Genomic DNA, 72089 nt, shown 5'->3' on the forward strand with positions numbered 1-72089 from the left:
AGTGGTTTCAATATTCTGGTGAAACTGTAAGTAGAATTTAAAGAGGTTTTAGATGCCATGGATGGCTTGTCAAGAGACATAATAAGACCAAGAGATCTTGAATTCAAAGAAATTCCTTCACAAATTGCCAATGATACCAAATATATGCCACATTTTAAGGTAATTATTTATGGATATTGTTGTTCCTTATATTCTATTCTATAGTAATAATTAACTATCCCATTAATATCTCATATTATAATAAATTCTTTCATTTTAGGATTGCATTGGTGCAATTGATGGTACTCATATAGATGTTATAATCCGTAAGGAAAATCAATTGTGTTATAGAGGAAGGAAAGGGACACCTACTATTAATGTATTGGCGGCATGCGATTTTGACTTGTTTTTTACATATGTGCTAATTGGTTGGGAGAGATTAGCTTATGATTCTCGTATATTCCTAAATATAATTTGGAACCCAAGTTTAAATATTCTAAAACCTCCTCTGAGTAAATTTCTTCATTTTAGTTAATATTTTATTCTTATTTTTTTGTGCCTATTTATTTTAATTTTAAAATAAAGGCTTTTTAATTTTATGGCTCTTAGGCAAATATTACTTAGCAGACAAAGGGTACCCTGAAAGACAAGGCTTGTAACAGCCCGGTTTAGACCCTAGTCGGATAGTGGTTTCGGGACGACAAATCTGAGTTAGAAAATATTTTACTATTATTTTCTGTGCTTATAATATGTGAATTGATATGTGTGAAATTTGTCATGAATTAATTTTATCGTTTGTGTGCCGATTTGTGAAAAAGGATTTAATTGCAGAAAATGCAAAAATTGTGTGCCATTTGTTAAAGTGCTGAATTGACATGGCTTTTTAAGTATGAGGTCTTTATGATGCAATTGGACCATTGAATTAATGCATGGACAAGTGGTAGCTGTCGTTTACGACTACCAGATTAAATCCGTTATTCAACCAATATTAACTGGTAATATAGGGTAAATAGGGAATCGTCCCACGAAGAAGCTCGTGTCAAATCTATTTGAAGGGAATTGTAATTAAGGTAATATAAAATGCAGACAAGAAAGGAAAAATGGGGGGTTTGCTAATAATGATCTAAATTAACGAATTAATTGTAGCTTAAATTGTGAATGCTAAAAAATTGCCAAGGAAAAAAAATGCTTAGTTATCGACGCCTTAATCCACCCAGCACAAATCCTTTGCAACCTTAAATTGTTCTTAAAAACTAAATCGGCAGCGAGGCTGAAAAACCACTTACGAAGCGACTTCCTATCCCTTGTAAATTATTCAATTAGAGAACGTTCATAAATTGAAAACCTACCTTTAATTATCTCTATGTCGATTTGCTAAAGGTTCCTTTAGAGATTTAGAGACTTCACCTGGCATTAATCAAAGAAAATCCACCAGCGGCTTCTAAAATTAAATCCGAAGTTGTCGTAATTAACTGCGGCCAATTAATTATCACTAATTCTAAGCTTAATTAAGAAATTCGATTTCTCAATTAGCACATCGATGATTATAAGAAAAATTCCCAAATTAAAAAGTTGATCAATCCAATTGACTTAGAAAAATTCCTTGGACGATAAAATCAAACAATTCAAGAATGCCGAATTCAAATTTAGAACAAAGTAAACCTTCAAATCACTTGTACTCGGTTTCATAAGAGTCTAACTAAGCTTAAGTAAATTAGCTGTTCATAGCAAGTAAAATAAAACAAGAATCAATTTGTAAACACATGAATTACAAACTGAATTTTGGAAAGGAAAATTCCTCAAGTTGTCGAGCTTCCCCTTCTCTCAAATAGCTGAAATTTTGGGCTGCTTCTTCAACTCCTTGGTCGTCCTTTGCTGGTTCAATTTCAGGAGTTTTGCTTGCTCGAGTCATGCCTTTTTGCTCTGTTCTTTCTCTGGTTTTTTTCTTCCACCCCCTTTAGCTGATGTCATCTCTATTTATGGGATTTTAACCTCCAACAATTCAAAATTAAGTTTGATCTTATCCCCCTTTTCCTAGCTGATCCCATCGCATAAAATTAGCTCCAACCTACCAAAGTTTTATTTTTAATTAAACTCTTCAAGGCTGAGTTAATTCCTTGATTTAATTGGAGTCGGCCACCGCCAGCAAGAAGGAAATTGAGAGAATTAATAACAATTCTCTTGCTGATTTTTTTTTCGCATACACGGCCTGCTGTACATCCAATTGGACCGAATTTCCTTCTTTGTCTCATTGTCAATTTGATTGCTTTAAAACCAACATTTGACCATCCTCTTCCAGCAGCTTTATTTATGCGAATTTAATTCTAAATTCAGCCCATGTGTTGCCCCAATGTCCCTCACCTGCGCATGGCATAAGATTGACGTTCAATTGCCGAATTGAAATGAAAATAAATTATCACGGCATGGAACGTACTTAATGTAATTTAGGTTGATTTAAAATTCAATTAATCAAAGATCAATCAACAATTTAAATAATTTAGTTGAATAAGTTAAGCTCAAAATTGAACTTAACAAACTCCCCCATACTTAAGCCATTGATCGTCCCTGAGCAGTCAAGTTTAAAAAAAAAATCAAGAAAAATTTCAAAAATATAAAAAATAATCGCGAGACGTTGCATCGTTCATGCTTGGAATGAATTTTGAAATCACAGTCCTACATTTTGGTTTATTCAAGAAAAGAGAATCTACTTTTAAAATAGTTGTCGTACAAAAGAAATTCATGAATGCTTCTTTGATCAATCCTTACCGGAGAATTAGTAACACTCATCACTCACTGTGTTTAGGCTAGTAAAATGATCTCAAATTGAAATCAACCGTAATTAACCCCATAGGCTTGCTTGTCCATCTTACCTTAACATAATACATAAAATTTCATAAATATAATTGAGGCCAAATTAAGGTTGTAATGGGGCCAAGGTAATGTTTTAAGGACGGGAGGGATTAATTTGGATGGTGGAGTTAATATTCTTAGACTAGTTAATCGTTCGGAAGTCATCAATTCTCTTATTTCTCTTCTTTTTTTTTAGAGAAGATAACTAATTCAATCAGCCTTTCATCGTTTCCATATCCTTGATTCAACCGATCCACCTCATTGTAATCACATAACTCTTCATTTATTAAATTTACTCGGAAGGCTGCAACTTACTGCTTCTTTCTCACGAAAATCAGTCTTTAATTTCCAGCTAAACGTCACCCCAAATTGGCCAGCATATGTCGAAATTATGATGAACTTACAAACTGAATTAACTAGCCTAATAAGGTAGGTTGATTCAGGCTTTTGGCTCAATTTCTGGAGGTACATAAAAATTGGAAAATTAAGGCTTCAAATTGGCTAACTAATTGGAATAATGTCAAGGTCGGCTTTTATAAGTAATCGTGGCTTAATTCCTAATGCCTCTTAAATCATATTAATGTAAATCAAATGTATTACTAGACTTAATAAGATCTAAAGCAAGTTCTAGAGTAATTGACAATTGATACAATAATCACATATGAATGAATAATAACCTCTCAAGTTGGCATAGATGTCCCAACTTACTCTCTAGGCTCAAACTCCTCACAAGGACCACATAATTGATCAAGTAAGTAGACTAAAAATCTCTTCAAATTTAAACCACAAAATCAGGTTTTTCTTTTCTTTTCAAAACCAAAATCAGTCAATTGAAAACAAAATTAATCCTAACCAATCGGCATACAACAATCACAATCAATCTTGAATTCATAAAATACACCTTCATTCTTTTATTTTAATATGTAAAGAAATTTAACAAAATTTATGAAAGTTGCTAAATTAAAACAAACATAAAATATGTTAGAAAATCAATGAATTGATTCTCCCCCATACTTAATGTTTGCATTGTCCCTAATGGAAAAGAAAATTAAAATTTAAAATTTATTTAATGGAAAGAAACAATAATAACAGAAAAGATAAAAGAAAACTTCCCTGAATACGTGGATTGCCTCCCACAAGCGCCTTCGTTTTAAGTCGTTGGCTCGACATCACAATTTCTCATGGATCCTCAAGATTGATCTCCTCCAACCAAGCTGCTTGCTCTCCTTCATGAATATGTTTCAACCTGTGACCATTTACTTTGAAAATTTTATTAGTTTCGAGGCTCCTAATTTCGATTGCCCATGATGATGCACTTCGGTTATTATAAATGGACCAAGCCACCTTGATTTTAACTTACCGGGAAACAATTTAAGCTTAGAATTAAAGAGTAGTACCTTTTCCCCCACCTTAAATTCCTTGCGAATCAGCTTGGAGTCACGAAATGCCTTCGACTTACCTTTGTAGATGACCGAATTGTCATATGCCTCCAAGCGCAACTCCTCCAATTCTTGCAGCTTCAACTTACGCTCTTCACCTGCCAAACTATAATCCAAATTGCATTGCTTAACAGCCCAAAATGACCTATGTTCAAGCTCTACGGGAAGATGACATGCCTTCCTAAAAACAACCCTGTAAGGCGACATCCCAATTGGCGTTTTGTAAGCCATTCGAACAGCCCAGAATGCTTCATCTAACCTTTGACTCCAATCTTTCCTATTGGGCTTAACAATTTTCTCTAAAATTCCCTTAATCTCTTTGTTACTACTCTCGGCTTGCCCATTGGTTTGAGGGTGATAAGCTGTCGATACTTTGTGATTGACACCAAAGTGTGCAAAAAAGGCTCTCAAGGTTCTATTACAGAAATGTGTTCCCTTGTCACTGATTATAGCCCTTGGTACCCCATATCTATTTAAGATGTTAGGCTTGAGACATTTCACCACAGTTCTAGCATCAACGGCCCTAGTTAGAAATGCTTCTACCCATTTCGACAAGTAATCAACGCACACAAGAATATATAAATAACCAAAAGAAGAAGGAAATGGCCCCATAAAATTAATACCCCATACATCAAATATATCACAAACATAAAAATTATGTAATGGCATTTGATTTATGCTACTTAAATTGCCGGTTTTTTGACATGATACACAATTTTTACAAAATGCATATGAATCTTTATGACTAGTCGGCAAAAATAACCCACACTCAAGTATTTTATGAGCTATTCTCTTAGGCCCAAAATGTCCTCCACCCTCTCGAGAATGACAAAAAATAAGCACCGAATCTATCTCACTATCATCGACACAACGCCTAATTATTTGATCACTACAAAATCGCCAAAGGTATGGCTCTTCCCATAAGTAAAATCGGGCTTGACTTCTAATTTTTTCTCTTAAATGTCTAGGTGCATTCGTAGGGAGCTCTTTAGTCACTAAGTAGTTCACTATGTTGGCATACCATGGCAAAACACCAGATACACTATAAAGTCTCTCATCGGGAAATAAATCACTCGGCTCATCCCTCAAAATTCCAGTCTCTATCCTACTCAAATGATCGGCCACAAGATTCTTTTTACCTTTCTTATCTTTAATTTCCAAGTCAAATTCCTGCAAAAGCAAAATCCATCTTATTAATCTGGACTTAGCTTCTTTTTTATGCAAAAAATATTTTAGAGCACTATGGTCAGAAAATACAACGACTTTGACTCCTAACAAGTATGCTCTGAATTTCTCTAAGGCAAAGACTATGGCATAGAGTTCTTTCTCAGTCGTGGTGTAATTGCACTGAGTTGGGTTTAATAGCTCGCTAGCAACCTAATAATAAAAGACTCCCTACCATTTCTTTGCCGCACCAACAGCCCTATCACTAGCATCACATAAAATTTCGAAGGGTAACGCATAATTCGGTCCTTGAATGATAGGAGCCGTGATCAATTTTAATTTCAATTCATCAAAATATTTTTTACAATTCTCATTAAATTCGAATGCCACATCCTTACCTAGCAATGCACATAAAGATGACGATATCTGCGAAAAATTCTTGATGAACCGACGGTAAAAACCTACATGTCCCAAGAAGGATTGAATCCCTTTCACAGTACCGGGATAAGGTAAATTTTTAATTACCTCGACTTTGGCTTGGTCGACTTCCAATCCTTTAGCTGAGATGACATGCCCCAACACTACACCATTCTCAACCATTAGATGACATTTCTCAAAATTCAATATCAGATTAGTCTCAATGCAACGTCTAAGAACTAACACAAGATGATGCAAACATTGATCAAATGAATCACCATAAACAGTAAAGTCATCCATGAATACCTCCATTAAATGTGAAATAAAATCTGAAAAAAATACTCGTTATACCTCGTTGGAACGTGGCTGGTGCATTGCACAATCCGAAAGGCATCCTCTTGAAGGCATAAGTCCCAAATGGGCAAGTGAAAGTGGTATTCTCTTGATCCTCAGGTGCGATGGGTACCTGTAAATAACTTGAATAGCCATCTAAGAAACAAAAATGTGAGTGACCAGCTAGCCTTTCTAACATTTGGTCCATGAATGGAAGAGGGTAGTGGTCTTTTTTAGTGGCTTTGTTCAGTTTCCTATAGTCTATACAAACCCGCCAACCGTTCTGCACTCTTGTGGGAATCTCTAATCCATCTGCGTTGGTAACTATTGTGATTCCTCCCTTCTTAGGTACAACATGAATTGGACTTACCCATTTTGAATCGGCTATAGGATAGATAACACCGACTTCTAACCATTTTAAAATTTCAGTCTTAACTACCTCCATCATTGGAGGATTCAATCGGCGTTAAGGGTCTCTTTTGGGGACTGAGTCCGGTTCTAAGGCTATCTTGTGGGTACACAAAGTCATACTAAGTCCCTTAATGTCGGCTAGTGTCCAACCGAAAGCTTCTCTATGTTCCTTAAGGACTCTAAGTAGCTTAGATTCTTGGGATTCAGTCAAGGCATTCGACACTATCAATGGTAAAGTTTGATTTTCCCCTAAATAAATGTACTTTAAATTTTCGGGCAGCTCTTTTAACTCTAATTTAGGTGGCAAAATCAATGAAGGAACTTGCATACCAATCACCGTAAGGTTAGGGAGGATCGGCTTGAATCGTGTCAATTTGGGCGAGTCTAATGTACAAACTGAGTCAATTAAAGAAACAGAAACAATAAATTCATGATCATCGATATCAAAAATACCTTTAGCTAGAATGCTTTTCAACTCATCTTCATCCCCTAATTCATAAACATCTTGAACAAAATTATCAATTACATCAAGAGTAAACACAAAATTAATATCAGTGGGATATCTCATAGCATCAAATATATTAAATTTAATTATCTCACCATCAAATTTCATCGTTAAATTCCCTTTATGCACATCAATTTTCGTTCTAGCTGTCTTAAGGAAGGGTCTACCTAAAACTAAGGGTACATCAATCGAATTAGCATTAGGTCCCATGTCTAAAACATAAAAATCAGCCGAAAAGACTAACTCATTTACTTGCACGAGAACATCTTCTAGAACACCATCAGGGTAGGCATTACTCCTATCCGCAAGTTGAATTATCAGTCCTGTGTCTTTTAATGCACCTAATTGAACTTTATCGTAGATACTCTTAGGCATGACATTTATAGAAGCTCCTAAATCAAGCATAGCTCTATCAAGTTTAAGGTCTCCTATCTTACAAGGTATCGAAAACATTCCAGGATCTTTACATTTAATAGGAAGTTTCTTTTGAAATACCGCAGATACATTTTCGCCTAAGCTAATCTTCTCATTTCCAATTAATTTCCTTTTAGACGTGCATAATTCTTTTAAAAACTTAGCATATCTAGGCACTTGTTTAATTGCATCAATCAATGGAATGTTAACTTGTACCTTACGAAACGTCTCAAGGATTTCGGAATTGACGTCGTCTGATTTTTCCTTCCTCAAACGCTGTGGAAACGGCGCCTTTGGCACATAAGACCGAGACTGGTTATTAGCATCTTAACTTGCTTGAGCTCGAAGTTCGGGAACCCTTGTTTCCTGCTCAAAATTTACTGTATCGCACGAAGTAGTGGGCTGTTGTAAATGTGATATCCCTGCTTCCTTTGGAGCTACTTGTGATTGTTGTAAATCAGCCTTTGGCAAGGCTAAATTTTCCTCTGCTCTATCACTAAATCGAACCTTTTTTACCTCAGTGTCGTTTTCCTCATCGTTGTTTTGGACTTTCTTTAGTATTGATCTCAACTCCTTCCCACTTCGCAAAGTTATAGCACTGACATTATCCCTCAGATTTGCCACGGGCTGTGATGGTAACCGGTTATTTACCTGTGCTTGCAAGTTCCCAAGATTAACGTCGGTCGACGAGGCTCTAGTTTGCAACTACTTCACTGTCGATTCCAAAGACTGAAATCTTCCATCGGTTTCCTTCTTCTGGTCAACCATCATCTTCATCATTTGTTCAAGCATGGTATGAGTCTTAGTTTCAGCACTAAGATTTTGATGGTTGGGTTGTTGCTGTGACGAATTATATTGTCGGGAATTTTGTTACTCAAATCTCGGAGGTGTGGCTCGGTTTTGATATCTGAGATTGGGGTGGTCTCTCCATCCCTCATTATAGGTAGCTGAGTATGGATCATACCTTCTCTGATTTGGAAAGACGGCGTTAGCTTCCCCTTCCTGTAATGTCGGACACATATCTGTGGTATGTCCTTCCAAACAACAAATGCCACATAGTGAAGCTTTCGCATTACCTCCAGTCATCAATTTACTTACCATAGCCGTTAAATTAGCTAACTGAGCCTCCATCATACTCGACTGGCACTCATCCATTCGTTTACCCAAATCGAACCTTCTGAGACCGAATTGCTGTGTATTCTGTGTCATATTAGCAATCAAATTTCGGGCTTGCTCCAGAGTTTTATCAACCAATGCACCTCTACTCGCTGCATCAATCATTCCTCGATCTTGTGGCATCAACCCCTCATAAAAATATTGTACTAAAAGCTGTTCACTAATCTGATGCTGTGGACAACTCGCACATAGCCATTTAAATCTTTCCTAGTACTCATATAACGACTCACCTACCAGTTGCTTAATTCCACAAATATCCTTTCTGATTGACCCTATCCTAGATGCTGGAAAGAACTTCTCAAGAAAAGCTTTGTGCAACCCTGTCCACGTCGTAAATGAACCTGGTGGCATATAATATAACTAGTCCTTCGCCAAACCTTGTAACGAGAAAGGAAAAGCTCGGAGCTTGATTTGTTCCTCTTCAATGCCATCTGGCTGCATAGTCGAACAAGTTATTATAAATTCATTAATATGACGGTAAGGGTCCTCACCTGGTAGTCCATTGAATTTCGGCAACAAGTTCAGGAATCCTGAATTAAGCTTTAATGGCCTATCAAGGGTAGGATAAGTGATAGATGGTGGTTGCGTAGCCAAGTTAGGTGCGGCCAATTGCTTCAAGGTCTGGTGGGCCATTTCGATGTCCTCTAAATCGTTAGGCTCGTGGAGATTGTGAGATTCAGCTTGTTGATCGGTAATGCTAACAGGGAACTTCGATGTTCGTCGTCCGCTCCTTAATAATATATACTAAATGGACTAATCTACCTGCAAAGACAAATACAAGAAAACAAAGTAAGTTCTGAAAATCAAATAGATTTGACTACGTCGCTTCCCCAGCAACAGCGCCAAAATTTGGTAGCTGTCATTTACGACTACCAGATTAAATCCGTTATTCAACCAATATTAACTAGTAATATAGGGTAAATAGGGAATCGTCCCACGAAGAAGCTCGTGTTAAATCTATTTGAAGGGAATTGTAATTAAGGTAATATAAAATGCAGACAAGAAAGGAAAAATTGGGGGGTTTGCTAATAATGATCTAAATTAACGAATTAATTGTAGCTTAAATTGTGAATACTGAAAATTTTCCAAGGGAAAAAATGCTTAGTTATCGACGCCTTAATCCACCCAGCACAAATCCTTTGCAACCTTAAATTGTTCTTAAAAACTAAATCGGCAGCGAGGCTGAAAAATCACTTACGAAGCGACTTCCTATCCCTAGTAAATTATTCAATTAGAGAACGTTCATAAATTGAAAACCTACCTTTAATTATCTCTGTGTCGATTTGCTAAAGGTTCCTTTAGAGATTTAGAGACTTCACCTGGCATTAATCAAAGAAAATCCACCAGCAACTTCTAAAATTAAATCTGAAGTTGTCGTAATTAGCTGCGGCCAATTAATTATCACTAATTCTAAGCTTAATTAAGAAATTCGATTTCTCAATTAGCACATAGATGATTATAAGAAAAATTCCCAAATTAAAAAGGTGATCAATCCAATTGACTTAGAAAAATTCCTTGGACGATAAAATCAAACAATTCAAGAATGCCGAATTCAAATTTAGAACAAAGTAAACCTTCAAATCACTTGTGCTCGATTTCATAAGAGTCTAACTAAGCTTAAGTAAATTAGCTGCTCATAACAAGTAAAATAAAACAAGAATCAATTTGTAAACACATGAATTACAAACTGAATTTTGGAAAGGAAAATTCCTCAAGTTGTCGAGCTTCCCCTTCTCTCAAATAGCTGAAATTTCGGGCTGCTTCTTCAACTCCTTGGTCGTCCTTTGCTGGTTCAATTTCAGGAGTTTTGCTTGCTCGAGTCACGCCTTTTTGCTCTGTTCTTTCTCTGGTTTTTTTCTTCCACCCCCCCTTTAGCTGCTGTCATCTCTATTTATGGGATTTTAACCTCCAACAATTGAAAATTAAGTTTGATCTTATCCCCCTTTTCCTAGCTGATCCCATCGCATAAAATTAGCTCCAACCTACCAGAGTTTTATTTTCAATTAAACTCTTCAAGGCTGAGTTAATTCCTTGATTTAATTGGAGTCGGCCACCGCTAGCAAGAAGGAAATTGAGAGAATTAAATGCAATTCTCTTGCTGATTTTTTTTGTCGCATACACGGCCTGCTGTACATCCAATTGGACCGAATTTCCTTCTTTGTCTCATTGTCAATTTGATTGCTTTAAAACCAGCATCTGACCATCCTCTTCCAGCAGCTTTATTTATGCGAATTTAATTCTAAATTCAGCCCATGTGTTGCCCCAATGTCCCTCACCTGCGTATGGCATAAGATTGACGTTAAATTGCCGAATTGAAATGAAAATAAATTATCACGGTGTGGAACGTACTTAATGTAATTTAGGTTGATTTAAAATTCAATTAATCAAAGATTAATCAACAATTTAAATAATTTAGTTGAATAAGTTAAGCTCAAAATTGAACTTAACAAGAAGTATGGACATTGGTTAGTGGGATTTTAATGTTATATGACTAAGGTTAGAATGGTAATTGTTGTATTATTATGAATTAAATAAAAAAACATGAAAATAACCATTATCATCTTTGTTATTGTCGGAAAACAAAAGAAAATAAATGCTTGAAGCTTCATTAAGTTCGGCACTTGTATAACTAGATTAAGGTATGTTCTTTGCTCGGTTTTTGATCATTTTTATGTTTTTAAGATCGTTGCTTTGTATATTACCTAGCCCATGCTTAAATTTTAAAATTTGATTATGAATTTGAGTTATGCCATTGTTGATTTTGTAAGCTTTTTTTGATGTTAAAATGTGAAATATGAAAGCTTAATGTTAGATAAATATATTTTGTATTGGGATTTTTGATGAATTTGAGTATTTTGGGTTAAATTGTGAAAATGAGAAATTAAGGGGCTAAAATATGAAACAAATAAAATATTTGGGCTTATATAAGCTAGGGGAATATTCGGCCGAGCTATGAAATTGTTAAATTTTGAATATTCTGTGTTTTGTGAAATAGGGACTAAATTGTGAAAAATGTAAATTTTAGGGGATAAAGTGTAAATTTCCCTAATTATGTGTTTATGGTTTGAATTGAATAATATGTGTTATTGATCAAGTAGTCGATTTCATCTGTTCATCTTCGTCCGAGGTAAGTTTGTAAGTAAATAAATGTCGTTAAATTTGAATGTATATGTTTTATAAATGTCGAATTAAATTTTAATGTATATATGTGTAATGTCGAATTGTTTTAAGCATGGGAAAATTGTTTACGAGCTCGATTCGATTTAATTATGACATCCTAAAGCCCCGTACGAACCATAGGAATAGTTAGGATACATATGTCATGACATAGGGTTCCGATATGTGATTTACGTGTAAGACCATGTCTGGGACATTGGCATCATATATGATTTCATGTAAAACCCTGTCTGGGACAGTGGCATCGTTATTTGATTACATGTAAGACCACGTCTGGGACGTTGGCATCGTATGAGCTTTTTGAGTTATCCACGTATCCTTTTTGATTCTGAATGGTTCTATGGGAAAAGATATGGAAAAAATCGAATGTGAGTTCAATTTAAACGATTAAGGTATGTATTAAGTTTATATGAACTTTGAAAGATATGGTAAGTGATGATTATTAAAATGGTTATGTGGACCTTATGAGAAATGGGATTGTAGATATGTATGGAATTAGTTAGGTTCGATTATTTCGTGATGAATTATGAATGTTCTTGTGTTAATTTATTTGCTTATGGCTTACTAAGCTTTTCAAGCTTACTTTTTATGTTTATTTGTTGTTTTATAGATTTTGAAAGCTAGCTTCAGCTCGGGATCGTTGAGGAACGTCATCACACTATCGATATTTGTTTTGGTACCTTGAAAGAAAACTTGTATTTATGTCATATGGCATGTATAGTCTAGCTTGATATGATTTGTTTTGAATTGTGTATATACAGCCATGCCAAAATGGCTTGATTAGGTTGCTATTAGTTGTGATATTTAGTTATGGTATAAGCTTCTTTTTGAGAAATATGCTTCATGATATATATGTGGGATGTATTTGTTTATGATTCGGATTTTGTGATGTTAAGGTGGTGATGGTTGTGATTTTGATCATGATAAGTTTATATGAACTAATTATGTATATATATATATATATATGATTACTTGCTAAATTTGATTTTTAGGTATGAATTATAATGGTCATTTAATTAGTTATAAGTGATATTTTGTTTTGACATAAAATTATGAGATAGTGTATTAAGCTTAAGTTTGAGAAATGGAAATAGTATGAATTATTGAGATGTTATGCTAATGACCTAATAGGTGATGTTTGAATGGTTGGCATATGAGGTCTAAACTTGATAATTTATAAGCGAGATAAGTATGGTTGATTTGTTAATGGTGTTTAATAGATAAATATTACTGTAATGAGACGGGTTTATAAATTTATAAATTATCTTAATAGCCTATTTGATGATAAAATGAATGATAAAATATGCACATATTTATGCTTGAATGGTTAGTTGTTTAGGTTCGATTTCTTAATGCTTCATATGGATATGGAGACTATATGTGTGTGTATATATATAGATGGTATTAAAAGCATAATTTACCATATGGTAAGTTAATAATTTATTTGGTTTAATATGTGCGTGTATAGAATTATGAAGTAAAATGTTTAATCTTATTAGGTATATAAGTACTATTAGAGAGTTGAGCACATGATTCGTGTTATATATTTATAAGGCTTATATTATATGGCTTTTTGTAGGGTGAAGTGTGCATAACAGGATAGCATCAAAATATGTTCGGCTATGCTGTAATATTACTATGTGTAACACCCCAAACCTGGCCTGGACGTTATGGTCGAATCTAACGATGTCACAAGATAGTGTGTTTGAAAACTGATGCTCGTGTTAAAAAAAACCGTAACTTTGCTTAAAACATTTTCTGTTTAGATCTCGTCGTTGTCTTTTACTACTCCTAAATAGTGATTTTCTATTCAGTCGCTAGTTTGTAAAATACTATACGTTGCGGTAGCTTTTTAAAACAGTTTGCATATTTGTGCGTATTTTGTTAAAATTTTTGATTGGTTTTGAAAACTCGTTTATCCCTACTACTAGCAGTTGTAAGTCCAAAGCAAAATAAAAAAAACCCCAATTTAAAAGTAAAAATCCAAAGAGGCCATTATTACAGTAAAATACCCCCAAAATAAAAGCAAAATTATTATTAGGTACTAAGTTGAATAAAATAGGTCGTGTGGCCACCGCTGAGTCCTCCGTCACACCGAACCGCCTATGTCTGGGGATTACCTCTACAGATTAAACAGAAGGGGTGAGTTTACGTAAACTCAGTGTCTACTTCCCTATGCAAACAAACAGACAATAACGGATAATCTCAACTTGGGCCTAAGCCCGTTTCAGTATCAATAAGCATTAGGGCCTTGGCCCATCACAATACAGTAATAGTGACAGTTATGCAGTTATAAAATCCTACCCAACCAGCCCCTACACTCCATCTCCGTCCAACCCTACACTCCATGTGGGGATATAATCAACCTACTCAACCCTACACTCTAAATAGTACCGAATGCGGCACTAGACAGTAGTTGCAGCTGAGCTGCCAGTAAGTTAGGCTAAAAGCCTTTTAGTACACTTCCTCCAATCAATATCCATCCCCAACCCAATGCAATGCATCATACAATCATGTCATGGTATCATGCATAATCAGAATAGTATATATATCATGCTCAACATACAGACATTCATATCTATCTCATATGGCATACAACAATCTTTCAATCATTTTAGTCAATTAGAGGGTCTAGTAACCTTGCCATCCTTACAGTAGGCTCACAATCGGCTTGGGTGACACGTGCAACCTTAGTAGTCAAATAGTGAAAATGGGCCCACAGGCCCATGTTGAATGCCCATGTGGGTCCACACGCTCGTGTGGCCCACACAGCCTAAAATGGCCTTGGCCTTGTGGACTACACGGCCTGGCCCAATAATCACAAACGTTTGTGTAGAGCCCACACGCCTGTGTGGCCCACACGACCTAATACAGCCTGGCCCATTAATAGTTCACAGCCAGCCTCGTCGATCACACACCCATGTTCGATCACATGGCCTATCACTTGTACGGCCGCATGCCGGTGTGGTGTTGACAATCACTTCTTTTCGATTTTTCATCGATTTCTATTTCCCAAGTTGTGTTTACACACTTGATTCTGATTCTTTACAAAAGCACTCTTGAACACCCAAGATTTATCAATTGACCAGTATAACACTGTATTATACACCTCAATCAACAACCAATTAACTAAAATCAAAAATCATACTTCTAACACCTTAACTGAACTCTTACCTTACGAACACCAAAAGTTTCTCTCTATAATTTGGCACCAGCACAACCCTTTGCTCCAGACTTTTTGCTGTCATCACAATTAAAAAGATTCCCCAATTACCAACTTAAAAACCGAATATTAAAACACCCTTATTAGTCGTAAAAAAATGATTTAATCAAGACCCCAATACCGATGGCGGTTCAATAAGCGTGATCCATTTACCAACGACAACTCTGTCCTTAACTCACCAACCTCAGCAGCAACACAAACCGCTCACTGCCTTTCACCTACCATAAGTAACAAGAATCTCATTAGTCACCAACCAAGAATCAATTAACAAAAGGTGAAAACACTACTTACCAAATGTACAAAAGCACAACGGAGAAGACAAGTTGCGACACGTAAGAGAGTTTAGAGAAAGACTGGATTAATGGAGAAGCCAAAGTAGTAGAAGAAGGAAGTTTTTCAGCAAACAATCGGCATCAAATAAAAGGAGAAAAAAAGAAGAACCAGAAGAGCAAATCAATAGCAGTGAAGCAGAAAAAGAACGGTGGAGAAAATGGATTCAAAATGTCAAAGAAAAAGTAGAAAGGCCGAAATTTGGGAAAAGTATGAGAAGTTGAAATTTGAAATAAAGATAACAAGAAAATAAAATAAAATCCCATAATCTCCTCCTAAAAACCGGCCACCACTTTTCTCAACAACCGAATTTGAAAACCACTCAAACACTTCAGTGTTTCGGCTAAACCAAAACACCTACACGGCACAAGCAGCAAAATCAGTCCTTCGTTTGCACAAAGACTCAAACTCCAGACCTCTTGCCCATTTGCACTCCAGTTAGCCACCAGACCAGCACGTCCATTCTAACATATTTCACCAACATTTATTTATAAGCCTACTAATTAGAGACAGGGGTTTATTCATTTAAAAACAAAAATTTTCCCAAGCTAAGGCTTGAACTTAGGACCTCTCAAACACTCCCCAGAACACTTAACCACTAAAGTAGACATATATTTGTGTCACAAACACACAAAAATAAATATAAGAGATTTTTGGGGCGTTACACTATGTGCATGGAATTGTAGTGTAATAAGCTTTCATATAATTTGATAAGTTGAATGCCATGAGTGAGACGTATGTATAGTTCAATAGTGGAATTAATAACATGTGTAACAGGACTTGGGGGAGGCTAGTTGATTCAAATATGTGATTGAAATTTTTTTTGGAACATAATTTGTATATGTGAAACATAACTAAATAATTATGTTTTTTTTTATTTTTTTAATCATATGTTTAATATGACTGAATGTGATTTATATGATTAATTTAATGATTTCTATTTGATTTTGAAATTTATTGTTAATGAGTTATTATAACTTTGTACATGATTAAAAATGGAAGACTGTCATAAGTTGTATTTTGGTCGATAATGCCTCATAACCCTAATCTGGCGACGGATACGGGCTATGGGTGTTACAAGGCTACTTGACACCTTATTATAAGATAAGTTATCACCCATCAAATTTTCGTGGTGCAAATCCAAGAGGGCTACGAGAAATTTTCAATTGAGCCCATTCATCCTTAAGAAATTGTATTGAGAGGGGATTTGACATTTTAAAGGCACGGTGGAAGATTTTAGCAAAAATGACAATTTATTCGTCTCAAGATCAAAATAGAATAATTTGTGCTGCATTTCCATTACATAACTACATCAGATTAAGTAAAGCTCTTGACTCAACATTTAGGGTCATAGATGCAAATCCAAATTTTATTCCTCTCGAAGCATTTTCGGATGCCGAATGCATTTCCACTCAAGAAGTTGAGATTATGAGTACTAATGAAATGACAAAAGTTCGTAATGATATCACTACAAATTTGATGGTAGCTAGACGACAACGTCGTGTTTCTTAAATATTTGTTTTTACTTGTTTGGATATGTATCTATTTCTTGAATATTTATGTACTCTTGATTTATTTTCAATTTACTTGTGTAATATGATTTCGCGTGCAACTTTATATTAATTGAAATATGTCACTTGAAAAATTTATTCAGAGTGTGACATAATTATCACTAATTTACATACTAAGAACATGACATAATTATCACTAAGAATATAGTTTAGAATTATATTGATACACTATTAATATTTTCAATTTCCACAATGATAATATTTGCAAATAAGAAACTTAAGAAATTTGTTTATTTAAATTTTCAAAAATATTCACCGATTAATTTCCATAATGGATGTTTTAATTCCTAGGTAATAATTTTTATTTTAATAATTTCACTCAATAAAGACTAAAGTATTATAAACAAATATATACTCAATGATAAAATGTGTGATGCCCTTATTTGTTATTTACACATATCGACTTTTAACTATCACTAAGTTTTACCAAACATTTTAAGTAAATAGTTAATAGAACCAATTGGTCAAACCAACCACGCAATCAATAATCAATTATCAACTATCAACCAATTACCAAACAAGACTTATATATATTTTATCATACATATTTGTTTTACGTTTATGTTCAGGTTTGTGACTATTCCTCATAATCATATCGTTTTAAGTTTTTCATTGTGCAATTATAGATATTTATGTCAATATTTGTATGCTTTTTTAATTTTTATCTTGTTATAGATTATTAGATGTTTTGTTGTTTTTTTCTAATTAAGTATTGATTAATTAAATGGTATATGTTTCAACACTCCAGCCAAGATTTTAACTATTTTAGGCGAAGCAAGGACGTACTAAAAAGACCGAGTGTACAAAAAGCTCGAATTATAAAATTAATTTTATTTTTAAAATTTAAATTTATTTTAATTCAATTAATATCAAATAAATTCATTAATAATGTCTAATTTCAAACTTGTGAGATACTTAAAATTGTAGCTCGGCTCAGCTTGACAATGACAAAGCAAAATTCTATTTTTTTCTCCTTTTTCTGAGCCACATCTGAATATTTTGCGACAACAAGAAATAATAATAATAATAATTTTTTTATTTGTGTGATGTACGAATTTTCAATTATTCTTGTAATTATTTAAAAAATTTTGTTATTCAACCAACTATTAGGAAATAAAATATAAATATTTTCAAATTAAATCTATTAAAATAATAATAACTTTAAACAAATAATAAAATTAATCAAAAAATGTTGAATAAAAATACAAATATATATTGAACAACTAACTCTTTATGCCATATGCTTAAACTTATTGACTTGATTCCATTCCCTTTTATTTATTAATTATGAAAGGCAAAATCTTATAAAGTGTTCAAATAACTTTTTTTTTGGGTAGAGTAATCATTTTAGTTTACTTTAATTATTATATTCCAATTTATATTAATTGTTATACGTAATCATCACATTTACGTGAAATTTAAAAAGAAAAAGTAATTTTGACATAACTGTTTTCGAATGCAATAAATCAAAACAATTTCACTGAAAATGGTAGTAATAAGTTATAGCTAGACCTCGTAATACACCACGCTACCCTACTAGAAACTTGAAATTTGTAAAGATTTGGATAAATTAGACTCGAAAATAAAAAGGAAAGAAATTATAAAATATATATAAATAATCTGAAAAATATGTGTAATAACTAAAATATAAAAAAATTGTAAAAAGGAACCTATAAAACCTTATGCTCCACCGCCACCTGCAGATTTATCCATACATTATAATATGTACCAGTAAAAAGAGTTTCATTGCCTTTCTCAAAACAAAAGGCTTTTCGAAAAAGGAAAACAATTGTCAAACTTACTGCTTTGGTAAATAGAAAATGAAAGAGAAAGAAAGGTGACCATGATTTTAAAGAGACATGGCAAAAAATGGTGAAACCAAAACTCCATCATTTTAGTTAGATACACCCAAAAAAACGAAGAAGAATGAAGAACCGATGCCTTCTTTTAGAAGGATTTTTTGATTAGATAAAAGCTAAAAAGTGGAAAAGGTCTTTCAATTTTTTTCTCTTTTTGTACGAGAGATTGAGTGGCGAGGAGATTGAAGTAGAGGAATTGCAAGAATTGAATCTGAAATTAGAGCTTAGAACCTAAGCTTAGAACAATAAGGCCCTTTGTGGAATGTGCCTTGTATTTACGAGCCAACCTCTTGATGAGGAAGAGCTGACGTTGTGATGAGACAATCATGACGTCCCAACGAGAAGATTGGCACGTCCCGATGATGCGAAGAACGGTGTCTCGACGAGGTGCATGCCACACGGCCGTGTGGTGAGGCACTGACTTGGGTCGCACAGGTGTGTGACACGACCGCATGACCAGATCATGCTAGGGACTAACTTGACTTGAGTCACACGGGCGAGGGACACGAGTGTGTGTCCAGGCCATGTTAGGGTCTGACTTGAGCCACACGACCGTGTGCCAAGTTGTGTGAGGCACTGAGATGAGTCACACGAGCGTGTGCTAGGTCGTGTGGGCGTACGGGCCAGTTATGTAAGCTATGTGAATCTACACGGGTGTGTGGGCCAAAAATTGAAAATTTTTCCTAGGGCCATAAACGTCATTCAAATCAAATGTAAGCCTTCCGTAGGCCCGTATGTTCCTGATTAAGCTATAATTCTCGATATCTGGTGACCTGTTAGGGTATAATCTGTTATATGTACATATGTATGATATAATATAGGCTAAGTAAGTATGACCTGTTAACATATAATGTGCTACTGTTTGGGATATGTTCAACATATGTGATATATTCAGGTTTGATCCGTGTTTTGTTAATTTTGATGGTGTGTTTCTATGCTACTTTATTGAATGAGAACGTGTGATATCCGAATATGTTGATTTATTTGATATTGATTCTGATATATAACCATGCATGTGATTTTGTGGCAAATCTGATATGATTCATTGAAATTTGACAAATCTGTTCTGCAAAGCATGGATTCCCATACCTTCTGTTTCTGTTATTGTACGACGACATGTTCTACATGCTTATCATTTGATTTTGTATATGCATGCCATGACACATTGCATGGGATTTGGGATGATGTGAAAGGAGGAAGTTTCTGGCAGTTTAATGATGTAACACCCTATACCCGGCCTAGACAACAATGCCAAGCCTGGAGAGTTACAATGAACAATAATCAAAACACATTTTGCAAGTTATAATAACAGACCTATAAAGTCCGATAAAGTTAAATAAAGACTAACCAGGTTCTCGATACTATCTTCCAACTAACTGAAACTACGAAAATACTAACATGGTTCCTAATACTAAGCAGTATAAACACATAACCGAGCTTCCTATCCGTCGACCTGATCAAGTCTGTGATTTACCTAAAATCCATTCAACAATAATTGAGTTAATATACTCGAAAGGACCCAACTATTTACATATTTAATAGATTATCGGTAAAACCAAGATATCCAATATGTTGATTTAGAATCAAGAAGCAGTTCATTCAGTTACAGATCGAAGTCATACAGACGAATAACAGATCAAGCTATAATCAGATGCAGAACAAAATAGAACAGATGCAATTACTTAATACCAACCGCTACACACCATCTCCGACCAACTCAATACACCAAATAGGGTATTCATTACCCATCCAGCCCTACACACCACTCAGTGTCTGTCTGACACGTTTCAGAGATTACAGACTAGCTACTAGATTAGTATACGGATACCAGGGATTTAACCACTGGTCCAAAACATAATACTTTCTCCTAGTTCAATCCCCACCCAATGCATACACATACTTCACATAACAGTTAATACAGAGTTCTATGCGAGTATTCAAATGTAACTTATACTCATATACAGTAGATCAATTCCAGTAATTTTAGTCAAACACAATACGCATATTGATAAATGGTATTCAAATTCTAGATCATAGAATATCAGTTTATACAGTCAAATCCAGTTCAAACGGCCTCACAGAAGGCTCGTAATTGATTCGAGCAATGCTCGGTATATGGAAAATTTTCATAAACTGGCCTACATGCTCGTGTGGCCTCACACGGCCTGAGTAGCTGGCCCGTACGACCCCACATGGCCTGGCACACACCCGTGTGTCTTACACGGCCTAACACACAGCTGTGTCCTCCGCTCGCATGGTCCTTATTTTCTAGTCAGTGGTTTACACGACCTGGACACACACCCGTGTCCTTAGCCCGTATGATCCTTCTACAATCAGTAAGTTACACGGCTTGGACACACACCTGTGTCATTGGCCCGTGTGAACCCTGCACTAACATGGCCACACACGGCCTGGACACATGCCTGTGTCCCTTGCCTGTGTGGCTTTTACTTGGTAGATAGTGAGTTATACGGCTTACCACACGGCCTATCACACAGCTATGCGGCATCGATAGTCATGTTTTCCAGTGTTTGAACTTCGTAAAAACTCGAGTTTTCGGTGCGCACCTGGCATGGATTCGATGTAAAAGCAATAGGAATGATTCCAGAACCTAAAACGGTAAACCAGAGACCAATTAAACAAACTCTCCCCTGTGTAATGCTAGAATAATCTCTCAGAGACCGAATTAAGTCGACAACTTTAACACCTAAAACTCCCTAAACTCAAAATGGCAATTACAACTCAGAAATCTACGGACCTAAAATGATTAGCAAGTCGTAGTCCTCAAGGCCCTCTCCTAGAGAACGCCAATCATACAGATAAACTGAGAATTCGAGAGAGATAATCAAATAACCCACATTTTCGACAGGGACAAAAAACAACAAATGTTAACAAAATCCAACAACAAAACTTACAAATTTACCTTCCAAACGACATAATGATAAAGTAGAACTTCCAATTCGACTTGATAATAATTCACGAGGTAAGTAAAAAGGAAAAATAAAATAGAAGTAAAAAAGAAAAGAAAAATAGTAGGGAAGAAAGAAAGAAAAAGAAAAGAACGTATAAAGGTTTTTAAAATTAACCCGAAAACTAACACTTTCCTGAGTCATATAAAAAATATTCCTTTAACACATGCGCAAAAACTCAAACACAAGACTAGAAGGTATATAGAAGCTTAACCATTGAACCAGTAGGCTCATTCTTGACACCGATTCACACAGAATTAAACTTATGTTGATGGTTCAAGGATAGAGGTTAACTTATAATAAATAGCAAAATTTTCAAAAGATGTAACTTGAACTCTTAACCTAAAACACATAAGCAGAGCATATAACCACAAAAATAGAGACTTAATTATGACGGAATTCAACATTCAGACATTCACATTTTTGGGGCGTTACAAATGATTTGCATTAACTGGTGGTTTATCCACGATTCAGTCTGGTAGCTAGTCTGCAACATAATGGCTTGACCACATATATTTGATCTAGTAGTTTTAACTGCAATTATGGTGGCACTATCCACAAATATTTGTTGGTATGATTTGGTTGGATGAGTTCCTATTTTGGTGTGTAGTGGAGTTAGGTAAGATTTTTTTTGAACAATCTGAATTTTGATTTTTTGAAAAATACTGCATTGGCATAATCATGCATTTTCCGTTCTATGTATGTGATTATTATGAAATTCTCTGACCATCCATTATTTGTTCTGCTTATGTGATCATTATGTAGTTCTTTGCGATACTCTGATTGGTATATTGTGTTTGTTATAATCTCTGGTTGAGTTTAGTTATACACTAAGCTTTATAGCTCACCTCTTTTGTTTTCTCTACGGCTTTTCAGCAAATCATCTAACTTAGGATCGGATGGTGTGTAGGAGCTCAAATTGTTTTCACCCTTAATATAAATATAGTGATTTCCATTATTATTTGTTTTGAACTTTTGGGCCTGTAATCCATAATCTATTTTTGAACTCGTTTTGAGTTTTTATTAATTCGTCAATAACTAATATTTTCAAACGTGTCACATCCCAAAAACAAGGTTAAGAGAATCGAGTAAGTAAATCGGGGGTTAGTAAACCGAAAATCGTAATTAGATTAGATAATTAAATAATTAGAAATTAATTAAATAAAATATTAAAATAATTAGAATTAATAATTTTAGGTTAAGAAATTAAAATTAGGTGTCCGGGAACAAATTTGGTTAAATTAGATTTTAAAAACCAGGTTTGATTTTAAAATAATTTTGAAATTGGTTTTAATTGAAAAGAAAGAACCTATTTGAAAAAGGGAAGAAGCTGGAAGTGGTTAAATGGGCAATGGCCCAATTTTTAAAAATGGGTTGCCTATTTAACAACCCTTACGTCTCATTCCCTCCCATTCTTCATCTTCTTTAAAAATTTGTCAAACACCGAATCAAAGCTTTTCTCCCAAAATTAGTTCATCCTTTTTTATTCATAAGCTTTCTAAACATAAAATCTCTTTTCAATTTTAAAGAACACTCATGTTTTCATCCTTAAAATCCATAAGAGATTTTCATAGGTTTTAGCTTGAATTAGCTCCATAGCTTGTCAATTTTGCAAAACTGAGGTGAGATTCTAATTTTTTATGATTAAACTAAGTGAATTGTTATTCCAATTCGAGATTTAAAAGATTTAATCAAGATCTCAATGTATCACTTGATTTTAAGTTGATTTTTGGCTTGAAAATGGTACATCTCATATTTCTTGGCTAAGCTTTGGTTTAAAATGATTTCTAACTCATTTTATCTAATTAAAATATAATTTATCTTAATTTAACAAATCCTTAATGAATTTAAGCAAATTGAATGTTTTCCCTTTTAAAAAATCATATAAGCTTGATTTTCTCGAAAAAATTAAATTGGTGAAATTGAGTAAAATTGATGGTTTAGGTTTGTAATTAGATGATATTTATGATGTATTAAGATGAAATCTAAACTTAGAAGTCTGATTTGAGTGGTTTAACACCTTTTTCAGTAAAACTAGTTAATTTTTTGGTATAGAGGTTAATAAGCTTTGATCTAGGATTTTGGAATGATTTAATGGTATTTTTTTATGTTAGTAATGCCTTTGTATTGTTTTTGATGTGTATGAAAAGTTTCAATTCATTTGGGAGCCTCAACAACCATGGACAAATGCAAATAGAAGCTTACTTGAGCATGACAGTTGAAGCAATGGTTGCTAAGGAGAGTGGTTTGATAAACTACATTTAAACTCCGGTACACAGGCTAATGTAACATTTATGAATCCCCTGCTTAATTAATATGCCAACCTTGATTTCTCCTAGTGCAAACCATTACAATTTTTTTGAGTGTTAGGTATGCATGCTATGCGATTTTAATGAGTCAAATGCATGAATTTAAAATGCGCATGTAGTTATAAGAATAAAATAGGTAGGCCGTAGCTGTAAACCATGTAGTTGACGTGATAAGTGTGTGTGAATTGTGCATCTAATTATTGCATTTGTGTGTGAGCTAAATATTAAACGTGAGTTGAAGTACTAAAAGGTATGTGTATATATATTATAGATACGTATAGGGGTTTTGTTATTTATATATAATATATATGGGTTTTGGTGTTATATATATAATAAATGTGTGTGGGTTTTATTATATATAATATACATGAGTTTATATGTTTTGTATTATCTAATATATAAAATGTATATGGGACTTTTAATGTATGCTAAAATTTGATGAGACAAAGGCCACTAAATATGTATGTATATATATTTGTATATGGTTTTGTAATGCTTACGAATGAATATAAAAAATAAATAATATAATGTGGACTTTTATAATATACAAATTTTATTGATAATGCACATTTATGCATGCATGAACCCGTAAATGAATTATGAGTTTTATGATATTGCAAGCTTTGATTATTGTGAAATGTTAAGTGCAAACTCAACTGTAGTGCAAGCCAATTATATTTGTCTATTGTGTTATATTGTGAACCATGTTAGCTTGGTGAATTATATTATTATGGCGAACTGTATTAATTTGGTGATTTGTATTCATATGACGAACTGTATTAATTTGTCAAACTGTGTTTTGTGAGATTTTGAGTTGTATTGTATGTAATCTAAGCTATTGCGTGCCCTATGCTAAATAAAATATGCGAACAATGGTTTATGTGAGTTATGTCATGAATTATATGTGAACTGTGATTATGAGTGCAATATATGTTGCATGAAAGTGATATTATTTACGAACCATACTCTATTGCAAATTGTGAATTGCGAACTGTGTTATAATGTGCGAGCCCTACTTAATTGCGAGCCTTCTTATACTAAATATTGTGAATGTGTTAAAGAGATATTTTGGCATTGTGACCTTATGAAACCATTGGATATAGTTGGCATGCCATAGGATTGTGAGTACTCACCATTTTTATTGCGATGGGCATTGTGAACCGAAGGTGTGTTAGAGAGATAAGGGAAATATCGAGCATATTTTCATTCACTGTAGATAGCGTGGTGTGTTTGGAGAGTGTTAACATACGTGCTACACTTACATGGAGATAGCGTACGACTTTATGAGTCATGTGATGTGTTTTGGAGATCTGTTTATCTAATGGGTAGTGATAGAGTCCACTTATAGGTGGTGATATAGTCCCTATAAGTTTCATAATCACAAAAATGTCAATTTATCATTATTTGAGATATATGAGTTATGATGGAGCATGAACTATTATTTTGCATGAATTGTTATTCGGTATGAACTGATATTTCATATGAACTATTATTTTGCATGAACTGTCATTTGGTAAGAACTATTATTTTATATGAACAAATGTTTGGTGTGAATTGATAATTTATGTGATCTGCCCATTTTATGCGAATTACTTATTATATGTGCACTACTTATTTTATGAGAACTGTTGTGTTGTGTGAGTTACTATTTTGTGTAGACTGCAATAATATGTGAACCATTATTGTTTTTCACCTTTTAACCTAACTAATATGTTTATTTGTAGTATGTTTGAGCACTCACTGAGCTTTCATAAGCTCACCCACTCTTTTATGATATTGTAGTGACTTAGCTTGTGAAGAAGTTTGGGAGTGAGTCATCCAAGTGATCCAAATCGAGGCTATACTTAGGTATGTCGTTGTGTTTCCAAACCCAGTAAGGAAGGAAATGTGGGACCAAATTATGGGATTTAGTATTAGACTTACTTATAATTGTCGGGTTGTAATTGGACACTATGGACTATTTAATTATTTGGTTTAAAACTTTTATCATTGCGGTAGATAGATGATTGAATGATGGATTATAATTGTTTGGTAATTTTTTTAAATAACTGTTCGACTATCTTGTAAGTGCAGGTTGAAAAGTCACTGGTCATCGAGTCCTTAGATGTTTTATATGTGATTTGGATACAAACATGTGCTTGGTATGCATGAGATGGAGCATATAATTTGGTCAAGTCATGTAAGCTGTTAAATGTCTACTAACTAATTAATTAATAATGTTATGAGGTTGTGCGAGATGTTTTAATAAATTTTCCAAAATAAGACTTAAAAGTTTAATCCTAAAATACTAATGTTAAACTTTGTGAAATGGAGTTTTCCCAACATATTACTATATATTATGTTTTAAATCTAATTATACGTTTTAAAACTAAACGGTTTTTCAAGTCCCTACAAATATAGCATTTTTAAAAATACCCTACTGCATGCATGTATGTTTAACTAAATTTTTCGAGGTAATTTTCTGTTAAATATTAAATTGTGAATTAGTCTTGTTGTTGATTTTTTATCAGAGTAGCGTAACGGAAGCATGATATTATTATTTTATTAAATATTCTATGATTAATTGTGTGGTGTGATTGGTCGGTTGGTGTGTTTTGTGGTGGTTTAAATAGAGAGTCACTTCAGTGACTAATGTGACATTCAAAATTCGGGTCGGATCGTCTCGGCCTAGTTTGGGGCGCCATAAAATGTGAAACTACAAAATTACTCAAGTCGACAAAATAGATTTTGGTTTTCAAAAATAAAACTCTGAAAATATTTTTCGCTGCAAATTAAGTAGTTTCCTAAGTGTTTTTTGTAAACAAACAAATAGTTTTTAATGGCTATTTTCCATATTCGTATTTGCTAAATACTTATTGAGAATAGTTTCCAAACAAGTCGATGTAATTCCTCCAAATTTGGTCATAACTTCTAGGTCGGGTTTGGGGTGTTACAATTTCTCTCTTGAATTATCTAAAGAACGTTGAGATTCAGATTGATGATGAAGATCAGGTCATGCTATTAATATGCTCTTTGCCCTCTTCATATAAGTCTTTTAGGGAAACCCTGATTTATGGAAGAGATAAACTCTTGTTTGAGGAAGTGAAGAAAAGCTTGTTGAGCAAAGACAAACTCGACAATGAGTTTGGTTCGGATAGTACTTCAAGTTGGAAACCCTCGACATTTGTTACGAGAAGCAAGACTGGTCCAAGGTCGAGGAATCAAGACAAGTTATGTGGCTACTATAAGAGGAAATGTCACATTAAGGTGGATTGTTACAAATTGCAAAATAAGAACAAAAGGGTTGCTGAGAGCAACAAGGATGAAGTAGCTGATGTTAATACGGCTGAAGGTAAAGGTGATGATTTGTATTGGTGTCTATGACTGAAAGGTCTAAATTTACGTCTGAGTGGATTCTGGATTCAAGGTGTTCTTTCCATATGTGTCATAATAGGGACTAGTTCTCCACATACAGTTCAATTGAAGGTGGAGTTGTGCGTATGGGGAATGAATCACTCTGTAAGATAATCAATATTGGTACTGTTCAGATCAAGATACATGAAAAAATTATAAGGACACTATTAGATATTAGGCATGAACCTGACATAGAGAAAAACCTTATCTCCTTGAGTATGTTGGACTCAAAAAAGTGCAGAATCGTTATTGAGTCAAGTAACATTAAGGTATCTCATGGAGCTCTTGTTTTGACGAGAGGTTGAAAGACTGACAACCTATATGTTCTTCAAGGTTCAACCGTGACTGATGTAATAACAATTTCCTCGTCAATTATGGAGTCGAAGTTGAATCAACGTCAAACTAAGAAATTTGACTTTTTAGGTTAGGCAGTGGGTCTGCAATTAAGAGTCTTTTGGTTTTCAAGTTCAAATGTCGATTTGGACTTGGTGAGTATCCTGCAAAGGTTTAGATAGACCCGTGATGAGCTCAGAAAAAGAGATATGAGAAAATACGAGTCAAGCTGGAGATTCGTGGAGTGTGCCTCGTATTTACGTATTGACATCTTGACGAGGAAGAGCTGACATTGTGGTAAGACGACTATGGTGTCCCGACGAGAAGTTTGGCCACGTCTCGACGACATGAAGAACGGCGCCCCGACGTAGTGCATGTGATGTTGCAACGTGTTCCCTGATTCACCCAGGTTTTCTTCTCCTAGTTAAACTCTGCTATTGTTTCCTAGTTAACTCTAACTAGTCTAGGTTATTTTAGTCATATTTAATCTACAAATTTAACCTATAAAAGGGAATGTTGTAAGCTAGAATAATAATATTCATCATCCTTGAGATTGAAAGAATTTTTTGAGTTTTGGGGAATTTCAGGTTTTATCCAGAGTGCTTTATTCTTTTGGGATTTAGGGTTGCTTGTTCAGATTATCTTCATGTTGTACTCTTTCGGTTTTTTCTCATTTAGTGAAGTCCCATTTGCCTGTGGCTTTTTTTCATCTTCTTTGGAGGAATTTTTCTATGTAAATATTTATGTGTTCAATCTTTTCTACTTTTACCTTTTTTGTTTCGTTATTTACATGGTCGATCTCCAACAATCCTCTTTTAATTTGCATTATAAAAATTTTCTAATTTTTTATTATATATATTTAGATTTTATATACTTTTTTTATTTTTTATACATTTAATTATGTCACATATATATTTTAGTCTTTGCATTATTATAATGAATATATATTTAAATTTTATACAATTTACTAACTTTTTATATTTTTAATTTTTTCACATATTTTTCAAGTTATTTATATTTTTATAATTTATTTCATTTTCAATTTTTATAATTGACATATAAAATTTTAGATTTCATATATATTTTCTTATTTTTATATTTTATTTCCATTTTCATAATTTTTATGGTTTATATATATTATCAAAGAAAATGGTATACTTTATAAAAGAATGTCAAGTGGCATTTTTCATTGACCACAACATCCTAATATTTCTTTTAATGTGAAGTAAAAAGTGGCTAAAAACATAACTTTGGCATACTTTAGGTACCAAATTGGAACAAAAAAGTTTAAGTACCAAAGTGAGAAAATAATTATACTTGTGGGTCAAATCGTAAGTTAAGCCTTTATAATATAATATATTATGTAGTTTAACACAAAATTAAATCTATAGTAATATAATACTATAATGTAAATATTAAAAATGTTAATATGTCTATATATATATTGGGAAATGTGTCTATATTGTAGTAAACATGTAATTGTTCTTTTATGTATTTGAATGATGAATAAATAAATTTCACATTTCATGTTGTATAGCTAAATTGTGACAAGTAAATATTAGCTCATTGATTATCTAAGTTCAAATTGATGATAAGTGCCACTGTAAGAACGTTTATATTGCAAGAAAGACAACTTACTTCAGTAGATAATTTAAACGACTCCGTAATCTCGTAAAAGAATCAAATTGAGCATTTGATTCAAATACTGAGAAGGATTATTATATTGTTTACAATTCTAATTAAGGAGATGGTTAGTCTTGGCTATCGGAGCAATTGACTCCACGAGTAGATATATAGATGTATTCATTAATAGAATGATACATTGGATTGGATCTAAGATGAATTAATTATGAATTCGTTTGTGAATTAATTCACTTGTGACATTCATGGTGTAATTTACCTAAATCCTGAGTTAGCCATTGACAATACGTATGTAACTCATATGCTTTGATATAACTGGAGGCTTATGCTCTAAAGATAATTGAGCCAATAGCCGGTATGTTCGGTACATGATTTGTGCATGGCATGACTTTACTAGCAATAGTGAAATTCATAACTCAATTAAACAGTTAATGATATCATCCCATTGGCATTGTATGGATTGATAAATATGGAACGTGGCCACGGGTTGCTCGTTCTCGAAGGAGCAATTTATCACAGTCATTTGTTGATAGTGATCTGATTAATCATTAAGAAGACACAATGGTGACAATGATACAAAATAGGATTGTATTGAGTGAATGAATTTAATGCAAAGAAACCAAGGATATCATATGAGGGTAACACACATATGACGAGGTCATTGGACAAAGCAGTTGGATGAATTACTTTCGTAAAGAGTATACAATAAGGAGTTTTCAATCATGGTACTTCTTGTGGACTGACTTAATGATTAAGTAATTGTGAATTATCAGAATGATCTTTTTGGATATAATTGCAATTACTAGAGTATAATTATATATGTCTGATTGGTACATCCGCTAGCTCAACAAAAGCTCGATCGGACTGCATTTGAATCAGAAGAAAATTTTACGACTTTAGAAATAATTTAATTGTGTCGATTTATTTGATGTGGAATTAAATTGGGCAGTCGTAAGAATTGTTCAACTAGAGAATTTGATTAAATAATTTTCTTGAAAAATTAATTCGAAAAATCTAAGTGATTTTTGGGAAAATTAATTTTAATCAAGTAAAATTAAATTAATCAAATTAATATGATATTTTTGGAAATTAATTTTTAAGTCAGACAATTGACTCAATGGGTAATTGAACTTGAAAATTAGACCTGATATCATAAATCGGGTTTGGGAGCCCAAAATTGAGACCAATACCCAAATACTGGTCGAACCGGGTCCGGTATGTGAAATCGGACCGACGATCCAACTGGTGGTTGGACCGGACCGATAGAGTCGCCATTGACTCGACCGGACTGGTAGAAAATATAACCAACTGCGGGGGTCGGCGGTTGCAACGACGGTATTCTAGTGGCCAACAAATGGTCAACGACGGTGATTCTTTGGTGGTTGAGTAGTGGAAGAATTACACTCATGTTAGAGTTCTACTAGAGAATTTGATTTCAGATTAACTATTCCAAAAATAATATTATTTTAATAGATTTAATATTAAATTAAATTTAATACTTATCTTAATAATATTTTATTACGTTAATATTAAATGACTATCTTAATATTAAATTTAATCTAATATTTATTTGAAGTGGCTCATTTTGTCCCAGAAAAACCCATGTACGAACAAGGATTAATTTTACTTCCCCACCTAGCTACTCTAGGCTAGGGGGTAGGTCCTGGTGGAGAAGTTATAGACACCTTTCCATACTTTGTATTTGGAGTACTTCACTTAATTTCCTCTGTTGTATTGAGCTTTGGTGGTATTTATCATGCACTTCTGGGACCTGAAACTCTTGAAGAATCTTTTTCATTTTTCGGTTATGTATGGAAAGATAGAAATAAAATGACCACAATTTTGGGTATTCACTTAATTTTGCTAGGTATAGGTGCTTTTCTTCTAGTATTCAAGGCTCTTTATCTTGTAGATAAATAATAGATTAAATTTAATATTAAAGTGATTAAATTTAATTATAGTGAAACTCTCCCTATATAAAGAGAGTCTTGAGTCATTATTTTACACACATTTGAATTCAAGAGAAAGTTGTAGAAAAAAAATTTCTGAAGAAATTATTTCAGAAAATTTCTAGAGATATTTTTTATTTACAACTTGGTCCAAAAGTTTAAAGAATTTGTGAAATTATCTCACTGGTAATTTTTGTGAAAAATTTTCTGATTCGAATCGAACTCACATTTGACAAACTAAGCTTGAAGATAGCTGAGAAGACTATTCGGTCGAAGTGTTCATTCTAGGCTAATCAAAATACAAAAAAGGTACAATTTTGATTAAATGTTTATTATTTTAGATATCACAACCAAGTTCTTATTTTAGAAAAAATTTTTAAACCTCTGGTTTTTCTCTAAATTTATTTTCCGCTGCGTTTTCCAAACTTGATTCTCCAACAATATAAAATTTTAATAAATAAAATTATTAAATATTCAATAAAATATTATAAATATTTTTAAAAATAAAAAATATGAGTAAGTTATTTACAAATATAGACAAACTTAGGTAAAATTTTATATCTATATTTTGAAATGAAAATGAGCTAAGACAAATATAAAATATATTAATATTATATTTAAGTTAAATTTTATTTAGCGTATAAACACGTCTAATTATAGCTTGCATAACAAATTTTCAAGATTTTTGTCTTTTGAATAAGTTTAGCCACAAACATTAAAGAATTACCTTTTAAAAAGTTTTGTATTAAATATATTGGAATCAACTAACAAATCAATCTACTTTTTGTTTTTGAATTATTGGAAGAATAAAAAAATATTTCTCCATAAATAGTTAGCAAAAAGAGTTAAATGAAATTATTAAAATTGTTAATAAACTATTATTTATTATGTTAATATGTATATTGAAGAGAAGTATATTAATTTTTATAGAAAATATTTAAATTAATTGAGAGAAATCTAAATTATTAAAATTAATTATAATTAGTCATGATCAAATCAAATTAAAATTGATTGAAAGAGATATAAGTATTTAATTTTAGGGATAAATTTTAAAATTATACATAAATTTTGATTTATTGTGTAATTTTGATGCATAAACTTTTGTGTAATCATACACGTGAAATTTTGATTGTGATTTAAACGTATAATGAAAATTTAATTTTGATTGAACTCTATGCATTTAAAGAAATAAATACATTAATTTATTTATATATTAGATAAAAATAATTATTTGTGTATGTGGTATATAAATGTAAAATGGTTCTATATAAATGATTATGTCATTAATTTGTGAAAGCTGAAAAAATTCATGTATAAAATTACGTAAAATAAAAATTTATGTAACATTATACATTTAATCAAAATTCATATATAATTTTAAGATTTATCTTTTAATTCTATTAAAATCAAATAAAAATACTAAATGATATCGAGTATTGACATAACAGTTGTTTAATTATTTTTTCACATAACACAAATTTAAGATATTTCATGCCAATAACAAGACCGTTCCTATAAGTTTTTTAGTATTTATTTTATGCATTCTTTATTTCCAAATTTAAGATATTAAAATTTTGTTTTGTTTTTAAATTCTTAGCATTATATGGTTTATAATTTTATTTAAATTGATAAATATTCATATATTATTTCAAATTAAATACTAAAATTATGGTCATGGAATAGTCATTGTTTTCATATCATATTGATTTTATATATTTAAGGTAAATAATAATTAAAATAAATGTAATTATTTTTAATTTTAAAAATAAAAGTAAAACCAGTAAAGTTTTTATATGTAAATGACATGATTGATTGTATATGGTAATTTATTTCCTAAAATAGTACCACTCAAGGAATCCTCTCATCCTTTATTTACCTTCTAAATTATATATGTGTTCACTTAAACCTTTTTTTTTGGTTAAATGTAGTATTTAAACTTAATTACTGTTACTCGATTAACCCTACGTAAACATTATTTGACTTTACCCGTTTTTTTTAGAATTGAAATGAAAAAAAAGTTAGAAAATCTGAATATTAATATTAAAAATAAAAAACAAAATTTCTCCCCCCGTCCCTCTTAGCTCCCTCCCACCACCATTGCTCTCCCCTCCCCCCTCCTTTTCGTATCAAATTCTTCCCTTGGGCAAAACTTTATATCATGGAATTATTAGTAAACATGGGAAGGAGTAGCAAAGGATACAATCCAATTTGGGAATGATGTTTTTCATGGTTCCGCCGAGTTCAGGGGGGCTTGCTCTAACTCCCCTGGATATCTCAAGCTAGATTGTGACGCAGCCTTCAACTCTTAGGCTTATAAAGCGAGCATGGCAATGATAATTTATGATTTGATCAGTGGCAAGTGATCTCCTCCTCGACAATTGGTAGCATACCCATTCTCAAATTAGACAACAAAATTTAAAATGACACTTGGGATTGGATTGCTAAAAATACTTTGTATTCCCACTGATTCGCAATAAATGCAAGTGAGTATTAAGGGCCAGTTCTTCATTGCTTAAAAAAAACACTTCTGACTCTAAGAGCATTTTTAAAAGAAAAGCTGTGAATAACAAGTTGTTTTTGGCAGAAATTTTTAGCTTTTCAAAGTACTTTGAAAAGTACTTCTGAAAAGGAGCTGAAAATGAGAAACTAAAAATTTTAGCTTTTCTTCTCCCAAAAGCACTTTTGATGCTTAATTACTTTTTCACTCATCTAATAACATAGTATTTTTTTTCTTGATGCTTAATTACAATTATGTTAAAATTATTAATTAAAAATAAAAAAAATATTTTTTAAAATACTAATTACAAATATTTAATGGTTATATTTAAATATTTCAAATATAGTTTATATATTCTAATTAAATTTTATAAATAATTAATATTTATTACTTAAAATATTTACAATTTATATTTCATATATAAAATATTAACAACAAGTTATAATAATTTTTTATATTATTACTAAAATATAATAATATTAAATAATTTAAATATTATTTAAATACATATTTATTACTTGATAATAACATGTCTAAAATAGATATTTTATTTTTTAAAATCACTTTTTAACAGTAATGTTAAACAATTAAATTTTAAACCAAGCACTCTTGAAGAATTGGCCTAAAACTATCTCGGTGAAATGTCGTTGAATGTTTTGGTTTGATTACAAATATAAGGCCGCAAAACTGCAGACGCTAGTTTTTCACCAAAGAAAAACCCAAAACAAGTGGGTCCATCCTCCACTCCAGCTTTCGTGTCATTTCCTTTCTCTCTCTTTCCTTTACTTTCCCTTCAGGCATCGATATCCAAATCCCCCTCCTTTTGTCCCTTCTCTTCATCAATTTCCCCTTAGTTTCTGCTTTTTTCTTTAAAACAATAAAGATCCCTTAGTTCTTTTCTTTCTTCGCCTTTTCCTCCAACAGGTTTGTTACAATCTCATAAATCCAACACACTACCTTTTCTTTTCTTTTTTTCTCACTTGCTCTTTTAATCGGCGTTGATTACTTAAGTCTTTTGTTAGATTCATTTTCTCTTTTCTTTAACGATCTCTTCTATTTTTGCAACTAGTTGTTTCTTGAATTATGATCTGTGAGAATTAATTTCATTTTGAATCTCTTTTTGTTGTTCAAATTCTATTATTGCAAAGATGGGGAAAAAAAAGAGGCACTTCTTTTGTTTTTTGAAGTAGTTTTAAATTAGTCTAGTTAAATAGCTTCGGATCAGGTAAATGAGTGATCTTATTAAAAGAAAACGGATTCTGATCGTCAACAGCTCAAAAGTATGGAAATCGAATTTGATAATAAAGGCTAGATTTTTCAGTTAGGGTTTGTTAAGAACCAAGTGTTTTTGTTTTAATGCTTTGATTTTGAATCTTTAGATTTTGAATGGATATTGCTTTGCTGCGGTAACCGGAATTTGATATTAAGGCTATGGAAATGAATCGGTTCACTTTAAATTTTAATATATATGTAGGAGTTATGATTCGGCTGTTTAAAGTAAAGGAAAAGCAGAGAGAACTTGCTGAAAATGCAAATGGGGGAGCTCCTACCAAAAAGCAAAGTCCAGGAGAGTTGCGTTTGCACAAAGGTTTGCTTCACATATTTAATGGGATTGAGTTGTTTAAATTTCCTTTAGTTCTATGATGAAGATCCATTATTTTTTATGATTTGGTGCTTTTGGTGTGTTATTGCTGATATTCTTCAGCTTTACTGATCTATTCAACTATATGTTGTTCTAGCACTGAATCTATTGGCTCAAGAGCATCTGGTGTTTGATCCAAGTGTGATTCTCATGTTTTACTTTGTCTTTCTACGTGTAGATATTTCTGAGCTTAACTTACCCAAATCTTGTGCTATAACATTTCCAAATGGAAAGGATAACCTGATGAATTTTGAGGTTTCAATTCGACCCGATGAAGGATATTATTTGTAAGGAATTTCTTTCATGCCTCTTATTTTAACACAAGTTTTCTTTTGATCTCTAGCACAAATTTTTTGGTTAAAGTTTTTGTTTATTGGAGAAGACATGACATGCTTATAAGAGTTTTTTTACGTTCATCTTCTTATATTAATAATGCTATAAGTATAAAACTGATTGGCTGCTGCTGTTACAGCGGTGGCACATTTTTATTCTCCTTTCAAGTTTCACCCGTCTATCCGCATGAGGCACCCAAAGTTAAGTGCAAGACCAAGGTAGTCTGGATTACCTTATTTTTATGTTTGTTTTCTAAATTCATGCTGTGGTCTCGCATGCTTTTGGTTATAACCTGGCTTGTATCATGTTGCACTCGAATATCCAGGTCTACCATCCAAATATTGATTTGGAAGGAAATGTTTGCCTTAACATCTTACGTGAAGATTGGAAACCGGTGCTCAATATAAACACTATAATCTATGGTTTATATCATCTTTTCACGGTAATGCCTAGTATATTTATAGCCATAATTCTATGGATTTGCTGCCATCTGATATCTGAATCTTTGAATTTTGTGTGCAGGAACCGAATTATGAGGATCCCCTCAATCATGAAGCTGCTGCAGTGTTGAGGGATAATCCAAAGATGTTTGAATCCAATGTGAGGAGGGCAATGTCTGGCGGGTATGTTGGGCAAACCTTTTTCCCACGGTGTGTCTAGCTTTAGCAAGGTCGCTGAATGCGCAAATGCACACGTCATAAACACTTGAGCTTCCATGGGTTGTATAATTTACCTGCAAATTGCCCTCTATTGTCTGCTTTGATTTTCTCACTTTTCCTGCAAGACCAACCGGATAAAAATTCCAACAATGTTTCACTCTAGCTTTTCCCAATGCTGTTGTAAGAATCTGTGGCATATAGTCTCAATGTGGAACTAGGATAGAGACAATAGACCGAATTTCATGCACTTGCATATTGTGTGACATCTCTCTCTCTCTCTCTCTTTCTGAAAGTGAATACCTCTCTTTGTTTCTTTCTTTAGCCTGTTTTTGCTTTGAGTGCAAGGATTTAGGTGCTTGTTGAACATTGAGCAACAAATCATTCCCATAATCAAAATAATTCCTGAACCAGATTTCATCTTCAGAGCCATCTTTGAAATGAATCCTTTTTTTATGCATGCACCTTAGGTTACAATTGCATGTTATTTAGACCTCTTAATTCTGCTTATTAGCTTACAGGATGAGATATAATTCCAATGTGCCTTTAAGTTATATATAAAAGCCTATAATCAAGGCAGCTGATAGAGAAATGGTTTATAATAAAATCGCAATGGTTCTACACTTACAGGCTGGCAATGTATGACCAGCATAATAATGAATTTCTTGACAAGTTAGTGGAACTTCATGAGAAAGATGTTGCCATAGAAGGTAGTATATGTCTGCCTCATAGTGGAAAGAAATTGTGAACCAAGATCTCAGAAAATAACCAAGTATTCGATCAAATCATCTCTTCCTCTTTCACAGCCGCCAATCTAACATTTTCACGGTCTCGCCTGAAGAGTTTGTACAACGGCGTGTAACACAAACAACACAAACCAAATGGAATTGCCATCATTGATAGTAGCCCTCTGGACAAAGCAAATGCCTCGCGTGGAGAACCATTGATCGGATCAATAGATTTTGAATCATAACCAAACATTTTCTCTGATAGGATACCTACCAAGGGAGCTGCGAAAGATGAAAACGATCCTTCAAAAGCACGGTCGAATGCATAGATCATTGTCCTATGTTTAGAAGGGACGACTTCGGCAAACATAGGACCATTTGCAGCCGTGGCATTCCAACTGATGGTTAAGCCCATCATAAACAGGGTTATAGCAAAGGTGTAATAGCTGCTCACTGATTGTGGGATCACTTTAAGAAGGAACAATGAGAATGGTATGCCCATGAAGGCACTGAATTGTGCACATATAATACGCCCAGAATGGGGGTAAATTTGTGACAATCTATCTGCTATTACCCCACCAAGAAAGGATCCCATCGCACATCCGATAGCAAAAAGACTTAAAAGTGCTGCTGTAGAATTATGATCAAAACCTGAGAAACAAGGAAAAAAAAAAAAGACCCAAAGGTATCAAACATCAAGCACTAAACCAGTGATTCGGCAAACTATGTAGCATTCGACCATTTTTCTGGCGTGCCAAAAAGAACCAAGAAAATGGGTTAGAATTTGTGTACCAATTAGTTCAAACCACATGGTAAAGAACACCATGGCAGTCCATGGTAGTGAACCAATAATTCCCTGCAAGACAATTATCTGAAAAGTTGGAATTTTAATAACAGCTTTCGTAGCCATCCAGGACTCGGACCAAACAGACGAGACACGACCATTCCCTTTTTCTACCAACTCATCCCTGCAAAAGAAAGCAGCTGAGTCACCAAAACAATATATGAAAATATCAAAATGCCAAACCCTAAAAACTAAATTTAGATGGTGATAAGATACTGAAACAGATAAAAACGAAAACCTTCGAATGAGCAATTAGTACCTTTCTAAATTAATTCTGGCATCATGATTGACACTAACTGTTTTCCTAGGATCAACAACAAATAGGAACACAAGGAGTCCTATGAATGAACTTAACGTTGCCATCAAAATGAAGGCACAACGCCATCCAGGCGTACCCCAGAACTGCTGACCAGCCATTACGGTAGCAACAACACCACCACCGATGCCGCCCAAGGTGCCAACAAGGCTTAGCAGCCCAAATCCAGCCCCTCTCACACCATCCATGTAACTATCAGCGATAAAAGACTGAAGTGCTGGTATTACAATTGCCAGTCCAAAGCCATTAACTGCTCTCCACATTGCAACCTGATGAAACTGTTGGCTTCCACCCACTGCAGCAGTCGATAAGGCCCAGCACATCGTACCTATAGCGAGAACAGTAGGGCGATCATAGTTAATTACGAGTACGCCAGCCAAGGGAGATGCCAGGCCCTGCACGAAGTTCCTTATGAAGGTGAGATACCCAAGATCGGATGGCCCAGCATTGAAAGCTTCACTAACTTCTTTGTAGACAGATGGAAGGAGGTTTTCATCAGCACGTTCCATAATGGCAGCCAAGTTTATAAGGAGGATAGAAAGTGAAACGCCGAAAATCTTTCTAGTTCTGTGGAATGTTAAAAGTATATCACCAGTAGATTCAACACAAAAAAAAAAAGCATTTCCAACAAAGGTAAATTACATAGAAAAGGGGAAAGCATTGAGGATATGTATATCTGAATATGCACATATTGAAGTAGTAACAATTGAAGAAGCTTTCTTTTGCAACCAGTTGACATTACAAAAGTAACCAAAAATCAAACATATCTAGGAATCTCCAATAAAAGATTCAAAAAGTGGAAGCCAAGGCCTACATTGGCCAAATTCCATAAACAAGGAAAACAGCTTCCTAAGAAAAATAAAGTATCCTTTGACAAGGATATCTCTGAGTTTTTGGTACATTATTATGACATAAAAAAAAAGCAACTAAAATAGAATAATTATGGTAAATATCAATTTGCTAATGCTTCATTTGCTTATCTAAGAACATAAAATGCCCCTTTAAAAAAGCTTTTTGACTTTGCTATATATATCCGAGTACCCAGATCCCATAATCAACAAATAATCAAACAATAAGTGCCTCAAAAATCAGGAAAAAAGAAAAAGGACAAAGATTTGGAAAAAGGAACTTACTTCATGGATTGAAGATGTCTACGAAACAAAGGCTTGGAGTGAAACGGAGCAGAAGATCTTAAACGGCTTCGATTTAAGCCCATAAAACAACCAAGAAAAACTCCCTAAAATCCTGGAAATATGTATTTCCAGCTTCGATGATGGATCTGGAACACCCACTTGCCTTGTTGAAACAATAAGACTCCGACCATCCAGGGACTCATCAGGAATTACCCCAAAATAAAAATATTCGATTCCCGGTCAATGCAAACAATATAATATTTAATTATTATTTATTGAAAAATAATTAATGAAGTTACACGGTTAACAAAAAGGACAAAAGCCCAAACTCTTAAAATAAAACTAGTATTTTGGATGGAAAAATCAAAGTTGGCGAAGCAAGGAAAATGAAAGAAAGCTAGTTTAGTTTATCCGGTTGCGGGAGAGGTTACATTCTAAAGCGCGGGCTTGATGCATAAGTCTGGGATCTAAACTACACTTGGATTGCGGAGATTGGTGGTGTCATAATTCCAGGATATGTAGTATCATGTCCTTTAAGGACTTCTTTTTAATTTTTTTCCTCCCTATAAAGGGGCTCGGGTTTTTTGGTCATTGACCTTCCATTAATAGTTAAATGTCCCAAAACATTTTTATAAATAAGTGAAGTGTACTTGTAGGATAGAATATATTAGACTAGAGTTAAATTATTAAAATAATATTTTTTATAAGAGATAACTCATCATGTTAATTAACTATTTAAATACATATATTTTTATCATTTCACTTCTCATTTAATCCATATTTTTATGTAGTTAAACTATTTCAAGAGAGAACTAAACTTAGGAATCCGTGCATAAATATGTGCATAAATAAAGATACATAAAACCAGTTTTACTTAAGTAAAATTAATGTATAAATTATAAAGAAATTCATTTTAAATGTCTTAATAATCATTTGGTGCTTGAGTTTGTTACTTTTCTTAATGCGGTATATGTTTGCTTTTGTCCAATGTGGTATATAGGGGTGAGCGTTCAATCGAATCAAATAAAAAAATTTCGAGTTAATCGAGTTGGCGAATCATATTTTATCATCTTAACTCGATTTGAAATTTTCTCAAATTTCGAATCTAATATATTTGTTTCAGTTAAATTAAAAAATAATAATTTTGGGTCCTTATAATCACTATCAGCCACCGTAATCAAATTTGTTATTAACTTTCATCCCCTTCTCTGCTTGCTTAGTTGCTTCAATTATCTTATGATTTTTGTCACTATGTATTTTGAAATTAAAAAATATATTAAATGTAAAAAATATATTTTTAATAAAAGTTATCTTAAAGATAAAATGTGAAATTATTACCAAAATAAAATTTTAACACAAATATTTTATAGCATCATCAATAAATCAATTTTAATAAAATTTATAGATTCAATATGATTAAACAATTCAATAATATAAATAGTAAAAATGTGAAATTTATTTTAATAATATAAATAGTAGATATAAATAAAATTATCTTTTGACAAAAGATATAAATAAAATTATTACTATTTAGGTTTAGAGATTTTTTGGACAATTTTAATTTTTGATTTTAGGGTAAAAGGTGATAAGTAAAAGTTTAGGGGAAAATAAAAGTTTTGAGGATTGAGAGAGTAAAATTTGGGGAGGGGGAAGTAAATGGGGAGTAAAATTTGGGAGGGGGAATGGGTTTGGGGTAGAAGGGGGGTGAGATGGGAGAGGAGTAAAAGTTTTGGGGGGAAAGTGGGAAGGAGTAAAAATTTTGGGGGAAATAAGGAGGTTTGAGAGTTTGAGGTAAAAATGTAAAATATTATAATTTGATATTTGGTTTATTCGAATTATTCATATTCGAAAACCAAACTCGATTCGAACTAGAAATTCGAAAAAATTCAAGTTGACTAAATAACTCAATATGTTTAACTCGAAATTCGAATTTGTTTTTCAATTTTTTTGAGTCAAATCGAGTTTTGCTCACGCCTAGTGATATATGTATTTAGCAAAAGTTATATATTTTGATACTTGAAAGTAATGATGTTAATATTATAGTGTTTAATCCGAGTTTAGATTAATTTGATAAAAATCATAATTAACTAATAATATTAGGAGTTATCTTTATACACAAAAATTTTGAGTTGAATATTAACCTGAAAAAACTTTTGGATTTAAACAAAAGTTGATGAACCTTATGTTTATAAATGTATAAGGATGAAAAGATAATTTTTGTTATTCTATATGTCGATGACATTCTACTCATTAGGAATGACGTGGGAACATTATCATTGGTTGGCTAACTCAACGATTTGGCATTAATGGTTAAAGCTAATTTCGCATCTATAAAGATCAAGGGAACAAAATGATGACAATTATCTCAAGCTTCGTACATTGATGAAATTTTGAAATGTTTTGCAATGTCTAATGAGAAGAAGGAAGCACAGCCTTTTGTATCGGGTTTTTCATCTTTCTTTGATTGATTTTCCTAAGACAGAAGAAGAAAGATAATATATTAGAAAAGTTCTAAATATATGTCGATTGTAAGAAGTTTTACATATACTATGCTTTCATGATACTTGGGCTCAAACATTGACAAATTTTTAAGCATATACTCAAGTATTTACGAAGAATAAGAGATTATATCCTTGTATACTCTAACAGGAACTTAATACCCCTTGGATATACTAATTCAAACTTCCAAACACGTAGAGGATTAAGGAAATTGACATTAGTTTTTGTATTTGTCCTAGGCAGCGAAGCCGTGGTTTGGTGTAGTGTGAAGTAGACTTCTACTACTGACTCTACTTTGGAGGCTGAATATGTGCATAAAAGAAATAGTCTAGCTTTAAAAGTTCTTAATAGATCTTAATTTCATTCTTACTATGGAAAATCCGATCACAGTATATTACGATAATAGTGCAACAATAGCTAATAATAAGGGAACAAGGAATCACAAAAGGAGAAAGCATATTGGTTGCAAATATCATAGTATACGAGAGGCGGTAGCCAACAAAATTGTAGATATAGTCAAAATTACATCGAAGGACAACCTTACGGATCTATTTACCAAAACTCTGATGGATAAAATCAATTTGAAGAAATATGTTAAGGGTATGAGAATGCAAAATATGACTTATTTACTTTATCAGGGCAAGTGAGATATTGTTAGGATTTGTGCCCTTAGTGTAGTGATTTCATTATGACTACTTGTAATTTTTTGGATTGATTGAGTAAATAAAATTATCATATTTTCATTTTATTAATATTTGTATAACTATCCTCAAAGATTCTTCATAAAAAGTAAAATGTATAAGTAAATATAAGCTCCTTGATTACCTTTAATTTTGTTGGAAAAATTAGTTTTATGGGAACTTTGAGGCATATTCTCAATAGGTAAAGTTGGAGAGTTGAATCATAAAATTATGGTTTCATATTCTACTCTATGAGACCTTTACAATGGTATATCATATGCTCAAAATGGTTGAGTGATGAATGAGAAATTGATGCTCAAATTAAACTACTTGGAAATATTGTTGAGGAAAAATAAAGGCTTAGATCCCACATTGGTTAAATACCAAAGTGTGAGATGTGTTTATATATGTGAACCCTCTTGAAGGGTAATTGAATGAATAAGCTTGTAACCCTACCTTGCGCGCAAGGGGTACAGTTCCAAACCCGACGGCTCCTTAATGCCAAATTTTATGGTTATTTCCAAATTTTCCACTATCCTAAATGCCTATAAAAGGTTGTGTATTTTGTAGGATTAGGATTACACACACATTCTAATAATTTCTTATACAGAAATTCTATTCATTTTAAAACTCTTCCTTTTCCTCTCCGTATTTTTCAAATGTTCCGGTAATAGAAAAAGATAAATTTCGTTCATTGATCATTGTAGAGGTGCTACTACTTTGATCACTGTTGTTGTTGTATCTTGGGAGACATTTGACCAATATTTCTCCAAGTACCGTACGAGCGGCCGAACCTATCTTAAGAAAATTGTGTTTCATAGGCCTCAGCGTTTCATAAAATCTCGATTCTTCTTTATTTCAACTTTTTAGTATGGTTTTATTTGATTTTAGTATTTGATAAATTAATTATAAACCATTCTATTTATATTTTATTTCATATGTGCTTATTTATATTTAATTATTTTGTTCACTAACGTGTTTTGTCTAACAAATTTAACTAATATTAAGTTACATTATATGAACAAATTATAATGTAAGAAGGCAACTTATAGAAGTAGACAATCTAAATTGTCCATAGTCCATAGAATCAGATTGAGCTAATGGTTCAAATAATAGGGGACTATTATGTCACATATAAGTCCAATTACAAAGATAACTTGTCTTGGCGATTGTAGCAGGAATGACTTCCAGAAATTGACACACACACACAATTGTCTAGATTGACAATAACATCATATTAAAACCAAGTTAAAATTTTCCTAAATTAATTTATGGACTTATTCACTTGTGATGTTCATGGTGTGGTTAATCCTTGAGTAAGTGAATAGTATATTACTTATGTGCTTTAGTGTATTGAAACCTATGCTCGGGTAGATTGTTGGTATATTGGGTACATTGACATGACTTGTGCATGGCATGACTTCATTCACATTATTGGAATCATAGCTTAAATATAAAGTAAATGGTATCCTTTCATTGGCCTTGTATGAATTATGAAATTGGAATGTGGTTATGAGTTATTTGTCTAAGACGAATGATTAATCATTATAATTATGAGTAATGATAGTTTACATTGAGGAAGATATAATGGTGGTCTTGACATAAAATGGATAGAATTAGGTGAGAAATTTTAACCTAAAGGGATCAAGAATATCCTATGAGGGTAACACACATATGATAAAGTCATTGGACAAAAGCTTAATATATGTAGCTTTCTTAATTGTATCAGACATGGAAATTAATCATCGTACTTTTAGTAGATTGATTTTGTGGCTAAATAACTTTCTAATTAATCGATGAAGAGTCAAAACTTAATTATAAATTATTTAGCGTAAACTACGCCGTAGGTCACCCTAAAATAGTGTCGTTCTTATTTTGGCCACTCTAATTTTTTTTGTCAATTTAGTTACTCTAATTAGAAAATTGCTTAAATTGATCATTGCGATTAAAAATTTTGTTAATTCACTAATGTATTGCTAATGTGGCATTTTTTAAATTTTTTACTAAAGCTAGGGGCCTCTCTATAATTAGTCTAAAACATTTTTTTTGGTTTATTTGCAACATGAAGCTTTCAATGGTGGCATCACCAACATTTGAATACTCTTTAGGAAGAGAGAATCCAACAACGGTGATGACGAACCATGACCCCACCTTTCCGATAAGCCCACCAACTACAAAATCACATCAAAATTTCCACATTTAGAGAATTAGTTTCTGCAAAGCAATTAATCGTCCATTATTGTTACATTCTTTTACAAATGAAATAACATTAATCATAATCCTAAAACCCCAAATATAGAAAAACTTAAGGATACAAAACAACTAAGGCCAAAAGGAAAAAAAATTTATGATCTAGAAAGACCACTAACTAATGAATAAGTAAACACAAAACTTAAGCTTAGATATTTTCAAAAGCATACTATTGATTTTAACAAAGAAAAAGCGTGTGTTTCTTAATTAAATTTACTTTCTATGTGATGGACAACCATGACCACTATTTTACTTCCTAAAACCAATGCTCTTGGATTCTTAAAAGTAGAAAATCCATTCCAAACATTAATTCTATTCCTACATATTTCATGGTTTTATTTCAGCTTCAAATTATTCAAATCACATAGGTTTCTTTTCCAAATTGCAGAAAAATATAATTGTCAAAAAAAAATAGAAGTAAAAAAGTGAAGCTTTACTTGAAGTAATAATAGAGACAACGTTGTCGTGATAGTCGATGGTGGTAGAGAGGCCGGTGGGCTCATTGGAAAAGGTGGGGCCATGGTCTATCGTCATAGTTGGATTCCCTCTTCTTAAAAAGAATTCAAAAGTTGATTATTCCACCATTGAAGTCTTCATAATGCAAATAAACCAAAAAAAAGTGTTTTGGACTAATTACAGAAAGATCCCTAGCTTTAGTCAAAAGTAAAAAATGCCACATCAACAATTCGTTAGTAATTCGACAAAATTTTTAATGGCAGTGACCAATTTGAGCAATTTCTTAATTGGAGTGACTAAAATGAAAAAAAAATTAGGGTGACCAAAATAGGAACAACGCTATTTTAGAGTGACCTGCGGTGTAGTTTAGCCTATTATTTAAGCCCCAATTATCTAAGTTCGATCTGTCCCTCTACTAGCTCATTATAACTCTGCATGGATAGCATAATAGATTGCATGAATTACCCTCCACAATAAATACATTTTCTCAATAAGGCAAGAGATGACATGAAATTTAATTTAATTTCTTTGGGTAACATTTAATTGGATGAAAATAAATAAATAATTGAGTCCAAAATGAAAATTTTGAATCTTCATCGTTGTTATACTTTATTCAAACAAGTAAATTAATTTGCACATTGATTCTAATACAATAAAGTTGATATGATTTTAATAGAACTAGAATTGTATTGTGAAGTTATTTAATTGAATTAATTAATATTAAAAACAATTATTTAAAGTTTGATTAGATAATTAAGAGGAATTAGTTTTTGATTCGATTCAAGAAAGGTTAGCACATATACTTAAATCTAACTTAGATCAGTTCACCTAGCTCAACAAGGAATATGTAACGACCCAATTTTCGTCAGTCTTGAAAAAGTCATTTTTGAGATTGAATTCGCTAAATCGAGCTGCCCAAAAAATTTAACGAGGAAATTATAAGATTAACAGAAGACTAAAAAATGAGATTATTTAGTAATTAAATTGATTAAGTTGTAATAAATGGTACAATGACTAAATTGACGAGTGTAGAATAAGAAGAATTTGATTAAAAGAAGATACCAGGTCTAAATGTAACACCCCTTGGCCGACCCAATCGCTGGGTCTGAATTACAGGATGCTAAAGTCATTGCCGGAGCAACTACAGAAAATTAACATTCAAATTAATATAAACCATGTAATCATTGTCACACCCCAATATTGGACCTAGAAGTTTTAAGGGTAAATTAGAAATTTTGGCTCGGAATGGGTTCGAAAATTTTGAATTATGGTAACCCGAAATTGTTTTCGTCTATGACTTTTTGAAAATTAAATCAATTTTTTAAAATAATGTTCAAAAGACTTTCAATTTTGAAATAAGGACTAATTTGTAAAAGAGTTTAAATTATGATTTTTTAAAAGGAAATTAAACAAAATTTTAATTTTCACCATATTTTCCCCCTTCATCTTTATAAAACCCACGTTAGTCTATTCTCCATACTTTTTTTTCCGTCCATTGCATTCTAAAGCTCCTTTTATTCAATTTTGATTCCCAAACTTAATTCTTTAGATTTCTACTACTCCCCAAGCCATAAATCTCCATAGTATTTCAAGAAAAACATTCAAGAACACCATAAATTTCTCCATTGTTGAATTTTTGGGTTTTTTGAGTTTTTGATCAAATGTTTAGTTTTTCATCAACTAAGGTAAAGATTTTTTTTCCTTACTAGTTTTTGATGTTATTTGATCCTTTAAATTGAGTTTCTAGTCGATAAATAGCATTTTTTAAATAAAAGCCAAAAATTAGGTCGTTAATGGTGGATTTCAATATTTTGGGTAAAAATGTGGTTTCAAGGTGTTTTTCAATTAGTTTTGATATGATTAGAAGGTTTCTAAACTTACTTTAAAGTTTCATTAAGGATTTCCAATATTTCAATGAATTTTCGTAAAAAATGCCATAAACATGTCGAAAATTTTGATACCATGAATTGGGTAGTTTTAAGTAGTTTAAAGGTTGAGAATCAGTAGTAGGTGAATAATTAGATGAACAAAATCAATTTTAGGCAGAAAAAAATTAAGTATAGACCGAGATAATAGAAATTCAAATTTGCTACGTCGAAGGTTTTGATTACAAGAGAATTTAACTTAGGCTTGTGTTTTGATTGTTTGAAATGAGTCTTTGGCTGATTGTTGATTGTGTTGTTGTGTGATTTACCTTGTTGAAGCATGGAAACCATTGGAGCCTTCTACGAGCAAGGCGAAAGGTAAGGAAAAGCTAGTTTAAACTTTCAGCAATTAGGCAAAAGAGTGATCGGTAAGTGTTTGGAATCACTACTTGTAGACACGATTCATAGTATTAATTGGGAGCTTAGGAATAACCCAAACCCCTATCCTAAGTTCTGAGTGTAAGCTTTCCATTGCCCTTATTTTATTTTGGAAAATTATGTGAATAATTGTGGATTGATTATTATGGTGCGATATTGTGATATGAGACATGTGTGATGACTATTGTGAATTTTGTTGTGTTGTGGGCATGATATACATGCCAAATGACAGTAAAAATGATAAGTTAATAGTGCAAATATGTAGCAAAAGTGAGTGAAATTTCGATAAGTATATATGTGTTGAATTGTGGAATGTGATATTATTATGACAGGTAATATGTGAGAATATTTGTATGTGATATATGACGTACTGATTTTAATGCACACATATGTGATGGCTTAATGAGCATTATTGTGCCACTTAAAGTGCAATTAAATGTGAATTCGATAAGCATTCATTGTGTACAAGTTGTGATGTAAATTGATGAATATGAACAGAGATGATGTGCATTAAATCAATAATTAAAAATGTGTAACTGTGGATATTTTGGCCTTGTGTGTAACACCCCCAACCCGAATCCCTCGCCTGAACTAGGTTACGGAGCATTACCAGAGCTTACAGATCAAACGGACAGAAATTTCAAACATTTCATATCATAAAAACAAGTCATAAAAGTATCATTTTAATCAAAATTATAAACATAACAAATCCAAATCAATTTGCCTAATTCATGAGCACTTAAACATAGAATTAAATTCACATGCACCTATCTAGATTTAGTTCAATTTATCATGCCATAATATGGCTTCAAAAACAAACACATATTTATATGTATAAAACCAACCAAAATTAAACTTATAACCTCATTTACAATCAAACCACAAAATAACTATTATTTAGACACCCTAGGTACATGCCAACACAAAGGATAAACATCACCACATTTGAGTTCGGGATCTGTAACACCCCAAATTCGGCCTGGACGTTATGGCTGAATCTAGCGATGTCACATGGAAGTGCGTTTGAAAACCATATCATTGTTAAAACCGTTATCCGTTAGAACTTATCATTATCTTTCATTAATTCTCAAATTGTGATTCATTTCCAAAACGCTATACTTTGCGAAAGCTTTTAAAATAGTTTGCGTGTGCGTGGTGTTTTGATAAAACATTCATCTCTTTTGAAAACCCGAGTTTTACCTACTTCTAGTAGATATAAACAGAAAACAGTATAAAATCCAAATTTTAGGTAAAAATCCATAGAGGCCATTATTACAGAAAAATACCCCAAAATAAAACTTAAAATCATAAATAAGTATCAAATAGCAAAAATGAGTCGTGTGGCCACCGCTGAGTCGTCCGCCGCACCGATCCACCCATGTCTGGGGATTACTTATACAGATTAAATAGAAAGGGTGAGTTTACGTAAACTCAGTGTGTAATCCCCATGCAAACAAACAGACAATACAGATAATCGTAAATAAGTATCAAATAGCAAAAAGGAGTCGTTAGGCTTGAAGCCTTTCAGTACGCTTCCTCCAATCAATATCAATTCCCAACCCAATGCAATGCATCATACAGACATGTCATGGTATCATGTATAATCAGTATAGTGTATATAACATGCTCAACATACAGACATACATATCTATCTTATATAGGCATATAACAGTCTTTCAATCATTTCAGTCAATTAGGGGTCTAAGTAAACTTACCCACCCTACAGTAGGCTCACAGTCGACTTGGGCGACTCGTGCAACCTTAGCAGTCAATCAGTGAAAATAGGCCCACAGGCCCATGTTGCATGCCTATGTAGGCCCACACGCTTGTGTGGCCCATACGGCCCAAAATGGCCTTGGTCGTGTGGATCACACTGCCTGGCCCAATATTCCTACACGCCCAATATTCGTAGTTAATTCGAAACCAAAACATTGATAATGATTCATTCAACCCATTCATTACTTACCTTCAAAACCAAGCAACCCCCCACTGCGGAAACGAACAAGACAGGTCAGCACTCCCAGAATTCACCGCTGCCAATTCTAAAAGACCCAATGTTAACAATAAATTACATCTTCATAATCAAAAGAAAGGAAAAGCTTCCCCTAATTCACAAACACAACCACCTTACCTACTAAGCAAGTAACAACAGAACCACACCGCTCCAACACTAACCAAATCGCTCCAGCCCTTAACCTTCATCAATGAAACAGTCGATCGATTACCAAGAATCCATTAACCAAAATACACCACAGTTACGAAACTTACCACCAACGCATGAAAGCACAATGGAGATAACAAGTTGCGGTAACAAGAAAAAGGCTAGGAAACAAGAGAAATCGGAAGCAAAAAGGAAAAGAGGGAATCAACAGAACCAAGAGAAAAGTAAAAAGAAGAAAGGAGAGGGGAAAAGAAAATAGCCAAAAATCACAGCAATATTCGGCACCACAGAAGAAGAACAGTCGACAGGAAAAACTGAGAGAAAACCAATGCCAAAGCCGAAATTTGTCAGGAAGGTGGAGAGAAAACTGACTCTTTTTTTCAGAATAAAAGAAAAATGATTAGATTTTGGATATTCTCCCCCCAAAATCCCCAAATTTTCTCCCCCTTATCCCTAAATTCACTTCCACACTTCCCCACACCCTTCAAACACTCCAAACCGTCCACACTCACCCCACTCTCTTCAGAATTATGATTCCACTCAAACACCTTCACGGCATCTAGCAAAAATAAGTCCTTCGCTCGCACAGAGACTCGAACTCCTAACCCCCAGTATACGAATACACCACTTAGCCACCAAACCAGCAGGCCCATTTTGTCATTTTTTTACCAACATTTACTTATAAGCCTACTGGTTAGAGATAGAGGTTTATTCATTTAAAAACCAAAAATTTTCCCAAGCTAATGCTTGAGCTTGGGACCTCCCAAACACTCCCAGAACACGTAACCACTAAAGCTGACAAATATTTGTGTCATAAACAGACAAAAATAACTATATAAGGGATTTTTTTTGGGGCGTTACAGGATCGTTGTTGGATGCTGAATCAGTGATCAAAAGTTAAGTACCTAACCTGCGCATGGGAAACAAAACCGTACAGTAAGTATAAACACAATGGTATTTCTATAATTTGAATATTTAAAGATAAGAAATTACAAATATACAATTGAAATATAAACACATATTAATATTTAATTATTACAACAACCATATCATATTCCATTTGTTTCACAAATATCTCAATTCTCATACTTGCTATATAAATAGCTTTCACAATTTATTTCATATTTCATTATACAATTGCAATATCCATTCCATAGTCATTTCATGAGTATATAACTCATATATTCCATATATTTGCAACATATTTCACATTTTATTTTCAAATTACTATTTCACTCCCATTTCTCATACCATACCATTTCAATATCAATTAGAAAACTTTATTATTCATTTACCCTTATTAACACAGCTCGAACTCGGACGGATACACAGATCCAACCAAAACACACCAGTTTGGCACCCAATGTCTCATCGGATAATTCAAAGTTGTAAATTGACACCCAGTGTCTCATCAAATCGAAGTCGAAGTCGAAGAAATCCCTGAACTCTTTCAATCTTATGACATGCCATCTATATCTGACTCAACCCGATACAATTAATAGGGTTTTAATTCACTTTTCAAATACAACCAATATTTATTTCAATTCAAATAATCAATATATTCAATATATATACCAATTTAGTCAATATAAATTCAATAAATTCATCACATACTAAATCAATCCATTTCAATTGCAAAACACAATAATTCTCACCTCAACACTTACCATATACATTAAATTGAATTATAACAATTAATAACTAAATTCGGATTATAGAAATACAAACCAAAAATTTCGAGCTATTCCTCGTCGACTTTATCTTCCCCTTTTTTAGTCGAGGATTCCGGTACAACGTTAGCTACGGAATTAAAACAATTAAAACTCATCAAATCAATACAATACAATTTCTTATTTCATATTTCAATTTTTACTCAACATTTGTCTAAATTCCAATTTAGTCCCTAAACTGAGACTAGTTTTATTTCTTCACAATCAATTCTATTTTTTCATCAATTTCCACTTTAAACTAGATTTAACTCTCTAATTTCACTTAAATCCCTAAATTTTGATTTTTCACAATTTAGTCTCTATTACTCAAAATTTACAACTTATTCTACAATTTAATCATTTTTACTTCTAACTTAAAATCTATCAATTTAATCCCTAATACTAAAATTATTCAACATTAGCAACATTTAAAAACTCAATAATTTCTAAAATTTTGACATGGGTCGATAGTATTTAATACGGATTCCAAAATATAAAAAATTAAAGAAAAATGGACTAAATTGACTAACCAATTGAACTTGGAACTTTGAAACCCTAGTTTTCTCCTTTCTTTCTTTTCTCCGCTTCATTTTACTTCTCTTTCTTTCTCTATTTCTTTTTCTTTTCTTTTATTTCTTTGTTTTATTATTATATAATATAATATATATATAATATATATACTTAAACATTAAGATATAATTTTATAATATTATAATATATATTTTAACTTTAAAGTTTTTAATAATAAACACTTATGCCACCTCATTTATGAGTAATGGCATAATTGCTTCTTTAGTCCTTTTACTTTTCTTTAATTTAAAATTCAATTTTCTCCTATATGCAATTTAGACCTTATACCTAATTACTTTTAATTCAAGAAAATTCACTTAATCGAAACCTAATTAACTACACAACTAGCTTTGTAAATATTTATTGAAAATATTTACGAGTCTAATTCTGAGAACAGAGTCCTAGGAATGCATTTTTTAATTTGATCCTTTTAATTAATTAACCATTGCGACATTAAAATTTCTTAACAAAACTTTAATACCACCATAGTGACACTCGTAGATATTTATAAAAATATTTACGGCTCAGTTTATAAGAAAAAGGTTCTGATACCTTATTTTCTAAAACCACTTGAACTTAATAAATCACTTATATAGCATAAATTATCAAATCAAAAACCTTTTTAAAAATCACATTTGACTCATAATATTAAATAATAATTACGAACTTACTCGTCAGGTTTTGGTGGCCCCGAAACCACTGTTTCTGACACCATTAAAAAACGGGTTGTTACATTATGATCTCTTAAAACCATTGGATATAGTTGGCATGCCATAGGGTTGTGAGTACTCACCTATATGTATATGTGATTTGGGAATTGAGGCATTGAGACATGTTTGGAAAGATAAGGGAATGTGAGCTAAGCTCCATTCAACGGGACATGTTTGGTGTGTTGCAGAGTGTTAGCTTTATGCTTCACTTTTTGGGATATGTTCGAGTCTATGAGTCAATCGGTGTGTTAGAGATCTGTGTATCTGATTTATGGTGGTAGAGCCCACTTTAATGTTTCATAGCCTCAAGTTCCAAATTATCGTGTAAATATGATCTTATTTATTGTGATAATACAATGTGAGATGGTTGCATAAGCATATAAATAATATGCTAAATAAGTTGATTTAAGTTCGATGAAAATGATAGTATGTTCTCATAGTAAATTGCATATGTAATTGTAGTTTGGGTCATTTTCATTTAACTCGTGAATGCATGAGAATATATCAGCTAGACTTATGAGTTACTAAAGCATGTATACGTTATTAGTCTTGATGAATTATTGTAAAATAAATTATTTGAATATGAGTTGAGTGTAGATATACATGAGAGTATATGCTAGTTTTATGATTTAATGAAGTGTGAATATATTATCGTGACATGGTTAGGATATGGATGTGAATGTGTTGTAGTATGCTTTTGTTTAACCTTTGATATTGTGTATACTTTATGGTTACCCCGACATTCACTGAGCTTGTTAAGCTCACCTTGTAACGCCCCTTACCCGTATTCAACTCCGGAATAGGGTATGAGGCATTACTAGAACACTTACACATGTAAACGTATTAAACCGAGTTACAAAATTTCATTCAAATTTAAACTCTTCAAAATTTTAACATGCTTTTATAATTCTTTGCAACATATCCTCAAATATTATATTCATAACAAATAGGGCCTACGAGATCCGATACTTACTCATGTAATTCAAAGCTCAATTTCCATTTTATTCAATTCACAATCTTTCATGTTCACAATTCAAATCAATTTCTCAATCCAATATATATATATATATATATATATATATATATATATATATATTTCAATACCACACTCTCATACTATGAAACTTTATTTTCCCATATAAGCTTAAACAATGATCATCACATATCAAAGACAAATGTTCTTGACATTTCCATCACATAAACCGAATTAATCAATGCAACTCAATGATATAATCATCCATATATCATTACTATCACATATATATATATATATATATATATATGTCATGACTAAATTTCTTAAACATTTGATCAATTGCTTTTCAATACCGCAGTAGTTCCTTCAGTACCAATACGTATTTACCATTCAATTTAACATTTACCGATTATAATCGGGCATATGACCATTATACACAATTCTTTCATACATTTTATTGTCCTCCTCCTCCTCACCATTCCACATCATTTATGTATAAAACATGCTTAAATAGCATTATACATAATTTCACTATTCACTTATATTTAAATTCAAAGCTGTCTATTTGAGTCAGAGTCACTAAATTATTTTTATCTGAAGCTACAGAGCTCCAAATTAAGATCCGTTAATTTCCCTTGAAACTATACTCACATGTATTCTTACCATAAAATTTTCAGAATTTTTAATTTGTCCAATTAGTACATTTTATTCTTTAAAGTCACCCTTGTTTCACTGCTCAACATCTCTGACCTCTCTTCACTAAAAATGAATTATCTCATTGTACAGATCTCGGATGATATTTATATTTGTTCCCTTTGAAAATAGACTCATTAAGAATTCTAAGAATATAAATTATAACTCATAATAATTTTTTTACAATTTTTAATTATTTTCCAAAGTCGGAATAGGGGATTCCAAAATCAATCCGACCTTGCCTCAATAAAATTCAAATATCTCAAAATGTATAACTCTTTTTCTTTCTCTGTTTCTTTTATGTAAAAATAGACTCCTTAATATTTCATTTCATATCTTATTCACTCTCTAATTAAATTTCCACCATTTTTGGTTATTTTCAAAGTCACACTATTGTTCTTGTCCAAAACTATTTTGTTGTTAATTCTACTTTTTCATAATTTCACTTTTTCACTTTTAATCACTATTCAATTCAAAATTCACTTTTCCATTTTCAAGTCAATATTCAATTCAATTCCACACATATATTCATTATTCAATTACACTTAATCGTTACATGATCTCATGTATTTTCACTTAGTCAATTTCCCGCTGAACACTCGGAATATTCACGGATACGTAGAGAATTAGCACATAAGTGCCACACTGATATGTAGCCGAAGCTACCACTTAAATGTAGCTGAAGCTACCACTGAAATGTAGCCGAAGCTACCACTGATATGTAGCCGAAGCTACCACTGATCAATAACACTGGAAATGTCCACGGGCACGCTCAACAAGTCGTCAGTGTCGCAACACATGCTAGATCACCCAAGACCGGGACTCAACTGTAACACTTGTAACATCGATCTCTAGTGACATGTCACTTGTATCCACTTCTATTCCTAAGTTCAACCGGGAATTTACACTTAACACTTTGTTTTCAACACTTCATCACTTGAATAATTCATGAATAATTTTTCCTTCCACATTGAATATTAATTCACATATCAAATATAATTCACAATTTATAAAAATATAACAATTATTTACACGTAACTTACTTTGATGCAACAATATAAAAATTTAGCAATTTAGTCTTTAATCTCTTCTTTTCTCCGGTCAAGGTCGATTCCACTTCTTTCTTGATCTATAATAACACATTTGACTTATTTAGTAATCACATTTATCAAAACAGTCATTGACTCAAACTTTTACAAAATTACAATTTTACCCCTAAACTTTTGCATATTTACACTTTTTCCCCAAATATCGTAAATTAAACTTCATCCCTTATTCTTATGTATTATGACATGCTGAACATTTTTCCCTTCTATGGCAACATCAAATTCGCACTCTAACACTTATGAACATTTAGCATTTTTATCGATTATGTCGTTTTACTCGTTTTCACTCAAAATCGCTTAGCAAAAGTTGCTTAACTTCTAGCTTCATATTCTACCATAAAACATCAAAATAAACACATTTCACATATGGGTATTTTTCCAAATATAAACCCTAGATTAAATTATTGCTAGAATAAGCAAAATAAGTTACTGAGACTTAAAAAACGTAAAGAACATTAAAAACGGGGCTTAGAATCACTTACTATAGAGCTTGGAAGCTTGAAAACCCTAACAATGGCTTCCCCCCTTGCTGATTTCGTCCAAATGAAGAAGATGAGCACAATTTGCCATCTTTTTCCCTTTTAATTCATTTTAATTACTAGATTACCAAATTGCCCCTAATTTAAAAATTTCCTATTTCACTTATCTCATGCCCATTTTTGTCTACCAACTTAACCAATGGTCTAATTACCATATAAGGACCTCCAATTTAAAGTTTCATAACAATTGAACACCTCTAACATGTAGAACTCAACTTTTTCACTTTTTACAATTTAGTCCTTTTGACTAAATTGAGTGCCCAAACGTCAAAATTTTCAAACGAAATTTTCACAAAATCATTCCATGAAATTTTAGACCATAAAAATATAAGAAAAATAAATTTTTCCTTGTCAGATTTGTGGTCCCGAAACCACTACTCCGACTAGGCCCAAAATCGGGCTGTAACACACCTACTCCATTTAAACCATTTCATATTAGTAGCATCTTGGTGGGAGCAGCCTAGTTTCAAGGGATTGATCCAAGCAAGTCTATTTTGTTATCTCATAGGTTTTATTTATCCGTTTTTATTTTGGGGAAATAAAGGCAATGCGGTAGACTTTGTGCTAATTTTTGCCATGATGTTTTAAATGTTCCATAGCTTAATTGCTCTTAGAATTTTAAGATTTAAACCTTGTTATGTTGATTACTACTCGAACTGATTTTCGATGTTGAAACTATTATTATAGTCATTTTGACGTTTATTTGATGATGTGATAGTAGCATGATGAATTGGTACAAGTTAGAGTGGTCTTTATGCTTATGTATGTTGTATTTTTATGGTCTGGAGCAGAGGTATCGATATTAGTGTTAGAAAAATGATACCTCTATGATTTTGAAATGTGCAGGAAGTCAGAATCATAAATTGGTATCGATACCCTATCATGAGTATTAATACTCGGGGTAATTTTACCGATAGTTTTTCAATTGTATCAATATTTTCTTGTGTTTTGTATTTAGACAAAAAACATAAAGCTGATTTGGTACCGGTTTTCCATACGGTATCAATACCGTGCAAGGAAAATATCGATATCCATGTTCTAGTATTGATACCTACGTGAATTGTTTTGAAAATTTTCTAAATGGACCGTATGCATGTTTAATTATTAATATAATACTATTTGATGTATGATTAGAATGTAATGATGATAACTAAAGAGTAAGATTGACTTAAAACCTATACGAATGATAATATGAAAGACATTTCTTTTAGAATGAGTTTTTATTTGTTGTGTGAGACATGAGACGGTGGTGTGGCATCCTGATATTCGAGTTCGACAACTGGGCCGGGTATAGGGTGTTACAATCATAACCATTTCATTTCATAATCACCATATACAACTTTTCTTGGGTCTTTTACAAGCTTACGTATGCTCTAGAATTGACCCAAAATCGAACAAGGACTAATTTGTAACATTTTCAAATTATCAACTTAATGTAGCGACGTGAAAGGCTTCCTTGTCGTGAGGTGACTCGCTGACTTGGCCTCGTTGTGAAAACGGGGTTCTTCATCATGTCGTGGCTTAAAGTTTAGAGCTTGTCGCAATGACTATCGCTTAACGTCGTGGAGTGAACTCTATTTTTGGCACAAGTTAGGCCATTTGATACTTATTTCAACCAACCAAACCAATTTTCGCATTTGATACACTTAGCACAACATTTCACTAGCACAGAACATGCCATAATAAATACCAAATAGCTCACAACATCATTTCAATTCAATCTACCCAACATATCTTCATTTGAACAACAAAACATATCAAAATAGCTTAACCAATTCAACATAATCATCCATGCATTTTACCATTCTTTACCATAAATTTTACTACCTCATTTTATACTCATTTTACCATTTTAAATGTCAAATGCAAGGTCACACAAGTTACCAAAACATACATCTACATGTATGAACATTAACATTTCATAATTCAAACATTAACCAAGTTCAAAACAAACTATCCATCCAACGTAAACTCATATATTAACACCTATGTATATTCCACATAATCGTACTATAAAATGGTCAAAAGACTATCGAGTCAATGGTAGGATAGTGTGGTATTCAAGCTTATTCGATTGACAAGTTTCACTAATCAACAATCTATAGGGGAAAGGAAAAGTAACGAGTAAGCATATCAAATGCTTAGTAAGTTCATAGGCATTTGAAATGATAAACTTACCTCGATTTACAATTAAACATATTAAACTATTTATTTTGACAAAGTTTGCCTAACATAGCAAATCAGAACAATAAGGTGTGCTTCATTATATACTCAATCATATAATGTGCTTATTTTATAACATGTCAATACATATCATCTAAGTAATAATCTCAACCTCATGTTATTCATGGATAAAGTATTAATACAAGTATATCAAAGATTTATATTCAAACCAATCATTAATATTGCATAGAACATCTATTACATTTTGTCACATTTCAATTTCTCATTCTTATTATTAGTATTACCCGATGAAACTCAGTAAATGAACTCGAATGCATTGGTACTAATCACATCTGATGCTCGTCTATCATACCCTGATTTGGCCAATCGGATTGGCTCAAGAGACTATGTCGACAAAGACCGCCTAAGTAACGAAACTTAGACTGAGTAAGTGAGAAAATTCATTGCGGAGTGCTACAAATAACTTCACCAATATTGCAGAGTATCATTTTAAGAGATAACGGGATTGTAATTAGGGTGAGGACCTTATTAGGCCTACTTTTCTGCTAATAAGATCGCCACCCATGTTTTGGTGTCGTTTCTTAAGTAAGTACGAAGGCTTGTAGGATATGTGTAAGTCATCTGGCATCTTAATGAAAGCAACGTGTCAAAAGTTAGGACACTTGCAGAGCCTCTTTAGATGTAATTAATTAATGGAAGCGTGTGATAAAGAGTAATGATTAGGATAATCCTGGTTGGGATTTGGATGAGGGTTATCTATAAATAGGATATCGTGATAGTGGAGAGAAGGTTTTTTATTCATCTTCTCCACTAGACTTTGTTATCATCAAAGAAACCAGGAGAGTTCTGCTTTGCTAATAAGAGTGTTAACAATAAAAGCTTAGGAGAGTTTTCACGATAGTTTTCTACCAGTAAATTCTTAAAATTTCCTTTAAAATTTTACCAGATAGACAGAAACTAACTTAAGAACGGATTGGTACGATTTCCTTGTATACTGGGTATGAAAGAAACTTGTACCCAGAAACTGTTTGCATGTTTATAGATTCTTGTTATATCATAAATTTTTATTCATTTTCGATGATTAAAGAAGTTGTTTCCTTGTTTTAGCCAAAGAGACAAGACAATGTCTTAGTAATAAAAGAAATTAACTAGTAGAGTAGATAAAGCTTTGAGTAAAGTATTCTTGTAACAACCCATTTTTCAGTGGTGTCAGAAATAATTGTTTCGGGGCCACTAAATTTGACTAGTAAGTTCATAAATATTATATTAAATATTTACAAGTTAATTGTGACTTTGAAAAGGTTTTTAATATAGTGATTTTTGCTTTATAAGCGATTTATTAAGTCCAAGTGGTATGACCTTAAGGTCAAGTGGTTTTAAAAAATGAGGTATCAAGATCTCGTTTCTATAAACTGAGCTATAAATATTTTTATAAATATCTACAGAATGTCATTAAGGTGGTATTAAAGTTTCGTTGAAAAATTTTAACGTGTCGATAGTTAATTAAAGAAAAGGACTAAATTGTAAAAGATGCAAAACTTAATAATTATTACATTTAGATGATTAAATAGCTTATTAACTAAATTAGGAAGGACCTATGTGGTAATTTAGCCTTAATTAATATGGTTGGATAGCAACTTGAATGGAAATGATAAAATAATATAAATTCAATGGTAATTTTGTAATTAAATGGAAATTAACACAAATTAAAGTGAAATTAAAACATTTATATTTCATTTCTTCTTCTTCACTCCAGTGAAAACCATAGCTATGGGGGAGGTTTCTTTTTTGGCTTTATTCCTTTACATGTGAGTATAATTGATCCTATTTCTTGTAATTTTTATGTTTTTGAGATTGTTGCAACTAGGTCCAACTAGCCCATACTTTCGATTTTGAAATTGTTAAAGATTTTAAATGTTTCCATTGATTAATCTTGTGATTTTTTATGTTAAATGATGAATTTGAGATATTAATTGTTATTTAAAAGTATTTTATTAAGTGATTTTGATGAATTTTCTCATTTGGGACTAAATTGTTGAAATAATAAAATACAAGAGTTTTTGTGAAATTATTGCAAAATGGGTTGTATTGAATGTCATGAATATTTGGCTAGCATGTTTTGCATTAAAATGGTTAATTTGCATGTTTTGGGCTCATGGACTAAATTAAATAAAAATAAAACTTTAGGGTAATTTTGTAAAATGTAAAAATGACCAAATTGCATGAAATGAATTTTTATTGTATAAATTAATATATTGAATGAAATTATTAATTTATATCAAGATCGGTGGAAAATCAAGAAAATAGAAAAATTACCAAAATGCCCCTAAACTTTGGTATTTCTATAATTTAGCCAGGTAAGTTCGTACGGTTAAAATTTAACATTTGTATAAATTGATGACTAGTATTATATAAATGTTCTATTGTTGGAATTAAATTATTGTTGAAAATATATTATCGAATTCAATACTCAGTTTGGATTGAACGCGGGATTTGAGTACATTCATGATTTGGTGCATGACGGGGGTTTGGAGTGGAGATAGTACTGTAGGGATATATCGGCATTTTACCCAAGTAAATCGGGGTTCAGCATTTGTTGCGAACGCTCACGTTTTACTTTCTGTTTGGTGTGATTCGGGTTGATCAACTCTTACAAGCTTCTGTTCAGCTTTTTTGAGCTTCTGTTAAGCTCTTTTGAGCTTTTGTTCAGCTCTTATGAGCTTCTGTTGGCGTGTTCGGGAGGACCAGCACTTATGAGCTTCTGTTGAAAATGTACTCTTATCCGTAAGTCGTTCTTTGAATGGAAAATCTTAGTAAGGTAATTTGTTTAATGAATTTTGAGAAGTTTGTTATTTATTGAATATTGATCTGAACATAAATGAATTCAATAGTTAAGATTATAGATGATGCTTAGGTTTATGCTAAGCTTATGGTTACATTATATCATGTTTAATATTAATGATATACAATGAAATGGTAAATGACAAAAAAATGGGAATATGCTTATGTTCATCAAAAGTTGGTATGATTCAAAATGTGAATTTTCTTATAAAATGGTTTACCATGTGATTGACTCCAAATGAGTTGTATACTTAAATGCGCTAACTTGTGTATTGATAATGGTGATTAGGTCCATGCCAAGCTTGAGATCAAGGTTGATGTTTATGCTTGTGTCTGGTATCATACAAATGAAACATGTAAGAAAAGGTAATGAAACAGTAAGTTCATGATTGAAATGTGATATGCCGAAAAAGGGATTGATGAATTGAATAATGTACTTATATATGAGAAATTACGTAGGTTATGGATGGACTTACCTATTACGTGAATAAATATACTAATCAGTGAGTTGATATTATTATTTAAGTTTATGCTTACTAAATGGAATGGAAAGTAAGTAAGGTGGTAATTCATAGTTCTATGAAATGGTTAATGATGGTGTATAATGTTTATAAAATCCTATTAAGTTAGGTGTAAAATATATATATGATGTTGATAGACTTACTCATTTATGAGTTGATGGTTATGTAGTTGACAAATTTTGAGGTATTGGTATAGGTTTATATTTAATCTATAAAGTTCATTGATGAAATGAAATGATATGATTAAAGTTTATATGAGCTTACGTAGTTGTTCATCTTTACTTTTCAGATTATCAGAAGCTCGATCGGGTTGGAAGCTTGTCGGAGCTATATCATACTATCCATCGGTTCTATCGGTACTTTTAGATGTTTTGATTTTGGTTATAATGGCATGTATAGGTTATTTTGGCTAATCTTGGCCTATTGTGTTTTGTTGAGGCTAGCCACTTATCTGGCTTGTGTTTTGGTATTTTGGTATGTGTATAATTTGCCTTATAATGTTGAAGTGTGGAATGATTTCTGGTTGAATGATGAAAGGTAAAATAGTAGTTGAACATGCTTATGAGGTATGTTTTATAACTTGGTGTGAATTGGTACTATGCTATAATAAGTGTATATGTATGTGATGCTATTAAATAAGTGGTACAATTAGTACCAAGTGGTAAGTTTTAGAAATGATTTACATGTTGTTTATTAATGCGATTAGACATAAAAGTTGGTTGACTACTTGGTTACACTGATTATATGGTTAAACACGTTTATATTTGTCATTTGAGGTGCCTAAAGGCATATTGATTGTATGTGAATATACTACATGTTTAAGGATTGGTTTTACTGTTTTTTGATACCATAATATGGCTTGTTTATATACACAATGTTAATTGTAGGTACATGCCTTGTTGGGTGCGAAAAATGGTTTGTAAAATAGCCTATTTTCATCCACACGGACAGAGACATGGGCGTGTGTCTTAGCCGTGTGTAACACATGGCCAGGTGATACGGCCGTGTGTCCTCTGTAGCTTGTAAAGGTTTGTCAATCAGTATGTCCACATGGCCTAGCACACGAGCGTGTGGCTTGGCTGTGTGACCCAAGTCAGTATACTCACACGGGCATGGGCACAGGCTGGGACACGGCTATGTGTTCCTATTTCAAATGCCCACACGGCCTAAGACACAAGCGTGTCTCATTGTCGCTTAAGTCACATGGCTGTGTGACCCCTGCAGTTTTAAAAATTTTAAGTGTTTCCGAAAAATTCTCTAAGTTTCTGATTTAGTCCCAATTTGTTTCTAATGTGTATTTTGGGCCTTAAGGGCTCGTATAAAGGAACAATATATATGGTTTTGATCGGTATTTGACATGAAAGTTATATGATTTGAAAAGTTTACATTTTCTATCTGTTTGATTTATAAACTCCGGTAGTGCTTTGTAACCCTATTTTGACGACAAATTCAGATTAAGGGTGTTACATTTATTGGTATCAGAGCTATGGTTTAGTCGGTTCTTGGACTGAACATAGCATATGTGAACTCTATAAATATATGTCATTATAGAACCTATCATAATGTGATATCTCCCGATGCTGATGTGATTTGTTTTATTTATAGACAGAGATGTTTTCCAATCGAGCTAATTTCGATAATACTGAAAGCGATACTTAAGTATATAAGTAAAAATGTCGCTTATGATGAGTCGAAACTCATAAATGTATGAATAAAAGTTCATAATATTATGTTGAAGATAAATGTTATGTTATATGTGTATATATATATGAGTCAAATTTTAAGGCTTTACGACCTTCACCCCCCCACCTGTATGTCTTATACAACAGAATTCACAAGATTTATATTGATTAAGTTCATAAGTGTGAAACTGAAGAGTTAAGTGGCTAAATGATTAATAATGCGGTCAGAGCTGAGAATGGGTTAGCAAGTAAAGACCGTTTTAAAAGAGATATCAGATTTTTTTGAAGATCATTCGGAATACGCAATGTCGCTATTAAAGAAGAAATTAATCTCGACTAATCGATTTATCCAAGTATGGTATCTAAAGAACGGTTTAACCAGAATTTATTCTGAATTGATTTCTTTAGTGACTGGGATAATGTGGGATCATTGATGACAGTAGTAGTCAGTGGGATAGTGTTGAAATTGCAAAGATATTTGAATGCAGCTATTATAGTCGAGTATCTTATAGTGATCTCTTCTGGGTATTCTACATGTTCATTTATTCTCAGAGGTATATGTAATAATTTATCTTCAAAGGTGATTCTTATCGTAAGATAACGTTAGCTAATCATAATGTTAGACGGAAGTATTGTTAGGCTGGTTGATTTCTTATCGCCATTACTCTATCTTTCTTTGGCATTTTATTCCATTATGTTTGGTATAAAATTTGATGATAAAACTCATATGATGTTATTATTTTGTTTCTACTGGTTTTTTTGCTTTATATATACACAAATTATGTTGTTTCTATCACAACTGATTCTAATGCGTATGAGCGGTGTTCTTCTTCTTGATTTTCTCTGAGGAATCATCAAGCTCTATATCATTCAATATGGGTTGTGTTCTTAGAAATTCAGTATAGCTTCACATCTTGGATTTCATTAACTCAATTTTCTTAACATTCTTATTGCTTAATTTATCAAACATGGTTTATCTGTAAAAGATATTCATTGGCCAGAGGTAATTACATTTATTATTGTTATAAATCCTGGTTTGATCATGGGAGCTTGCTGATATGGATCTCAGGTTATAGAAGTTGCATTACTGCACTGGTTGTTATTGAGACTACTTTTGGTTTTCCTATTCTATTTTGGAGTGCACTATTGATGTTGAGGTATTGTTTTATCTATACAGTTGAAGCCATGGTCTTATTATAGCACTATGGTTTTAATTCATCTGATGGTTGTAGTTTCGGTATGGTTCAAAGTTTCGATATTATTAATTGAAATAGCTTTATTATATACAATCCCTTCCTAGTTTATGTGAAAGGGTTGACATCGGCAAAAGTGTAGACGATGGAAGATCGAGCTCAAACTTATATATTAGTTTTCATTCCTCAGGTAATCTTGATTTATGTCAACAAGTTAAAATGGGATGTTATGTTTCGTTTGAATTAAAGCATTTTTTAAAAGATCTTTAATTAGTATTCTGAGGGAATTATGATAGACGATATGTCTGGATGGTCTTAATAACAAGAAGAAGGGATTATTTTGAAATATTATCATTCAATAGATGAAATTGACTCTGTTGTTTTAATCAGAGCGGGTTGTTTATTGGAAAAGTTAATTGAATTATATACATTTAAGTTTACCCTCAAGTTTGGAAATAAATTTTGTGCATTCACGGGTAAATAGACTGATAGTCTGAATGAAGAATTCATATTCTAGAAGGCATGATACAGAAATATATCTATCAGATCAGTTCTAATCGAGAAACGTTATTATGGGTTAAAGTCATCCCAAGTTTTAAAGTTAGCACACTTGTGTAAAATGATATTTTTGGACCCTTTCCAAGAAAAGGGGAACAAATATCAGTTGAAAGTTACAAATGCAAACATGTTAGAAGCACTAGTCAAAGTTTGATAATCTGGGTTTCTCAGTTATGTTTCGACAGACGATTACTGGGAATTTCTCAATAATTGTTTTACTGATGATAAAGTTATGACGGGAGAACATCATAGCTGTTCAGTTAAGTTCTGACATTGTATCAATTTTAATATAAGTTCTTATGCAAATTCTGAATCGAGATGAGTTATACTTGACTTATTTTTGGATCGCCATTAAGAAGTTGATAGAAAGACTCGACTTGATGACTAGTAGCAGGTGAGAAATTTCGATGACGAAATTTTCTTAAGGGGGAAGAGTTGTAACAGCTCATTTTTTTAGTGCTGTCAGAAATAGTAGTTTCGGGGCCACCAAATTTGACAAGTAAGTTCATAAATATTATATTAAATATTAATGAGTTAATTGTGACTTTGGAAAAGGTTTTTGATATAGTGATTTTTGTTTTATAAGTGATTTATTAAGTCCAAGTGGTATGACCCTAAGGTCAAGTGGTTTTAGAAAATAAGGTATTAGGACCTCGTTTCCACAAAGCAAGCGGTAAATATTTTTATAAATATTTTTGGAATGTCATTAAGGTGGTATTAAAGTTTCGTTGAAAAATTTTAATGTTTCAATAGTTAATTAAAAAAAGGACTAAATTGTAAAAGATGCAAAACTTAGTAATTATTACATTTAGATGATTAAATAGCTTATTAACTAAATGAGGAAGGACCTATGTGGTAATTTAGCCTTAATTAATATGGTTGGACGGCAACTTGAATGGAAATGATAAAATAATATAAATTCAATGGCAATTTTGTAATTAAATGGAAATTAACACAAATTAAAGTGAAATTAAAACATTTTTATTTCATTTCTTCTTCTTCACTCCAACGAAAGCCATAGCCATGGGGGAGGTTTCTGTTTTGGCTTTATTCCTTTACATGTGAGTATAATCGATCATATTTCTTGTAATTTTTATGTTTTTGAAATCGTTGCAACTAGGTCCAACTAGCACGTACCTTCGATTTTGAAACTGTTAAAAATTTTGAATGTTTCCATTGATGAATCTTGCTATTTTTTATGTTAAATGATGAATTTGAGATATTAATTTTTATTTAAAAGTATTTTATTAAGTGATTTTTGATGAATTTTCTGATTTGGGACTAAATTGTTGAAATAATAAAAATACAAGGGTTTTTTGTGAAATTATTGCAAAAATAGGCTGTATTGAATGTCATGAATATTCTGCTAGCATGGGTTTGCATTAAAAATGGTTAATCTGCATGTTTTGGGCTCAGGGACTAAATTGAATAAAAAGTAAAGTTTTAGGGGTAATTTTGTAAAAATAAAAAATGACCAAATAGCATGAAATTGATTTTTTTTATTGTCTAAATTAATATATTGAATAAAATTATTAATTTAGATCAAGATCGGGTGGAAAATTAAAAATAGAAAATTGCCAAAATGCCCTTAAACTTTAGTATTTCTGTAATTTAGCCAGGTAAGTTCGTACGGTTAAAATTTAACATTTTTATAAATTGATAATTGGTATTATATATTTGTTCTATTGTTGGAATTAAATTATTGTTGGAAATATATTATCGAATTTAATACTCAGTTTGGATTGAACGCGGGATTTGAGTACATTCGTGATTTGGTGTATGACGGGGGTTTGGAGTGGAGATGGTACTGTAGGGATATATCGACATTTTACCCAAGTAAATCGGGGTTCAGCATTTGGTGCGAACGGTCACGTTTTACTTTCTATTTGTGTGATTTGGGTTGATCAACTCTTACGAGCTTCTGTTCAGCTCTCACGAGCTTCTGTTTAGCTCTTTTGAGCTTTTGTTTAGCTCTTTTGAGCTTCTGTTAAGCTCTTTTAAGCTTTTGTTTAGCTCTTATGAGCTTCTGTTGGCTTGCTTGGGAGGACCAGCACTTATGAGCTTCTGTTGACGATGTACTATTATCCATAAGTCATTCTTTGAATGGAAAATCTCGGTAAGGTAATCTGTTTAATGAATTTTGAGAAATTTGTTATTTATTGAATATTGATCTGAACATAAATGAATTCAATAGTTGTGATTATGGATGATGCTTAGGTTTATGCTAAGCTTATGGTTACATTATATCATGTTTAATATTAATGATATACAAAGAAATGGTATATGACAAAAAAATGGGAATATACTTATGTTCATGAAAAGTTGGTATGATTCAAAAGGTGAGTTTTCTTATAAAATGGTTTATCATATGATTGACTCCAAATGAGTTGTATACTTAAATCGTTAACTTGTGTATTGATGATATTGATTAGGCTTATGTCAAGCTTGAGATCATGATTGATGTTTATGCTTATGTCCGGTATTATACAAATGAAACTAGTAAGAAAGGAAATAAAGATGATGACTTTTAAATTTTAGCTTATATACATATGATTAAATTAATTAATCTTAATTATTTTAACTAAAGTTTAATTAATTAATTCTTAAGCTTGATTAGCAAATTAGTGGATAAAATGTGCACCCACCACCGAATATCTATTTATAAATGGATCAATCTCCTAATTGGCCCTTTAATTAATTAAACATCAATAGCGATTAACTTTTACCACTTACAATTTAGTCTATGTACCTTAATTGACTATCTAATTAACAAAATTAATGGAATAAAATTTAATTAAACTTTATACTGACCTTGTAAATATTAAATAATAATATATATGTACTTGATCATCAAAAATGGGGTTCCGAAACCTCTATTTTTGACACCATTGAAAAATGGGTTGTTACAACTCTCCCCCAAGGAAATTTCGTCCTCGAAATTTTTACCTGAGAATAGATTAAGGTACTGTGACTTCATAGATTCTTCCGACCCCACATAGCCTCCTCTACACCATGTCGATGCCCCAATACATTTACTAACAATATCCATTTGTTTCATAATACTTTCACCTCCCGTGCCAAAATTTTTATCGGTTCTTCCGAATACGACAAATATGGCTGGAGTTCTATTTCATCGAAGATATTACATGAGATGGATCTGATTTATACCGTTGTAGCGTTGATACATGAAAAACATTGTGAATCTTTTCAAGTTTCGGAGGCAAAACTAGTTGATACACTACATGTCTGGTTCTTTTGAGGACTTCATACGGCTCGATAAATCTTTGACTGAGTTTTCCTTTTCTACCAAGACATAATGCTTTCCTCCAGGGCAAGACTTTCAAAAACACTTTATCACCAATCTAAAACTCGAATCAGTATACAATTTTTGATGATCTGTGGCAGCTTTCAAACAATCTCGTATAACTCTGTCTTTCTCTTTTATCTTGTATATCAGAGCAGTCCCTGCTAGCTTACTTTCACTCAACTCTGACCAGTACAATGGAATTCTGCATTTGCGTCCATATAAAGCTTTGTACGGTGCATTTTAATACTCAATTAATAGTTGTTATTGTAGGCAAATTTGACTAATGGCTGAAATTTCTCCCAACTACCTTCAAACTCGATTATATAGCATCATAACATATCTCAAGTATCTAAATCACCCATTCTGATTGTCCATCTGCCTAGGGATGAAAAGTTGTAATGAAACTTTAACTGTCTTTAATGGCTGCAGTATAAATCTGAGTTATTTTACTATTTCATTTATTTATTTTATTCTTCATTATGTATGTGAGTAATCCCTAGACATAGTCGACTATGGAGCATACCCTTAAATTCATCTAAATTCTAAAAAGATTGGATTAGTTGGATCGTGGTTGAATGATATGAGCAAATACTCGACAGATACTTGTAGTAGACTCTAGACATGGAGTAGTGATCATACAGAAGGTAACAGTGCAAGGTTCCATATTAAATGCCTATAAACACAGGAAAGTTAACTTGAGGTTTTTGCTATCGAAGGAGGCAGGCCACTTAAGAACTCTTCTGAGCAGTAGGTTAAGTATGATTTTGCTGAGGTATTGCTGATAGGAAAAGTATATTCTTAGTAATCCCGACCTTCTCACTCAGCACCGCATAACCCTTATCTTTGTCATAGTAGCTTTGCCATAGTACTCTTAGTCGTTTATTTATTCGTTGCATATTATTCACGTAGTTATTCTCATAATTGTCGTTGCATTTCCAAGTATTCATTAGTTCCACATATTGCATACATCATTATTCTTATTAATTGCCACTACATACTTACCATAGATTTACCATAGTATTAATCGCATTTTATTATAATAACTTGCCCACTTTAGTGCCTCAATCTGATCCTCGTGAGAACAATACTCACTCATCACCTTATTACTTAATCTGACATGTATACTTGCACAATTTGCATATCATTTCACACGCGACAACGGTTGTGTAGGTTAAAATGGCCTGGATGGCTAGCCCGTGTGGTCCACACGGCCTAGCACACTCTCATGTTCTTAAAATTACACAGGTCTAGCACACGGCCTAGCACACAGTCAAGCACATGCCTGTGTGACTCAAAACCCAAAATAACACTCGCACAGTCTAGGCACATGCCAGTGTGACTCAAAACCCAAAATAACACTCACACGGTCTGGACACACGCTCGTGTGACCCTAAGCCTAAAACAATGAGTTACACAATCTGGACACATGTCCGTGTGACCCTAAATCCAAAACAATGAGTTACATGGCCTGGACACACGCCCGTGTACCTAGCTCATGTGACCCTAAATCCAAAACAGTGAGTCACACGGCCTACCACACGATTGTGTGGCGTTGACATACATTTTTTTCGGCGTTCAAAATTCAGAGAAAAATAGGTTTTCGTTACACACTTGATGCCGAATCGACGTAAAAGCAACAAGAATAACTCTAGATCCTAACAACGAACAACCAATGACCAAGTCAACAGTTAATTCCCAAACAAATGCTTAGAAAGTCAAACAAAATAGATTTATGTCAAAAAATTCGACGAAGAAACCCCAATCTCGAAAATTCACACACTCACCTCTCACGAAATAGTGATATACGAAACTAACGCATTGACGGAGTGTTACATTCAGGATCCTCGCCTAAAAGGACAATCAATCACACATTTAAACAAAGGAAAACAAGCAGAAACCAATATTTTGGCAATTGACAAACAAAAACAATTAATAACATAATTTCATCAACACAACTTATGCAATTATACCTTCAATTGAAAAAAAAATGTACTACGGAACCCTCTCCGATGTAGTAACAACGGAATTGGATAAAATAGAGCAGAAAGATAAGGTAATAGAAAAGAAAGAATGATGGTAAAAGAAGAAGAAGAAATAAATAAATAAATAAACAAAAAAACAAAAAGAGAAACGTAAAAGAAAAAGAAGGAATGAAACTAATCTAATCAACTTAAATTAAACCAATTTTTTTTTGCATACCAACCTAAAAATTTATTCACTCTATGCTTAAATAGGGACTCGAACACAAGACCGGAGGCACACAGAAGCTTAATCATTGAACCAGCACGCTCATTCTTGACAAAAACCTACACAAAGTTAAACTTAAGTCACTCTTGCAAGGCTAAAGGTTAAGTCAAAACAAAATAGCAAAATTCTCCAAAAGTGGGATTCAAACCCCAAATCTCAAACACACAACTAATGCACAAAAAACTGAAGTAGATGCTTAATAATTGGCTGAAATTTATAAACAAACATTCAAATTTTGGGGAGTTACAACTCTTTCCCCCTAAAAGAAATTTCGGCCTCGAAATTTACCTAACTAAAATATATAGGGGAATTGCTGACGAATTGACTCCTCAAGTTCCCAAGTGGCTTCCTCAATGCCATGATTCCACCATAGAATCTTAACTAAAGGAACAATTTTCATTCTCAAGACTTTAACATCTTGGTCCAGAATCTGAACAAGTTCCTCTTCAAAAGCCAGAACCGGTCTTACATCAATCTCCTCAATAGGGACAATATGTGAGGGGTCAGACCAATACCGTCTCAACATAGACACATTAAACACATCATGAATCTGATCCAATTTAGAAGGTAGTTTTAGCTTATAGGCGATAGATCTGATACGTTTTAGAATACGATAAGGTCCAATAAATCTCGAGCTCAACTTGCCCTTACATCTGAACCGAAGAACCTTTTTCCACAGATAAACTTTCAGGAATACCTTATCACACATAGAGTATTCAATATCATGCCATTTTAAATCCGCATACGATTTCTGTCAATTGGAAGCTGCCTTGAGGCGGTTTCGAATCAGTCTAACTGTATTCTCAGTCTCAGATACTAACTAGGGACCTAGAACCCGACGTTCACTTAGCTCAGTCCAATATAGAGGGGTACGACTCTTATAACCATACAAAGCCTCGTAAGGTTCCATCTGAATGCTAGATTGAAAGTTGTTATTATACGCGAACTCAACCAGCTGCAGATAATCCTCCCAGCTGCCCCAGAAGTCGATTACACAACTCTGTAGCATATCCACCAAAATCTGAATAACTCCGCTCAGACTTTCAATCGGTCCGAGGGTGATACGTAGTACTGAAACTCAATCAGGTGCCCAAGGCCTCATGAAGCTTCTTCTAGAATCTAGAAGTAAAATGTAGGCCTCTGTCAGAGATGATCAAAACTAGAACTCTGTGGAATCTTACGACATTGGAAACATACAACTTAGCCAATTTCTGAAGCGAATAATCAGTCCTGACTGGAAGATAGCCAATTTTTGAAGCAAATAATCAGTCCTGACTGGAAGATAGTGAGCAAACTTAGTCAATCGATCTATG

The 72089-nt window shown here is 32.6% G+C and overlaps 3 protein-coding genes across 3 annotated transcripts; 1 reads left to right on the plus strand and 2 right to left on the minus strand.

Moving 5' to 3' along the window:
- Positions 1-6648: 6648 nt before the first annotated feature.
- Positions 6649-9321, minus strand: LOC105801055 (uncharacterized). The gene is made up of 6 exons (XM_012632391.1): positions 9066-9321; positions 8923-9008; positions 8477-8859; positions 7894-8206; positions 7729-7803; positions 6649-7620 (listed from the first exon to the last, which is right to left on the minus strand). Exons 1-6 carry the CDS (start codon positions 9319-9321, stop codon positions 6649-6651), a joined length of 2085 nt encoding a protein of 694 aa, XP_012487845.1.
- A 25339-nt stretch (positions 9322-34660) lies between these two features.
- On the plus strand, positions 34661-36996 carry LOC105803836 (NEDD8-conjugating enzyme Ubc12). Its single transcript, XM_012636246.2, has 6 exons — positions 34661-34863; positions 35414-35527; positions 35760-35868; positions 36054-36132; positions 36240-36356; positions 36437-36996. Exons 2-6 carry the CDS (start codon positions 35419-35421, stop codon positions 36572-36574), a joined length of 552 nt encoding a protein of 183 aa, XP_012491700.1. The 5' UTR covers positions 34661-34863; positions 35414-35418; the 3' UTR covers positions 36575-36996.
- Positions 36997-37154: 158 nt separating this feature from the next.
- Positions 37155-40069, minus strand: LOC105803835 (uncharacterized). Its single transcript, XM_012636245.2, has 4 exons — positions 39592-40069; positions 38402-39025; positions 38091-38266; positions 37155-37949 (listed from the first exon to the last, which is right to left on the minus strand). The coding sequence occupies exons 1-4, from the start codon at positions 39672-39674 to the stop codon at positions 37351-37353; spliced, it is 1482 nt and encodes a 493-aa protein (XP_012491699.1). The 5' UTR covers positions 39675-40069; the 3' UTR covers positions 37155-37350.
- Between the last annotated feature and the right edge of the window lie 32020 nt (positions 40070-72089).

The sequence above is a fragment of the Gossypium raimondii genome, chromosome 11 (assembly GCF_025698545.1).
Source record: "Gossypium raimondii isolate GPD5lz chromosome 11, ASM2569854v1, whole genome shotgun sequence".
In the NCBI taxonomy this organism is placed as follows: domain Eukaryota; kingdom Viridiplantae; phylum Streptophyta; class Magnoliopsida; order Malvales; family Malvaceae; genus Gossypium; species Gossypium raimondii.

Bases quoted from the DNA above. Each gene is read 5' to 3' on its own strand.
- LOC105801055 (XM_012632391.1), bottom strand. From the start codon at position 9,321: ATGGCCCACCAGACCTTGAAGCAATTGGCCGCACCTAACTTGGCTACG. The intron at 9,009-9,065 runs GTTTGGCGAAGG...CGACGTGGACAG, and splicing joins TTTTCCTTTCTCGTTACAAG to GGTTGCACAAAGCTTTTCTT. The intron at 7,621-7,728 runs GTACAAGTTAAC...GGAAATGAGAAG, and splicing joins TCCTTGAGACGTTTCGTAAG to ATTAGCTTAGGCGAAAATGT.
- LOC105803836 (XM_012636246.2), top strand. From the start codon at position 35,419: ATGATTCGGCTGTTTAAAGTAAAGGAAAAGCAGAGAGAACTTGCTGAA. The intron at 35,528-35,759 runs GTTTGCTTCACA...TTCTACGTGTAG, and splicing joins AGAGTTGCGTTTGCACAAAG to ATATTTCTGAGCTTAACTTA. The intron at 35,869-36,053 runs GTAAGGAATTTC...CTGCTGTTACAG, and splicing joins CCCGATGAAGGATATTATTT to CGGTGGCACATTTTTATTCT.
- LOC105803835 (XM_012636245.2), bottom strand. From the start codon at position 39,674: ATGGGCTTAAATCGAAGCCGTTTAAGATCTTCTGCTCCGTTTCACTCC. The intron at 39,026-39,591 runs GTAAGTTCCTTT...AACATTCCACAG, and splicing joins AGACATCTTCAATCCATGAA to AACTAGAAAGATTTTCGGCG. The intron at 38,267-38,401 runs GTACTAATTGCT...TTTCTTTTGCAG, and splicing joins GCCAGAATTAATTTAGAAAG to GGATGAGTTGGTAGAAAAAG.